This window comes from Drosophila arizonae, chromosome X, assembly GCF_054131065.1.
Source record: "Drosophila arizonae isolate 15081-1271.41 chromosome X, UAZ_ARI_1.0, whole genome shotgun sequence".
Lineage (NCBI taxonomy): Eukaryota > Metazoa > Arthropoda > Insecta > Diptera > Drosophilidae > Drosophila > Drosophila arizonae.
In genome coordinates, this window is record NC_142927.1 from 19,805,108 (window position 1) to 19,857,728 (window position 52,621).

At 44.0% G+C, this 52,621-nt stretch overlaps 4 protein-coding genes across 6 annotated transcripts; 2 read left to right on the forward strand and 2 right to left on the reverse strand.

Moving 5' to 3' along the window:
- Positions 1-1,229: 1,229 nt before the first annotated feature.
- LOC108618659 (uncharacterized) lies at positions 1,230-1,969 on the reverse strand. The gene is made up of 3 exons (XM_018014750.2): positions 1,675-1,969; positions 1,502-1,614; positions 1,230-1,434 (listed from the first exon to the last, which is right to left on the reverse strand). Exons 1-3 carry the CDS (start codon positions 1,742-1,744, stop codon positions 1,270-1,272), a joined length of 348 nt encoding a protein of 115 aa, XP_017870239.2. The 5' UTR covers positions 1,745-1,969; the 3' UTR covers positions 1,230-1,269.
- Positions 1,970-26,672: 24,703 nt separating this feature from the next.
- Positions 26,673-43,319, reverse strand: LOC108618158 (uncharacterized). Of its 2 annotated transcripts, XM_089473363.1 has the most exons (10): positions 43,083-43,319; positions 36,648-36,723; positions 36,108-36,570; positions 33,726-33,787; positions 33,079-33,166; positions 30,310-33,014; positions 30,121-30,192; positions 29,975-30,064; positions 29,695-29,905; positions 26,673-29,629 (listed from the first exon to the last, which is right to left on the reverse strand). In XM_089473363.1, exons 5-10 carry the CDS (start codon positions 33,152-33,154, stop codon positions 27,159-27,161), a joined length of 5,625 nt encoding a protein of 1,874 aa, XP_089329489.1. In that variant the 5' UTR covers positions 33,155-33,166; positions 33,726-33,787; positions 36,108-36,570; positions 36,648-36,723; positions 43,083-43,319; the 3' UTR covers positions 26,673-27,158. The 2 variants fall into 2 exon arrangements, with proteins under 2 accessions (XP_089329489.1, XP_089329488.1); XM_089473362.1 differs by having other exon boundaries at positions 30,121-33,014; positions 43,083-43,318.
- A 71-nt stretch (positions 43,320-43,390) lies between these two features.
- Positions 43,391-48,731, forward strand: LOC108619947 (cohesin subunit SA-2-like). Of its 2 annotated transcripts, none has more exons than XM_089473364.1 (7): positions 43,391-44,388; positions 44,447-44,567; positions 44,664-44,837; positions 45,843-46,035; positions 46,096-47,600; positions 47,671-47,973; positions 48,045-48,731. In XM_089473364.1, exons 1-7 carry the CDS (start codon positions 44,318-44,320, stop codon positions 48,537-48,539), a joined length of 2,862 nt encoding a protein of 953 aa, XP_089329490.1. In that variant the 5' UTR covers positions 43,391-44,317; the 3' UTR covers positions 48,540-48,731. The 2 variants fall into 2 exon arrangements, with proteins under 2 accessions (XP_089329490.1, XP_017872276.1); XM_018016787.2 differs by having other exon boundaries at positions 43,396-44,388; positions 45,837-46,035.
- Positions 48,732-50,610: 1,879 nt separating this feature from the next.
- Positions 50,611-51,989, forward strand: LOC108619951 (uncharacterized). Its single transcript, XM_089473365.1, has 2 exons — positions 50,611-50,677; positions 50,845-51,989. Exon 2 carries the CDS (start codon positions 50,879-50,881, stop codon positions 51,602-51,604), a length of 726 nt encoding a protein of 241 aa, XP_089329491.1. The 5' UTR covers positions 50,611-50,677; positions 50,845-50,878; the 3' UTR covers positions 51,605-51,989.
- Positions 51,990-52,621: the final 632 nt, after the last annotated feature.

Here is a 52,621-nt window from a genome sequence, read left to right on the forward strand (position 1 = left end):
TGCGAACTGCCAATGGTCTCAACACTCGCAGCTCGCAGCAGTCAAGCAGCCAGGACATTGCCAGGACATTGCCAGGATGCTGCACTCACTCCATGGGCAACCGTTGTTTGTGTGTGTGTTTTTTGTGCGATGATCTAAAACGGAAATCCTGTGGGCAGATAACTGCCATGCATTAAGGCAAGCGCCCAGGCACCATTAAACCCGTGTGTGTCTGTGTGTGTGTGTGTGTGTGTGTGTGTGTGTGTGCTTCTGCTATTTAGATACAAACCGGCAGACATTCAACCCAAGCCCCCGCCCCAGTCTAGACTTCAAAAACGTAAACCTCAGCGGCAGCCGCGTTGTCCTTGTTGTGTGTGTGTGTGTGTGTGTGGGTATGTGTGTTTCTTTTTTTTTACAGCCTGCCTGACGCTCTTGTTGGTTATTGAATTAGCCCAATAAACCAGAAAAACAAGACAACACATGCACACCAACACACACACACACACATGCGTACTTATCGAAGCCATCGCATACCACATAAGCGCTATTCGCCCCCCTCCCCTCACCTACCCTTACCAGCATCAGGCCCAAACCCCCCTCTGCCTGGGCTCGAGCAGAGGCGTCAAAATAACAGAGAACGAAAACATTTCAGCACTCGCATTTCAACAACGGCCAACGGCTGCCAGGCAACTCATTAGAATGTTGGCTTCCACTGGGCGCTAATAGCTCCAGTTGCCCAACACCTCTCCTCCGCCCTGCCTCCACCTCCCTGGCGTAATTGGTGGTATTGGAAGTGTGTCGGGGGTTGGAGCTCTATTTGCGTTTTGTCATTTGTTGACGACCAAATTCAATGAGCGTGTGTGTGCAGGTGTATCTCTCTCTCTCTCTCTCTCTCTCTCTCTCTGTCTCTTGCTCTCTCATTGTATCTGTGTGTGTGTTCTTGCTACACCTGTGCACAAATTTGTTTGCTAGATCAAAGCAACAGTGCTAAGGTTTCATTATCAGCTGACAATGAGAAGGCGGAGGAGGCTGAAGACTGAACCAAAAAAATAACTGTATATGATTGACATAATTAATGTGTGCTCTATAAGGTCCAATATGCAGAGGGCCAACTGACTGATAACCTGTACATAAAGACAGTTTTGGCTGCAGTCCAATAATCTCTGATTGCTCCTAGCTCAGCTAGAAAATATGCAACTCTTTTCCTCTAAAACTCAACTCCAACCGAATAAGTTAAAACCTTGAAAACCTTCCGATTATTGTTGGTTTATTTATGAGACTTATCAGCATCTATTGGCGCGGGCTCATATTGTGTTTCTTCTTTCGGGTTAATTTGGTTGGTGTGAGCGTGGATATCCTTTTGCCTTTGGATGGCAGTGCCAAGCGTGTGCTCGATAAGTAACGGGGCCTAATGACTTCCGGTAGCTGCAGCTGGGTCGTATCAAAGTGGACAGCCTGCTCGAGAAGCGAATTAAAGTGGCAGCAAGAAGAGCGGTGGGGAGGGGTTTCACTTTGGACTTACCAGATTCCTTTTACGATTGCTAGTCCGACCGGCTGTTCTATAGACCATGCTGCAGGAGGCTTGGTCAATGCTCATCTCCTGCTCCCCAAATGCATTGGACTCTATCGAATTGTCTAATTTGAATGCAAACATGTATAATTATTGCCTTTTCCATCTATACAGTTATCACTTACTCCCCTTTTGGTTCAGGAAGAGGTTCAAGTTTTTGACCAGCTCGAAAAGCTGGTGCCACGCTTCTGTCATGCTGCGCAGAGTGAATGGGACTTGGCTGAATTTCAACAGTTGCTCTGCATAATTTATGACTCGTTCCAATGACGAAACCGGGAGAAAGGCAAAAACCCCTAATGCTCACTGTATATGAGGGCAAAACCAAACAATTTTAGGTTAAAATCTTGTTTGACAAATGTAAAAAAACAAAGTTGAAACAAACAACATTCGAATACCATCTCTCAGCTACCCTGATGGCTCTAAAGTATTATAGGCTATGTTAATTTGAGAAATAAGACAAAAAATATTTGCTTTGAGAATTGCATAGAACGGCTATACTTGAATAATAGATAAATTAGCGGAGTCTTCTTTGATTCGCTCTTCCTTTCATAAATGTCATCTCCTTGAAGTCTAATATTTATGAAAATCGCATAGAAAGGCATTGGTAATTGAAAAAGAGCATTTGAGCTGCGGCTCCTGGCATCGAGTGGCCGAGCCTCTGATTTGTTGACTCTGTGTGCAACAAGTAAGCGCCGTCTGTCTCTGTCGCGGACATTGGGAGCGTCCGTGCGTTGCGGAAGTAATTTTTATTTTGCCAGACAATTTGCTTATTTTGTGATTTCCGTTTGCCTACCCCAAGCTGGCCAAATATTTCCGGCCCTTGGCTTGCCCTCTGTCTGTCCGTTTTTTTTTTGTTTCATTTTCCTTTCCCTCTCTCTCGCTCTCTCTCCCCATGTCTCTCTCTCGCTCTGGCTTTCTCTTTATTGCGCTCATCTAACTTCTCTTTTTACTCTTAAATCCTTTGGGCGCATTTGGTCGTGTCATTTATATATGTATGTATTATATTTGGAAAATTAATTTTTACCAAAAAAAAAAAAAGAAAAATAATAAAATATATAAAATAAAGTAAATTTAAAAAAAAATTATTATGCGTGGTGCCTGCAACAGCTGTTCGTGTTGTTGCTGCCGTCCGGCCAGACGAATATTTACATTATGCGAACGTGTACGTTTGACTGGCACTGTGCGCCTAACGAGAAGGCAGCATGAGGTATGGGGCATGGGGCATGTCAAACAAAAATATGACCATTACGCTTCATTTGGTCAACAACAGCAATGAGAATCATAAATAGCCGCATTGCTGTTGTTGTTGTTGTTATCCGAAGTCATTTAACAATAATCGCGCGCATATGAAATGGACCATGGTCCATTCACATGACATCGTCGACGTCGACGATGACGATGACGATGATGCTGCACCACCCGTACCACCCGTACCACCCGCACCACCCGTCCCCCCAGCCCCATGGACAGACACTCGCATCGATGCCGACACGACCTAGCCGACCAACCATGCGATACATGGCCGGATGTGTAGCCATTGTTGGGCACTCATAAATTGCAAATGGCCAAATACCGTTTAATGGTCACTGGCCACAGTAACAGCAACAGCAACAGCGAAACGCAAAATAACGGAGCACACAGCGCCAAAGAGTTTCATTTACAGTTCGATGGCAAAAGTCAATCGAAATTTGTAAATAGGTAAGTCTCTCTAGTAGAGAATATATCTTCGCCATATATGGATGGTAATATATCTATTATTTATATATATTATGATTATTGAAGTTGGAATTACTTTTTATGCTTGCAGCGTAATAAAGGTTGCTGCAAATATTTTTATATTTTTTAGTTAAGTCTAGTTTTGATTCGAAAATGTATTTACTAATAATAAATTAAATATACGAATAAAAAATACATTTCTGTGATAGCTCAGAATTTCCTATTAAATAAAAATTATTCAGATATTTATTTTCATGTATAATTCACATTGAGCAATATTTATTTATCAAAAATAGTTTGGGAATCTTACTTCAGTTTTGTCACTTGACAAATAAGTTTTGGAAAATTCTATTTATATTATTTTTATTTTTTTATTATTTATTTTATTTTTATTTTCAGGCCATTAATCAATTTGAAATTCAGAAATTTTGTTTTAAATTTCCCATCTAGAAAACAGAGTTAAAAAATAATTGAGTATTAAAAATTCAAAATATCTATAATTGGTATTCGGATCCATTGAAATATATCTCAGATAGAGGGCATCTATAGTGCGGTCTCAATGCTTCAGGCACACTTGTTGTTGGCTATTTGCTTGCGACGCTTGATGCGGCGGCCGTTATTTTTATTGCCTGGCCGCTGGCAGGATCTGAGTCCTGGCCACTGTGCATTGGCCACTGCCACACATGGCCGGAAATCGGCTCGGACACTGCATGAGGCCAAACATTTGCATAAAACGCCAGCACTGAGCCGCATCGGCCACTGCGGCTGCCAATGAAGCTGGCCGAAGGACACAGGCAGCAGCAGCAGGAGCAGCAGCAGGAGCCGGAGCAGCAGCAGCAGCAATTGCCCAGCCCAGTCCAGGACGTCACGTTGTCCTCGGCGAGCCGCTTTCGATTTTCGATTTTTCTCACTGATTTTACACATTTTTCAGTGTCGGGCATTTGGCTGGGTTTTTCTTTTTTCATTTTTTTGTTGCCACGTTTTGTTTCTTTATTTTGCTGCAGTCGGGCCGCAGCGCATGTTGTTTATGTGTTTATAGATTAATCGCTTTTTGGTTAAATGACTTCGATAGTCGACATCGCTGTGGGGGCATGACTCCTCACATCTGCCCCAACTGTTTGCCAGCATGCACACGAGAGATGCTTTAAAGCTGCCGCATTTTGTTGCAAATTGCCGGTGACAGCTGTGAAAGGATTTGCCACATGCAAAGCTCTGAAGGAGGTCCAAAAGTGAGCTAATGTCGAAAGGATATATAGATATCATTTAATATTGGATTTAACATTAATTCAACTGCTGTAGAACATTTTATATCTAGATTCGAATCTCAATAAACGCAGTTTTATTTAAAAATATATTTTTATAGATCATTCAGCAACTAAAGCAGAGACTTTACCAGATTTCTATGCTTTTCCAGGTGTTTCGATAAGTGGAGCCCAATCATAGTTTTTTTTTTTTCTAATTTATAGTAAAAGCCGAAGGCTCAAGTTAGTGCGTAAATAAGTTATATCTTTATATTGATCTCTAATAAATAAATGAAGGTGTTCTTAATAATATTACAGTCATCCCGATAATTATAATTGATAAATTGAAAAAAGGTTCCTCTTGAAAAAAAATCGCTCTCGATAATTCTCGATAACATAAATTTCTGTGTAAATCGAAAATAATACTGATCTCCTTGCCATTTCGGGACTCGATTATATACATAAAATGGTATAATACATATTTTTTTTGTAATATATATAAGTATAATACACTATCTAAATATATTATATTGTATATGATTTTACATGATATTTATTTATTTATTTTCTTTTTTAATTTATATCATTTTATATTTACATATACACATATTTAGGCTTTTATTGATTTTGAAGCTTTTATCCTTCTGTTTACTGTCTCTAGTAACTAACTTCAATAATAATATTTAGATGATTTGGAATTTGAATATGAAATACAATTCAAATAAATAAATAAGGCTTTATGCCTTATTATTATATTATATTATATATTTACAGGTATGAAAATATATTTATTATATGTGCAAAAGCTTTTCCCCGCATTCAAATTTCATACAAGTTTCATTGCATATGCATACGTAGTTCTCCTTATCGCTTGATGATTCCACACATGCAGCTGCCTCAGTTCCTTCCCCCTCCCCCATCTCGCACTCTGTGCGTCTCTCTGTCTCTCCAGTTGAGTGTCCTGGTTTTGGCATTAACAAAAATGTTAAATACGTTTTTACAATTCTAATTATGCAGCCACGTCTACCGCCAAATTACAACAAATGGCAACAGCAGCAGCAACAACAACAACAGCTTAAACTCGGGCTGGCACTTGGCATAATTAAGAGTGTGTTTCTCGCTCTCTATCGCTGTGTGTCTATGTGTGTTTGTGTGTGTGTGTGTGTGTGTGTGTGTGTGTGTTCGCTGAGATTGTCGCTCTTAACATGCATAAAAAATAAGCGACGGCGACGGCGGCGGCATTTTAAAAGTTTTACAAATTAAGACATGCGACGAGTGGCCGGGGCAAGGGAATGACGCAATGTGGGACAGGAATATGGAGGAGGAGGAGGAAGATAGGAAGGGGTTGGAAAGAGCTTTACCACTGCCAATGACTATTTCCGTCTCCCACTCCCACTCCCACTGCCACTCCCACCCCCTGCACACTCGCTGAAACACTTGCTGAGCTCATGTTAATCAGGTTATGATAATTATTTGTAACAAATTGTGAGGAAATGGGCGAGTCGAGGGCTGTCAGCCGGGCGAGAGAGGCTTTGCAATTAAAATGTGTAAAATCTACGACGCGACAGTGGAAAACTTTATGAAAATGACAAGGCGCAGGCGACATTTTCATTAAAACAATTAAAATTTAAACTGGCGTTAAATTATACAGGCATTAAACGGGCAACGGGCCGGAGCAGCAGTTCGCTCACAAAGAAAACGCCAGCTGATAAGGGCGGCTGCCTAAGTGCTGCCAACTTGAACTTCAGTTCCGCTCACAACTCTGACGAGTTGGCCTCAATTATTCAGTGGCCCGCAGCAGCAGCACAAGAAACTAAAGCCGAAAACAGTTACTGTAGTAGAAATGGAAACAGATACACAAATGCCAAATACGAAATGTGAATGGAGATGGAAATGGAAAACTTTGTTCGCCGCGTGTCACTTAGCCAGTTTGTCACTTGGTCTTAGTTTCAGTCTAAAAAAGGGGCGCGCACATGGCCAAAACTTGATAAACTATCGCCGGCCTGGCCAAAACTCAGTCAAAGGCAACCAAACCGCAGCCCAAGTACTAAAAGCCAGCCAAAGAACTTGACTCGCCCCAAATAGTTCGGCCGTTGTGGGCTGGGATGTTTGCTATTTTACTGGCAGGTGCACGATAAAAGTTTTGAGTTGACAATTAAGAAATTAAGTTCCCACTTAGGCAACTGTCACTGTCTTCTGTTTGACAAGCAGTCACAGATATATCCACGCACTCATCTTGACTTCTTTGAATAACTTCGGCTGAAGGCTACATGGATTTTGTTGCTAACTATGACACTAGCTGTTAGAGCGAGAGATATGTGTGGCAAAGCCGGTTGCAGAGCTTCAGCTTCATACCTTAACGTACCCAATTTAACATCAAGTTATGGTTCATGTCAGAAAAATCTTTTTATATGTACTAGAAATTAAAGGAAAGCCTTGTGACTAGCTTCACCTTCATTTCATGGTATTAATTTCATTTAACTGCAGGTTAAACCTCTTGTCAAATATATATTCTTTTCATATGGGATAGAATTTAAAAGAAAGTCTTTTGAGCTTCAGCTGAATTTATTGGTGAATTTAATTTAACTGCAGGTTAAACTTCTTGTCAAAAATGTCGAAGTACTGAACTCCATTTCGTTTACAAATCGTTGTGCACTTTTAGATAAAGCTTTCTGAGTATTTTGAATTATACTTCGCATCAAAAAAATTGTTAACAGCAGGTTAAAATTACTGTCAAATAAGCCTAGATAGATTAGCTCAATTTCGTATGGCATATGAATTAACAGCAGGTTAAAAATCTTGACAAATAACTCCATTTCATATAACATATCAGTCCATGCTGGCTGGATAGTTTCAGTCTCTTTCCTAAGTATATCCTAATTTAACAGTAGGTCAAAGTGCTTGTCAAAATAAGTCTAGTTAGTGAAACTCGATTTTATATGATACAATATATTATTTTTGAACGTAGAGTCAAAGTCGCTTGAGTAATTCAGCTGGACTTAGTTTAACATACAAAATTTAACATCCAGTTAAAGCTCGTGTCAAATTGGTCCTCTTAGTGCAGAGCATTTCATATTCGTTCAGTTCAATTGTTTTGCTCAACTTTTGCCTTTCTTATTTGCTGGCGGTTTGTTTGCATTATCAACAGACTAACACCTTGGGAGTGTCTGTGTATGTGTGTGTGTCTGTCTGTGTGTGTGTGTGTGTGTATGTGTGTGTTAAATGATAGCTGCTCTTAGCAATAACTGCCACTCATAATTAAATCAAATGTTTGCCTGTCTTTCACTTGACTCTCGCTCTCTCTCCCCCTCTCTCTCACTCACTCCTCTCCCTCCCATCCACATCTGAGCGGAGCAAAAGTTTTTGCGTGAAGCTTAAACATTAATTTCCTACATGTGCCTGCCTCTAACCAGGACATTATCTCCGGCTGCCTGGCATACGAGCATATTCACCTATCGCATTTACTTTATCTCATTGCCAAAAGGTAAATACACTCGGCAAAGTTTTGGCCCCATGGGGGGTAGCTTTTCATATGGCATGTTGCCCCGCCCCCCGTCCCCACCCTCGCGCCCACTAACAGCTCATTCATAGTTTACTCTAATGAGCAGCTTTGCCACACGGCAAACGTATCATTTTTGGCTCTAAATTTTTAGCATGTTGCTGCGGCTGATGTTTCGTCTCCCCGTATTATCCCATATGCTCGCCATAGTTATACCGTTATAGCATTTGATACGTTTGCGTGCTTGCGCGCGTTTGGCATGCCAAAATGACATTAGTCACACAGCCAGCCAGAGTCCTGCCACAGAGGCTGAGCGTGTGGCTGGCTGGCTGCCTGGCTGGCTGTGTGGGCAGACAGCTTCATTTAGCATCCTATATGGCTCCGCCTGCATGTAGTTTGTTTTAGCCCACACCTATTACCCCACCCCCACTCACACTCACACCCGATTCCAAATAAACATTTCGCATCTACATTTCTGGCCGGGTTTTGTTTGTTCGACTGTCTTTGCCGAGGCACTGGAAGCTGCCGCCACCGTCGCCGCCGATGCTGCCACAATTTTGTCGGCACATTTTTGGTATACCATATGAATTTTGGGTCTTGTGCGTGCGGCAAGTAAGCCGCTGGAGCTGGGGCCGGCTGGAGCGAATTGTGGCTCGCGGCACTTGGCTTTAAAGCGCCCACGAAGCACGACAATCAGGCAGCAAATTATGGTGCCACAAAGAGCTAGCAGCTTGTCAGAGATATTGAAGACGGACGAAATGGCCGCTAGCTGAAATCATTTCTAGCCAAGCGAGGCTAAATTGCGGCCTCGTCATTCGGATACAGGTGAGTGCTAAGTGATTTCTAGCATCTAGAGCCTAATGAGGTGCAATTGATATAACCACGAATCAAGAGTTTAATCAATAGATATGCAAATATAGTCGAAGTCACTTGGCAACAATGAAGAGATTGTTTAGTCGATTTGCTTAAAGTTCTACAAAGGACTCCACATTTTCAATCATAAGTGATGACATAAATCTAATCACGATCTCTACTTTATGGAAGCTAATTGGGAAATTAAAGAAGTTTGTATTTTTATACACAGCCTTGCTATGTGAATCTCAAAAAATCTAAAATTTAAATCCTATTTCAATTTATTTCAAGCTTTGTTATAACTACAGATTTTTTTGTGAATGGTATCTTACAATAATTTAAGAGTTTAGATTAAGAATTAGGCCTTGATATTTATTTACAAGCATGACATATGACATATACAATAACCTTACTATTTGGGGGAGAAAACAAAGAATGAGAAAACCCCGCAAAAACTGAAATAGAAGTGTCAAGGTTTTATGATTTCATTTCCCGCTTTAGTTTTCTCTCTCTACCTGACTTCCTCTTTTTCACTTAGTGTGTCTCTTTCTCTCAATTTCATGCAAAAATTCATTTCATGTATGTGTTTCTATGTGTATTTTTCTCTCTCTCTCTCTCTCTCTCTCTCTCTATCTATCTTTCCCTCTCACTGTCTCCTTTAAGAAACATCTACCTATTTCTCCAAAATATTCTCTGCTCGATCTTCCATAATTGCTAAATGTGTTTTGGAGTATCATATTTACTTAAACTTATCAATCCCTATGATCTGCTTTAAACTGAAGTCAAACACAAATGGCTTTTAAATCTGTCCAAGTCTGAACTGAGCTATTCAAATCTCAGAGCGCATTTAACTTTGGTCTTCCCACACCGCAACTCCCTGCGATCGTTCGTCAGGTCCATTAGCCCATGCTCAGGCCAGCATTGACATGGACAATATTTCACGACAACATAAAAAGTGAAAAGCGAGAGGTGGATAAAGGAAGAGAGGAGGAGCGGAGGGAGAGACGAAAAAAATGCTCGGGCAAATGTTTGGCAACATCCGGTTTAAAATGGCAGTCGCTGAGGCATTTTGACAAATCTAGCAGTTATTATGCGCCTTTGTGAGCAGCGCAGAGCGAAAGGTCAGACACTGAAAAGGTGCATAATGGACGTGAATGTGTGTGTGGATGGGAAATGTGAGTGGGAATGCGAATGTGGCGATAAAAGTGCTGCAAAGGAGGCAACAAAAGGTAACGCCGTCCATGTAAACGATACCTAATTTCCGTTGCATGTTGCGAGCTGCGTTAAGGGTGGCTGCCACAGCTAGCCTCAGCCTCTGCTCCAGCCCCAGCCCCAGCCCCAGTGGCAAGTCCTGCTCCTGCCCAGCTCCTGCCACAGCGCCAATTCAACTGCTGCTGTCTTGCATTTTATTAACAGGACACAGCGCATTGTGGACTGTTGGGGACGTGGCGGGAGGGGACTGTCGGGCTCTTGACAAGCTTTTGAGTCCAGCGAGCCGTGCGCTTTTATAAACTTATCTCATAACATTAATTGTGGTCAACACTTTTGGCCATTTGGCCTGGCCAGCGCACAGCCAGGAGTGGGCCGGAGGTAGACGACGCATGTTTACATTGTCAGTGATTTATGCAACAGCGCCACATGAGCCATAAATAGCAAAATGCCAAAAGTTTTGCACAGGTGAGTATGGCCAAGAGCCGGAGGTGTGTGTGTGCTCCCAAGTGACCAACTAAGCAGCAAAGGGATCAACCACGAACCAGGCCAGCCCAACACAGCCCAACCCAACCCAATCCAAACAGCCAGTCAGCTAGTCAGGCGGGCAACAAAAGGCCGTGGCCAAAGTTAAATATTTAAGCAGCCGACAAAACAACTCAATTAATTTGAAACGGTTCGCCAGAGGGCGCCACACAGCCAAATGGCAATTGAGCAAGTTTTATGCGAAACTTATACCAGCTCCAGCTCCAGCTCCAGCTCCAGTTTCGACTCCAGTTCCAGTTCCCACCCACGATTTGATATACGGCTATTATATCAATCGGATGACGCGACAAAAAGCGAGCCAAACACATAATAGACATTCGAGTTTGCTGTGTCAGCTCGAACGATAGGCCAAGTAACGGTCGCAGTCACAGTCGCAGTCACAGTCGGAGTCAGAAGTGTAGTCACAGCTTTAGTCACATGCTCATTAAACGATTTGCAGCTTAGAGCGCCAAGGGTATTTGGGCGGCCGAGCGAAAGCAAGAAAAAGAGCCGTTAATTTCTTTTATAAACCTGCTGGGAAACATTTCTCGTAGAGCCGCAGGCCAAGAGCCAAAAACAAAAACACAAAAGAGCGTTACAAAAAAACAAAAGAAAGGAGGAAAAAATCAGACTCAATTATGATAAGGAAAATGCGCGACGAGCATATACCCTGTAAAATGTGATGGACTAGATATGGATATACTATATATAAGAAAAGTAAATAAAATAATTCAAATATTGCAGAAATCTAATGAAATGAAATAAAATCTAATTAAAAATTAATTTTAATGAACTAAACAAGACTAAGAAAGAAACTATATAAATACAAGAAATTAAGAGAACCAAAATCCTATGATAGTACATAGATAGAGATGGTAGAGTTTGATTAGGTAAAAATTAGGTTTACGAAATTAAACTAAGAGAAGAAGGATCTAAGCTAGATCAATGAAATAAAGGGAACTAAAATTCCATGAAAGTAGATAGATTTCTATCTATGTCAATCAATGAAAGAGTTTGAGAGAATGGGATACATTTCAAAAAGAAAATGGTAAAAGATTAAAATAGATTTAAAAATAGCGATTAAAAATATATATCATGTTTGCTTTAAGAATAATCTAATCTGATCGAAAAGGAAATTTCCAGGAAAAAATTTAAAAATTCCTATAGAAATATTTCCTATACTTCGACAAGTAAAAATAAAAATAAAAATAAATATATATATAATTCTAAATATAAATAAAATCAAAATATATTTTATGTTTACTCAGAAATCTAAAAAAATACCAATCAAAATATAATTTTATATATACGGTAATAATTAAAATAAAATATATTTTATTTTTGATCCACAGTTAATTCTCTTGCAACGCTTTCGAATATAATTGGGAAACCAACATGGCGTTCATTTCAGAGTATCCATTAAATGGCCGCCTTGCCGAGGGTATAGAAGACATTAAGAAAATAAAACTTAGACACAAGATAAATATCGTGCACTCGAGGCTGGCTGCAGGGCGCAGAAGGGGGCGGCGTTGCGGAGGCTTTGCCCCAGCCTCGGCTTTAGGAAACAACAACTGAACAACTGCTGTAATCAGCAGTTAACAAAATATAAAAACAAAAAAAAAATATAAGTAAATATATATATATAGGAAAAGGACAACAGGACACGCTGTGGGAGCTGTGGGGGAGCGAAGGACAACGCAGTGCGCTAACGAGCAATTAGATTTCATTCTAAGCTTGGGAATTAATTGCAGTTGCCCGGCGAGCGAGCGCCGCAGGACTCAAGTTGAAGTAGAGCCCGGTCTGTGGCAAGACGGTGCCATATGCTGTCCGTATTGTGATTCATTGAGAAAATGGCCAATTGGCGTGAATTGGCCAGAATATGGCGAACAATGGGAGGGAGCTCATCTTCACACTACTTGACAACGTAAGCACCTTTCGAAATTGCACATTAGCACATTAGCCGAGCTCTGCCAGCCGCTCAGATAATGAGGCCTTGGCCAGAGCCGGGGCGGCCCGATTGTGCCGTTGCTCTCTTTTGGGTGTTTGGCCAACGTTTGCGTTCCTCTGTGATTAATTTTTTATTGCAGGCGAAGGAGCGAGGCGGAAAAGGAAAGGGAAAGGGAGTAAGCAAATAATTGGGGTTTGTCTTAGTTACGCCTGTTTACGAGTATGAGGACAATGGACTTTTCCTAACAGTCGGTAACGAGCTAATAAGCCGCAAAGGACTCGCCCATGTATGTTCAACCAAATGTTTATTAGCTGGCACAAATTGAGCTCTTTTTGGCCCAGCCTGAGATGGGTTCGAAAGGATTTAAGATATGATAGATGAGTCGAAGAACTTATATAGGCATGGGCAGGCCAAGAGTTCAGTCGAAAGGACTCGCAGCGTTGCCCACAGCAGGAGCCAAGTCTAGCCTCCGTCTAGCCTCCCATTTGACATTGGCAGCCTCATATTTATAGCATTAATTGAGCATTCTTGAATAGCTGAGCTAATTAAACAGACAGGTAATATCCAACTATAACTGCCTGGGCTCGCCGGCTCAGCCCATCAAGTGGTAAATTGAGCCAGCAGATGCCAGTCGAGGTCGAGCTCAAGCGCAAATGAAGTGAAGAAGTGAACGAAGGTAGAGCAGCTGCTGCCGGAAGGTGGCTGGGCTGGGTGGGGGGCGTGGCCTTATCAATAACCATAATGATGTTGAGATGTTGAAATGCGGCGAACTCGGGCACATTCCGAGCTTGTCTAACGAGCGCGTAAACGGGCCGTGCAATTTCCCAAAGCCATTAAAAAGTCAAAAGATAGATGGGAGAGAAAGAGAGAGAGAGAGAGATAGCGAAGGCAAGGATAGAGCGTGGGGTGCGTATTATAAAAAATTGGCAACACGAACATTAAGATGGCGCCTGAGCTACGGGCTGGCGTGAAATTAAATTGAACAACTTTTGACAGCTAATCTAAAGAGCGAAACTAGACTCGATGCTGCCTGCCTGCCTGCCTGCCTGCTGATCTCTTGCACGCATTAAATTTTAATGGGGCACTCAAAAAGTCTGCCACAAGATGCCGTTAAAAGTGCCAGCGACATGGGGAGATCCAGGGATGCTGAGCCAGAAACTAATGAAGCCAGCTGCTGGCTGGCGCTGGCTCATGGCTCATGGCTGGTGGGGTTGCTCAACCGCAGATGCAAATCAGAGCAAAACCAAAAAAGAGCAAAGATTGAACAAGCAGCGGAGACAGGATACGGGCAGGAGGAGAGGCAGGCCGAGAGGCAGCCTGGCTGGCTGGCTGGCTGGCTGGCTGGTTGCGTCTGCCAATCGAACCCATGTCCAACTAATCCGCTCTTAATTAAAGATTGCCAACCCCTGCCCCAGCTCCAGCTCCAGCTCCAGCTTCAGCGCCTGCTCTCGGGTAAAAGTTTTCAAACATCGGCAACGTCGCCTTCTTGGCAAATAGACTCGCACTTGGAATTTTCCATATTGAGTTGTTGCCGAAAACTATGAGGCAACTGGGCCTGTGTCCTGTGCCAGTGTCCTGCGCCTGTGCCTGTGCCTGGCCAGCAGCCGGCGCTTAACCTCAAGAAATAAATCTTTGACAAAGCTGCGCCGCAAACTTGTTTGTCTAACCAACAGCAGCAGCAGCAGCAGCGGCAGCAGCGGCAGCAGCGGCAGCAGAAGGTGTTATTATAATGTACCAATATGTCTGGCTGTCCAGCTCCTGCTCCTGCTCCTGCTCCTGCTCCTGCTGCTGCTGCTGCTCCAACTCCTGCTTCTGCTCCGGCTGCTGCTACTACTTCGGGCTGCTGCTCCTTGGACGTGATAAGATCATAATCCCATTTATGTCTTTACTCGGGACGCGCAAACTTTTGTGGCCCTCGAACGGGGTAACTGGAGACGCCGCTGTTTATATTTAAACTCAGGTCAGAGAGCACTAAATCAAGTTGCCAAATCGGGGCGGGTGAGGCCGGTGTGGGGGTGTGGGGGTGTGGCAGCTGCATGCTAAGAAGCTGTTAAGCAGCTTAAAACTATTCCCGGGCCTTCCACTTGGCCAATTGTTGATAAGCGCCCAGCCAAGCGACAGTTTTGCATTGGAACAAATTTGAGACTTTTGTTAAGAAAACTTTTTGGCCCAAAGAAGCTGCAAAGATTTCCTGAAATGGGCTGTGCGAATGTGTGTGAGCGTGTGTGTTACTGTGTGAGTGTGTGCTGTTTTGTGTATGCGATTTTATCAGTCGACCACGTACGGCAAATACTTGCCAGCCAAATATATAATATGTATGTATGTATATGTGCGCCCAAACAAAAGTTTGGCTGAAACACCTGGTATTGGACAGAGCCAGAATGGCGAAGCAAAAGAGGTTTGTGAAAGCGAGCATAGGGCTAGAAATAGCCAAAAGTAAGAGTATAGCTGGACATATGGCCTAGTTGAGGTAGCATAAACATCATATATGTACGTAGAGTTTATGAAGTATCTCAAGTATGTGGTATTTATCAATTGTATCGATTAGTATTTTTTGTGATATATAGGTTAATCCTAAATTAAATATTTCTGAGAAACATTTTGGCGTCTTAGCCAATTCAGTTGAATCGGAAGGAATGTTTAGCAATTGAAAATAGAAAATCGAATATATTTAATATTTCTATAAATATATAGAGACATTGCTCAACACTCAATAAAATGGAATATATATTTAATTTATAGAAAACAAAAATAGTTTTTTAAAATAAAAATCAAGGGCTGATGGCATCAAGTGAGAGCGACGATAATCTCAAGTTCCAGTATTAAAATATAAATGAATTACAGCAGAATATCCGGTTATAACGACTCCGATTATAGGGGATATATCCCCTATATCCGTTTTTGCGGCCAATCAGTCTTAGAATATAAGGTCATTTAGTTTTCAATAACCAATTCATTTTGGCATTGAGTCATTTAGATTTTTTTAAGTATTTTTGAATGTTTTATATGTTATGTGAATGTTTAATATGTTTAATGTGTTTAATCTGTTATGTTTATTATTATTTACTTAGCATACAAATATTGAAAAAGAAAAAAATAAAATAAAAAACCAGAACTTTTAATGCGGAGTATATAGATTCTACGGATTCCACTTTTAATGTGGAGCATATAGATTATACGGATTCCATAGAGTAGAACTATATATTGTAGAATGTCAAACGTAGAGGCCGTATTTAGTATAATTGAAACCTGAAATGACTAGAATACTAGAGTTAGCAAATAGAAAATAGCAAAGAAGCTTAATGTAGCTAAACACTAATATGAGAAATAGTCAAGCATAGATAAACATAAATATAAGTGCAAAATATCGCAATTCGAAACAGCAGAAATCTAACATTGAAGAGAGCTGAACATAAAATCTGAAATAGAAATGGTAATTTACTTCTCTGTAGTAATCAAAGAAATATCAACTAGAAATAATTTTAGATGGGAAAAAAACAAAACATTTCAAAAAAAATATCACCTATAAAAATCACTCCCATTTATGTCTATGAAATCTCAGCGAAGAGCATCTAAAATTTCAAATTCAAGAAGTTTTAAACTGAAGTCGCATCTTTCAAAGTTTCGATTTGGTTTCTTGCCTTTTGTCTGCTGTTGCGGCTGCTGCTGCTGCTGCTTCTTGCCACAACCGCCAGTTGCAGGTTTTATATCAATGTATGTCTGTATGCGTGTGTGTGTGGGTGTATGTGTGCAGCTGACAAAACAAATGAGCTTTAATGCGATTTGCTTGAATGGACTCGGGTTGTGCGGGTGTTTGTTTTGGCTCTTTGGCTCTTTGGCTCTCTCGGCCGCTCAGACCGTTCGAGCCCAGTTAACTGTAACTAATTTGTTGCACAAGTTTGCCAGCTGCCACAACCGACCGACAGTCGACTGCTCACCCCGCCTCGCCCCGCAAATAACTTGATTAAAGTGCATTCATCTAGCTGTCGGCCTGTCGTTGCACTTTCAGGAATTTGCAAACAAACTTCAGCCAATTTGTTTTTATTGTTTCCATAATTTAAGATGAAAGACACGCCCAAAAGTAGGCAACAATCACCTGAGGGCTAACTGAGGGGCAATCCCGAGGAACAAATGTGGCAGAGAGTATTCAGTTAGACTCGGGACATGTCCAAGCCGTTGAGAGTCTTCGAGTTCGATGGAGTCGCATCAGCAAATAGTTGCTTGTAGTTGCTGTTGATTGAGTTGTAAACAGAGCGAAAGGCAGTTTGGGTTCAGACACAATTGTGGCACCCGCATGCGAGACATTAGCGCAGACAACAGCAGGACACGGACACGGGGCGCAGGAGACGGGACGCAGGACACGGGACACGGGACACGGGACTCGTTATCAGCTGGCGAAAATGTTTGTTGCACGGAAGCTGAAATTGTGCGCCTGTCTGACTGCATCAACTGTGCCACTATATGGGAGTGTATGTGTGTGTGTGTGTGACTGTGTGTATGTATTGCCAATGAGGTTTTGTTTCAATTTCCTTTCGATAGGCCACAGGCATCCCGAGCACAGGACGCGGGCGTCGACAATTTCATGCATAAATTCATTTCATGTGTGTGTGTGTTTCTCTCTCTCTCTCTCCCTCTCTCTCTCTCTCTCTCTGTGGGCTTCATGGCTGACTGAGATTCGAGTGAGATACTTCCTTCCGCCGCATTTGTTTGTTTTGACTGTTACTCTTGCCTCGCCCCCACTTGACGATGATGATGATGATGGTAATGATGATGATGATGACTTTGCATCTAAAACAATTAAGTTTCATTTTAAAAAAATCAACAACAAGCACACATACATCAGTTTACAATTTACATACTGCGCATAACTTGGCTTAAATGAGTTTTGCAACAAATGCCAACAGGACGAAACGGTGACAGCAGCCGCAACAACAACAACAAGCAACGAAAAGGAAAAAAAAACAAGGAAAAGTTTTTTCTGAAACGTGGCTGCGATTTGCAGCTAATCCCTTATGGGCATTTTGTCAGACCCCACGCCCACGCCCCCAGCCACGCCCAAACCTCTGCCAGTGGCCGTCGTTTATGTGGCATGCAGGCTGCAGCAGCGTCCTGGGCAGATCCTTGCCCGCTGCGACTCATGCAAATTTCATGGGGCACGCAGAAAAAAGCGACACATAAAAAATGTGAAATACATTTCCTGTCGTCTAGTCGCAGGAGCGGGAAAGGCTAACGGACAGCGGACAGCGGACAGTGGACAGTGGACAGTGGACGGTGGACAACGGGCACTGGCAACAGCAGCCAGGACATGGCTGCGACGGCGTCGTTTACGACAACGACGACAAGTGCGCCGCCCCCGCTGGTGGGCGTGCCACATAAATGTATGCATGCATGTATGTATGTATGCATGCAGCGGCAACAACAAGTTGTAAAAAAGCCATGCACACAATTTATATGCCGGACAAAGGACAGCCGCCGCTTATCCCAGCTCCAGATAGTGGAGACGAGACTCGCACCAGCACCAGCACCAGCCCATGCTCCCGCCCCTCCCTCTCTTCCCATATGCTGCCCCACCATTGCCGTGCCGGGGCAAAAACTTTGCTGCCGAATTTAATCCAATAATAAATGGAATATTGCTGACCTCGGGCATTAAATTAAATGTTGTTATCAGTCGAGTGCAGAGAAATTATCAGGCGGCGGTTTGCCACACACACACAGAGAGAGAGAGAGAGAGAGAGACACACGCACACACAGCCAGAGGAGCGAGTTGAATACCAAAAATTGTGCGGCAGTTGAGTTATTTGTGGACAAACTTGAAATGAAATGCTAAATGCCCAATGATAGCGAAATTCCCTATGAGATGAGCACGACTACCGAATACCCTATTCATGTTATAGAATACAGTACAGAGCTTGTTATATGTATGTACTATTAAGTCTTTATTAGTAAAAAGTTCTCTCAAAAGTCGAAAAATTTAAAATCTATATAAATTATATAAATCTATTTAATTCATTTAACTAATACTTCAAGGAATCTTCTTTTTACAGGGTATACCACCCAAGGTATACTCTACAGGAGACTAGGGTCTCGTATGATAATTGAGACTGAGGCTGGAAAACGTCTAACTCAACTTGTAAAATGCATTGAGCTACAATTTAAAATCAAATTTAAATGGCGTAGACTCAATATTTAATAATAATGAAATAAAAAATAATAATAAAATAAAATATTAATAAAAAAATATATATATATATATATATGTATGTATGTTTTTTTTTTCGATTTACACAAAAATTAAAACCATCGAGAATTATTAAGAATTATATTCAAGGATATATATAAATCGGATATGTGTAAATCGAAAAAAAAAAACTGATCCCCTTACCATTTCGAATCATCGAGATTCTACTGTATTAATAAATATAATTTCCAATTTGTAGAGGGCTAAATATGAATTAGAAAAAAAAAAACTGATATAATAAGTAAAGTCTATGATGATGCGAAGTTCTTAAGTGAAACCTGGAACTCAGCTCTATGGCAGACTCGACTTCTGCGACTTCTACGACTTCAGCCTGACTCACGTATGGTGCGAGGCAGAGGCTGTGCTGTGTGGTGCCATAAATGCTGAATCCCGGCAAGAGTTATGAGTGGCTGCCAGCGACAGTGGAGTGGGTCAGAGACTAGAGCGGCCACTCGCTCTGGCTGTGACTGAGTGTGCGTCTGTTTGGCCGGATATTAAGCTCGTTTGCATATAATTTGCGTTGCAGAAACAAAAACAGAAGCAGCAGCAGCAGCAGTGGCAGCAGCGGCAGTGGCAGCAGCGGCAGTGGCAGAAACAGTTGCAACTCGACGCCCGTTGACGATGTTGACGGTTTTTTGGGGTCTCGCCGCGATAAGAGAACGGCAGGGCCGAAGCTGCTCCAACTCCCGGTGCAGAGTAGCATTAAGAATCCGAGAGTTGTTTTTTGGGCACCAGAGTAAAGCAATTAAGTTTTGTGGCCACTCGGTATTCTCCGGCTGCGGCTATCCCTTTTTCGCCTGGCCATTGTAATTGAGACTGCAAATTGTTTGCCCACAGAGCAGCAAAATGCACGCACAGCATTTCATATGCCACACTTACGTATTTACATATGTATGTATGTATGTATGTGTGTATATAGGGTAATGCTCGCCTTTAGTCGGACAATGGCTGCCTGGAATACTCTGCCAAAGAGTAGTTCGAATTGTAATTTGTGGCACGACAAATACTTAATGAGTGCAGCGAGATTTAGTTTGACTTGAATATCGTTATACTTGGGCATTACTGTAGTTAGTAATGGTGAAATTGTATACTTGAGCTGTTAAATATGTATATATATATCGATAACAATTCTGGCGATAGATCAACGAATTTTGTGCGATGTTTATTTATTGTAATTTAGTCATTGAGATTTTCTTAATTTCTAATTCCTGGCTTTGCCTTTGACTATATATGTATGCACTTATATATAGTCAAGTTTCACGAATCCTTATCGATTTGGTATTTTCCAGTCAGCATTCTATATTGTCCAATCCCATTCTTTATATAGCTCTTACGTATTTATAGCCTTTGGCTAGCTCAACTACATATGTACATAGTTACATATGCATACATACATACATACATATATCTATAGCAACAATCTAGCATATCTGATAATTTATAACAACATATGTGTGTGTGCGTGTGTGTGTGCCAGCTAAGTTTACCTTTTTCGTATTGCCGTCGGCCAGAATTTCCCTAATCTTTCATATGCAAAGCAACTTTGTATAGAGGCCCAGCCGCTGTCTTCCATGGCTGCCAATCAGCCAAAGTCTTAAAACACTTTTGCATAAGTTAACACAGATGCTCGATGCGTGTGTGTGTGTGTGTGTGTGTGTGAGGATATGTGCATGTGAATGCTTTTTAATCCTTTTTGCGTGACGGCAGCTGCCAAAAAGACGCGCAGCAACACGCTTCGGCAATTGTCTCAGTCGCTCGCATGGGAAAGAGGTGGAGTGGGGTGGGGTCTGGGAGTTGATTATAATTGACTTTGGCTGACTTAAGTGCCGAAATGGAAATGCCATGTACCACATACAGTTCATAATTGTCTGAGACGCCTGCCAACATTAGCACACACACACACACACACACGCACACGCACAGTCATTGCCTTGAGGCACTTTTCGCACTTTAAGACCAATTTCTTTTAGCCATTTACCATGGAGATATTCTATATATATGAATGTATATGTATATATGAAAAAAAGACGCATGATTACATCAAATCAAATCAAATGATGTGCACATAAATTTTAATATCCATAGAATCGTGCTTCCAACGTTGTCCTGGACACTGGTCAGTTGGCCCCACAAAGACTTTCAATCTATTGCCATGGCTCCTAAGCGCTTGCACTTGTCGCCCCCCGGCCACTCCCACTTTTTAAGGACATTCCACATATCATCTAACGGTCACATGCCTCTAACAATGACGGAAATAGTTTCATTTCAAGTGAAAAAAAATGATAAACACATTGTCATGGCAGCCCTAACGGCAACCTCCCCTTCCACAGGTGCGCAGCTCAGGTAGAGCAGCGGCGGCTGCTGCTGCTGCTGCTGCTGCTATTGCTCTGAAGTGGCAAACAAAAAGCCATTACAACTTGAACTGCAATTGGAAGTTGCACTTGGAACGCGACTGAAAAGTTTTCGATTTTCTTTTTTTTGCTACTTGGCTACTTTTTCCTTCAAATACAGTGGCTTCTATAAGCAAAAGGGTATATTGGTTGGGCAGCATAGCTGAAGCTAATGATATTAATAATGACATAAACTCGATTAGATGAGCCTCGCTTTCTGAGTTTGCCAATTTGAAACAAAGATAGATACGATTCCTAAGCCTGAGATGGATATAGTAAAGGAGTATTGGCTCGTACAGCAAAATGCGAATTGAGTTTTAAGGCTTTAAGTTCAAGTTCTAAAGCAACAAGTTCTTTAGAGATGAAAACAAAAAATATTTTCCCATAGGGATTTTCAGACAAACTTGTTAAAATATTTTCTTTCTAGTTAAAACAGTTTGTCAGATTTAAAATACATATAAAGTATAACTCATACATATTATACCTATATCATATACATACAGTTTGACACGAAAGTGTTTTCACATGGGAAAAAAAAAGCATTTTTGTTCTTTGACATTAAAAAAAACTGCTAAATGTGATATTTCTATATGATGGTCTGGGGGTGTATTTCTAGTAAAGGAGTTGGAGAATTGTGCTTTATCGAGAGTACAATGGATGCGAAACAGTATTTGGAGATTTTACGCACGAATCTAGTGTCCAGTGCCCGCAAGTTTGGATTTTTTAGGGATGGTAAACCAACATTTAGGTTTTACCAAGATAATGACCCCAAACACAAAGCTAACATAGTCAGGTGCTGGCTTCTCTACAATTGTGCAAAGGTGTTGGATACTCCTGCACAAAGTCCCGACCTTAATCCCATAGAGAATCTGTGGGCTGATCTCAAAAAAAGGACAGCCAAGCGACGTCCAACAAACAAAAGCGATTTGAAAGCCTGTATATTAGAGGAATGGGAGAAGACACCGGTGGAATATGTGCAAAAACTAATCAATTCCATGAGTAGACGGTTGGAAGCGGTCATTGAAGCCAATGGGGGTCATACTAAATACTAATTTTGATACTTAATATAATTAATAGTGCCTTATTTTGAATACTTTATTTTTATGCAAACACTTTCGTGTCAGTTGAATTTGAATATCTTTTATGTTGTTATTGTTATTTAAGCCTATGTTAATAGTTTTTTAATTTTTTTAAAGTTATTTTTGTAAGACAACAAATTGAAAAACATAATGTAATTAAAAAAAAATTAGAAATATCACATTTAGTAGTTTTTTTTTAATGTCAAAGAACAAAATTGCTATTTTTTTCCCAAGTGAAAACACTTTCGTGTCAAACTGTATGTAGCATATTACAAAGTTTACTTTATCATCATCAATTTTGTTGCTAATATACCTAATTGCATATAAATTACATATAAATAAATAAATAAATCTACGAAATATTGATATACAGTCGATTCTTGTTATTTCAAACCTGCTTTATTTCGAACCTCTCATTAATTCAAAGCTATCACTCAGTATAGAGCTCAAGGTCACATATAGAAAGTATCCTGTAGTTGGGCAATCCTTTACATTGGCTTCGTAGTTCGCTCAATTTATGTTCTTTTGGCTTGCGTTTTCGCACCTTGGTGAAAAAGTGCAGTAAACTGGCATAAAATATTTGCGCACTTGGTACGTGTCTCTCGCATCAGCATCATCATCATCATCATCATCATTATCATTATCGTACCATCAGCATGATTAAAAAACTTTGGCATCAGCTGAAAAATCTGCATTGATCGAGTGGGTGGGGTTGGCTTGGTTCAACGGCCTTTGTCTTTGGCCTGCGGCAATGAGCCGACAAAATAATTGATCCCCAATGTCTCATTTAGCCGCCACACACAGCACACACACACGCACACATACACAAACACACTTGCTGCTCCGGCACTTGCGCGAAATCAAATTGAAGTCCATAACAAGCGACTGACCGCCTCATAAAGCAATTAAGTGCATGTGGCTGACCAAGCAGCAACGTGTTGGAATACACCCAACAACAACAACAACAGCAACAACAACAAATATTGTTAGCCAAGCGAGCCGACCCTCTCGCTGCCTCCATTTGAGGCCAGCTCCCACATGGGGGGTTCGTGGCGCTCAGCTTGGCTTAGTGCGAAGCTCAAGTAATTCATAGTATTAATTATATTATACGACCCACAGCTGGACCGTAGACAGAGTGTGGCAACAACAACAGCAGCAGCAACAGGAGCAGGAGCAGCAGCAGCAGCGGCAGTAGCAGCAGCAGGAGCAACAGCTACTGCGAAAAGTCCAGCCATTTAGTTCCTTGGCGTCTCCTGCCCAATTGGCCATATAAATTACGTTTGCTCACATTTCGCCAAGCCAGAAAACCAGTTTGTATGCCCCAAAGCCCAAACTATGTAAATAGCTGGGATATAGTAAAATATCCCTTGCTAAAAATTCTATTAAAGTTGTTGGCGGGTTAAGCTTATAATTTTAATATTTACCTAAACTTACTTTTATGGTTTCAATGAAGTCATTTCTTTCGCCTTTTCGTATATAAAATACAAGTAATTCTCTCGGAATATAGCTAAATAAATTTCCACTTTTTTTGTTGTTGATAATTTCTCTTAAAGTTAGCTCTCTGCACAATTTTAGTTCTTGTGAAATAAAGTAAATGTAAAGTCCGTCTTCATTGACTTCTGTGTGAGTAATTGCTCACAGTTCTCACTGTGCGAACATCAATCGTATCGCTCCTCCCTAAACGATGTTCGCTAAAAGAGCGTGACACGAGCAGCTCAATATGAACTGAAATAAAGGAACGAAAAGAACCGAAGAGTTCTTGCTCAGAGCGAGACCGAACGATTATTATTTTGTTCTTTTGATCTCGCGAATAAAAAACTTGAGTAATTATAGTAATTGCCAGAATATTCGTCTTCTCCTACAAGTTTGTATTCTCTTATTCAGAGTCAAATATGTAGATACATAAATGATGAAGGCTATGTGGATGAAGCTCGTTGAATTATGGCTACTTCATTTTGTTTAAAAATTACTATGAATTAGTTAACATATCTATATAGTATATATGCTAATCTATCTTTAATAAAAAAATATTTTATTGTTAAAAAATCAACGAAAAAGTATTTCTAATTATTTTAAATACAACAATTGAGCCATTGATTTATGCGGCCAAACAAAGTAAACAAAGTGCATAAATAATAATTAATAAACGAATTTGAGCAAATGTTGGCAAATACAATCAGCAATTGTTGTTATTGTTGTTGTCGTTGTTGTTGTAATTGTTATTGTAGTGTGACAATGCGTAGATAAAAGTAATTAACGCCTATTCGGGGAATTGGCCATATTGAATGAGACGGAGACCGGGGCAGAGGCTCAGGCCCATAATAGCTGCAACACAACGTGGCAACAACAACAACTACAACAACACACTGCCATGGCAATAATTATTGACTTATTGGCCATAATGGCATTTAAGAGTCCGATGGCACCGAAAAATATTTGCATAAAATTTGCATTGACAACAGTTGAAAGCAATTGAAACAATAATTTCGTCATTAATGTGCGACAATCCCAGCCGGCCAGCCGGCCAGCCGTGCGCCACAAATCCCAGCAACCGGCCACGCCCCCTCCCCACTCAGGCCACCAACAACAGCAGTAGCTGGCGTCCACCTGCGAATGTGAATTGAAAACGTGCTTATCGGCGCGCATCAGCAGGGTGGCCTGAGCCTGAACCTGAACCCGAGCCCGAGCCCGAGCCCGGACCTGGACCTGGACCTGAACTCGAACCAGGAGCAGAGCAGCCAGGACGACTGCAGTGCGGATACCGCCTGGCCGAGCTGCATTTTAACGCCATTTCTCGCACATTGCAATTGTTTAATGCGTTTAATTACATTTGTTGGCTGGCACTTAATGTTTTTATAATTAATAGAATCAATATTGATATTGGACCCGGGTCTGTCGACCCCAAATTTGAGCTCAATCCCAATCCCATCCACCCACCGCTGCTGCCAGAGGACCAAACAGTTGCGGTTAATTGTAGATTAAAAATGTAGCAATGCGGTTGCATTCATGCAGTGCGGTCATGCAGGCGTTAATTTTCTGGTCAAACTATAGATTCCAATGAATATAGTATATACATATAAAAAAGTAATGAAAAAGGAGCAAGTTAATGTTAAAATACAAGCTGTACAGTGAAACGCCAATAAGTGCAATTGAGACTAATATTGATATTAACTAAATTATAAATAGGAATACATGCATAGCATTGGCCCTACTCTGTAACTTTATCGCCATCTCTCTCTCTCTCTCTTTCATTTTATCTATACTTCCTGTAGCTTTCTCTCTCAATATCTTACTTATCTCATTCTTTTTCTATAGCTTATTTCTCCCTTTCTCTCTCTCTGTCTCTCTCTCTCTCTCTCTCTCTATCTATCTATCTATCTCTCACTACTTACTGGTCTCTAAATATTTATTTTATATATCATATTACAAATATTACTATTTTCCTACATTCTTATATTGTTTTTCATATTCAAGTCGAACTATAGCTGAATTCAAATACAATAAGCAAAAATGTTGCTATTTAATATGGAACTGATTAAAATGCACATATTTATTTGCTTTTAAATTGTTTACCTGTAAATGCTTTTTAATTCGTTTTTTATTTGTCTTTGCGCGACGCATTTAATTACAATTTGAAGAAAAAACCAGAGCACACATGTGGCTAGAGAGAAAGGGAGGGAGGGGGGTAGAGCGAAAGAGTGAGATAAGCAGGGGGTAGAGACAAAGGTAGCAAAGCGCAAGCATGCATGCAAAATGCAGACCGACTAAACCCTAACCTTATTCTCCTGTACGCCAGCCCCCTCCGAGTGGAGTCAAGTAAAGCCCGGCTAGAAGCAACGAAAAAAAAAAGAAAAAGTGGGTAGCGCTTTAAAATGCAAGCAGCGTAAAAGATTAGCCCGATTATTTCAGCTTGAAGGCGTTTAACTTCGCATTTGCAACAGCAACAGCAGCGAAGGCAGCAGCAACAACTTGCACACGCAGCGAGTTCAAAGGGTTCACAAGGGGTTCAGCACGGCACCATCCCCCAAGCCCCGCTCCCTCAACCCTTCACACAGGCCGCCTTTTTTTTGATGTAGCTCAACTTTGTGGGCGCAATTGGCCGGGGTTTTGGTTTCACGCGTTTCGCTACACGTAAAATGTTGAAAATGCAAACTTAATGCAGCGATTTGAAATTTACACATCGTTATATGAATATGAAATGATATATACAGAAAGTATACCCTATAAACAAGGGCTGCGAGGGTGAATGATGTTGCTGATGCTGTTGCTGTTGCTGCTGCTGCTGCTGCTGCTGCTGCTGCTGCTGCTGTTGCTGCTGCTGCTGCTGTTGCTGCTGCTGCTGTTGCTACTGCTGCTAGTATTGCTGCTGCTGCCGCTGAGCTTATCTCTCCTCGCTGCTTAGCTATAAAATAAAAGACAAATGCGATAAAGCTGCATATGATTTAATTGCTTCTAATACGTGTATGCGAATTGCTGCGCTGTGTGTATGTGTGTGTGTGTGTGTGTGTGTGTGTATGTGCATGCATGTGTATGCGTTTGCGTAAGTGTGTGTATACAAGATGTCTGTGATTCGTCGAAAAGTATGTAAAAGTGTGTACAAGCGGAGCGTGTGAGTGTATGAGTGGTTAACTGTTACAAATGGAGAGGTCGATTTAGACACGCGACAGATATATGTCCATATACATGACCATAATATATATATAATATGTATACTCTGTGTTTGTGTTATATATACATATTTATATATATATGAGGAAAGTAATATGAATAAAATCGTTCGCATCGGAAACGTGTTTGCTTGCCAATTTCCATGGATCGCTAACTAATAAATGTTGAATCGATGTCGTGTAGAGTCAGTACTGACGTGTCTGCTCGTGTGTATGTGTGTGTGTGTGTGTAAGCAAATGTAGATCTAATTTAGTTTTGATTTTCCACCAGCGGCGAGCTTGTTGATTGATTCACATTCACCAGCTGTTACATCGTGATGGATGTTAGTCTCCTTGCGATGATCAACCGGATTGTAGGTCTCATTAAGGCACTCATTCATGTTGCCATCGTTCGGTGGCGTGCCCATCAAATCGTTGGCCATGTAGACATTGGGATGGAGCATCGGGTTACAATCATCAAACGGAATACCCGCAATGGGTCCATTGTAGTTCTCATTCATGCCCATGTTCATCTGCATGCTCATATTCATGGCATCCTGCATCTCCATGGGGTGGAAGGGCTCGTGTGGATTCTTATAAGGGCCATAGGGTAGTATCATAGCCGGATTCATCATGCCCACGTCTCGCCCCATTGGACAGTAGTTGCCCATCATGTCGGGCGGCATGGCATGCATGTTGGACATCGGATTGCCCATCGCCATTGGATTATTCATGGGATTACCCATTGCATTGGTCATCTGATTTACCATCGTGTTGCCCATTCGGTTGCTCATAGTGTTACCCATTGCCATCTGATTTACCATCGGGTTGCCCATAGTGTTTCCTATTGGGTTGCCCATTGGGCCGCCCATTGGGTTGCCAATAGGAGGACCCATTGGGGGACCCATTGGAGGACCCATTGGAGGACCCATTGGAGGACCCATTGGAGGACCAATTGGAGGACCCATTGGAGGACCCATTGGGGGACCCATTGGGGGACCCATTGGTGGACCCATTGGAGGACCCATTGGAGGACACATTGGAGGACCCATTGGGGGACCCATCGGAGGACCCATTGGAGGACCCATTGAATGATTACCCATGGCATTACCCTGGGAATTACCCATGGGATTACCCATGGGGTTACCCATGGGATTACCCATGGGGTTACCCATGGGATTACCCATGGGGTTACCCATGGGGTTACCCATGGGATTACCCATGGGGTTACCCATGGGATTACCCATGGGATTACCCATGGGGTTACCCATGGAATTACCCAAGGGGTTACCCATGGGGTTACCCATGGGGCTACCCATGGGGTTACCCATGGGATTACCCATGGGATTACCCATGGGGTTACCCATGGGGTTACCCATGGGGTTACCCATGGGATTACCTGTGGGGTTACCCATGGGATTACCCATGGGATTACCCATGGGATTACCCATGGGATTACCCATGGGATTACCCATGGGATTACCCATGGGATTACCCATGGGATTACCCATGGGATTACCCATAGGGTTACCCATGGGGTTGCCCATGGGATTACCCATGGGGTTACCCATAGGGTTACCCATGGGATTACCCATGGGATTACCCATGGGGTTAACCATGGGATTACCATTTATCGGGTTGATCAAGGTATTGTTGAACATACTCAGGTTCATATTGATGTTCGGCAAAAACTGCGCATAGTTGGGAGTCGGGCTGGAGCTGTCGTTCATATCGAAGATTAGCGGGGGCATATCGCCTTGGGGTCCATTCATGAAAAAGTGCATCATGGGCATGCTGGGCATTACCGGCCCTGTTGGCTGCAGAAATATGTTTGCCGGCTTCAGTCGAGTACGTGTCTGTGCTTCCGTGGACTCATTCTCGCCGATCTGTGAAGCTGGTGGGGTTGCACCACTCTGCGAACTCGCAACATTTGGTTCGTCACTTTCTGCTTCCGCGTTTGTCAATGTTTGATTAATTGCCTGCTCGTTGCTGTTGCTGTTGCTATTGTTCATGCTCTGGACAACGCGATCGATGTTACCAGCATTATCGCCCTCACTTCCGCCCGCGACCTCATTGTCGTCAAGGTCGTCCACCTCGCTATCGTTGTTGCTAATGGCCGATGAACTGTGACTGGAGGATCGGGGACTCAGAGAGCTGGACTGACTGCTGGAGGAGCTGCTTTGCAGGCAGCGGCGCGAGTACTGCTCCGAGCGCAGCACAGGCGAGCTGGACTGACTGCCGGTGGTGGTAGAGGTCTGCTCCTGCTCTAGCAACAGCCGCTGCTGCTCATGTTGCTGTTGTTGTTCCTGCTGCTGTATTGCCATCTCGCGGTTGTGGCTGTTGGGGCTAAGACGAAGCACTGATGTGTTGTGTGGGCTGCGATACGATGACGGTGTCTCGGTGTCGTCCGATTCCTGCTGCTTTTGGTGCCGATGCTGGTGCCGCTGCTGGTGGCGGTGCTGGTGGCGCTGCTGGTGACGCTGCTGGTGACGCTGTGCCGACGGCTGGTCCTTGACGCGAGTGGAGCTCCTGTCTGTACTGGCATTGTCCTCGCTCTGCTGGCTGCTCGGATGCGTGGACGAATTGTGCATGTGGTTCATATGGCGCGAGCGGCTGTTGCCGCCGTTATTGAAGCGACAGGGTACACCGCCGTAGGTGTTGATGCGGTAGCCGTAGCGCGAGCTATGCGGACGCGGCACCTGTTGGGGTTGGGGGTAGGGATTCGCATGCATAGGCACTGAAAGCACAGACAAGTCAAGGTCATCAGTGGAAGAAGCAAATAGACCCAACCGACTCGCTTACCCATGGGTCTGCCCCAGAAACTCATCGGCGCCGTGCCACAAGGCGCCATCATGCGCGGTCCGTTCGGCGCTACAAACTGTGGGGCTGGATTGCCCTGCGGCCTCGGCTGTGGTGGTGGCGCAGGCAGTGGCGGCGGCGGAAACATGCTTATGTGCATGCACCAGCAACGGTACTCTGTCTGAGTGCCCACATCGACCAGCAAGGGACGAGGCTGTGTGCGAGGAAAATAATGGCAAGTACATACAACGAATCGCTAATGGAAGTCCGGGCTTATACTCACATTGACGCGTGCCAGATCCTGGGGCGTCAAGCTGTGTGGATGGCTGGGTGGCAAGAGTCCTCCGTTGCCCATCCAGGGACGGGCGACGGTCTAATAATCATAGAAATTTATTTGACGGCTAGCAAGGAATGGCCAGATCTACTTACCGATGGAAGGAACAGACTTGGATGCAGCGGCGTGACCTCCAGTATGGCCGTGGTATAGGCTGCCATCTGGACCTGGGTCATGTTGGCGAAGCGGCCGCGCAGCAAGGGCAGCATCAGATTATGGGCGCGTATCATAAGGTTTCGCAAGGTAGCAATATATTCCGAGCTGGATAGACTGCATTCGCTCACCTGGCGGGCGAAGTCCTCGAAGGATGGAAAGTCATCTTGGGAATCGTCGTTGGTATTGTTATCGTTGTTCCCGATAGTCGATCCAGTACACGCTGCCTTTGGCTCAACACTTGGCGGAGCCATATCCTCTTTTTCCTCGGATACAGTCTGGGACACAGTCAATGCACCATAGGAATAGGGCATCCATTCAGCGGGCGAATCAATGCTGCGTGGCTGTACCGGCTGCACCGGCTGTGCCTGTGACTGCAAATGTTCCTGCGGGGTGAAAGCAGCGGCTTGCCACCAGTCGCGTGGTGTTGTCGATTTTTTTGGCGGCAACTTTTTCTCCTCCTGACACTCCTGCTCCTCCTGAAACTCCTTCTGAAATTCCTGTGGCTGCTCTTCTTGCTCTAGCTCCTGCTGCTTCTGATATTCCTGTTGCAGACATTGTTGTTGCTGCTGCTTCTGTGGCTCCTGCTGAAAATCTTGCTGCAGTTCCTGCTGCTGCTCGGACTCCGCGTAAGCCTGCTGTTCCTTCTCGAGGCACATATCATGATAGGTTGGTTCATCTTGTGCTCTCTTATTCTGCCCGGGCTCTACCCACCAGCCATTAGGTGGATCTATAATCTGTGGCTGCATGGCAGCTTGCGCTTGAAACTCAAGGCTAGCGGCCCCCTGATTTACATCATTCAAATATTCTCTGTCTGTTGGCACTGAATGCACGTGCTCCGTTCCCTGATGCTCAGCCATGGCGTTCTGTTGGTTCTCCAAACGCCAGTCGATGCGCTCATGCTGCTGCTGTTCCTGCTGCTGCATAGCATGTCCAGAGGGCCACCAATCACATACCGTAGGTGCCTGTTGCTGATGCTCTATTCCTTGCTCATCCACATTTTCCACCTGCACGAGTGGCTCAAGCACCCCCGGAACTCCTTCGGGCAACCAATCGCTTGGACACGGCAACAGTGGCTCACCTCCAGCATGCTGTCCGTCCGCGGGCCACCAGACCGGTGCCGGCTCTTGGTCCAACTGGGGCACTTGTTGGTCAGCCTCCTCCGAGTAGCATTGGCCAGCGACATGCGGCTCCTTCACATCCTGCCAGACATTGGCTGCTGATGCGCCCTGCTCCTGCGGCTGTGGCGAATGCAGTCCATATGAGGCGATCAACTGCTCAATGTCAAGCCAGTAATCATACGAAGTCGGCAACGGCGATGTCTGGGAAAGCGGTGCATTCACATTGCTGTTCGTCTCCACATCGCACCAGATCTCGCGAGACAACGCCTGTATGTCCTCTGGACGTAGTTGCCGACGCCGTTGATGATGCTGCTGCTCCTGCTGTTGGTGTGGAGCGACAGTTGCGACAATCTGATCGTTATCTATCCAGTATTCGGGTGGAGGCGGCTCCGATACCACATGCCCCTCGATCTCATTGTCCTCTTGATCAACATTGAGCAACATCCCATGGTTCTGCATTTGTTGAGCGTTTTTCTGTTCTTCCATTTCGCGCCAGTATTGCAGATGCTCGGGTGTTATGTGACCTTGGATTTCATGCGGTACTTCAGACATGGGATACTCTGGATGTTGACTGTACAGTTGCCCCTCAGCTGCTACATTGTCCTGTTCAATTTCGCGCCAATATTCACGGTTTTCAGCTTGTGCTTGATCTTCTAGGTGGCATTGGTTCAGCATCGGTGGCATTTCCTGTTCCATATTAGGTCCGAGCATTTGCTCGTGCTCTCCATCGATCTGCTCTTGGATTTCACCCCAGTACTCAAGATCGTGAGGCGACTGCTGTAATTGGAATAGCATCTGGGGATGCGGCTGAAACGGAATTTGGCCTTGAATATGAGGAGGCATCTGACCCCGCATATGAGGAGGCATCTGACCCTGCATATGAGGAGGCATCTGACCCTGCATATGAGGAGGCATCTGACCCTGCATATGAGCCGGCATCTGACCCAGCATATGAGGAGGCATCTGACCCTGCATATGTGGAGGCATCGGACCATGCATATGGGGAGGCATCGGACCCTGCATATGAGGAGGCATCGGACCCAGCATATGAGGAGGCATTGGACCCTGCATAAGAGGAGACATCGGACCCTGCATATGTGGAGGCATCGGACCCTGCATGTAGGGTGGCATTTGATCCTGCATGTGGGGTGGCATTTGGTCCTGCATGTGGGGAGGCAATTGGCCCTGCATGTGGGGCGGCATCAACATATGCATTTGAGGATGCATTAGCCGCTGCCCATTCTGCTGATCAACGTCCGGCCAACACTCCCGATTTGACGGTTCGGGACAGTTGCCGAGCGCCCGCTGATTGGGTGGTGGAAATGGGCGAGGACTCGGTGCCACCCGAAGAGTGAGGTCCACGGTACAGCCATTCATGTCGGGATCGCCGTAATCACCTGGATACATTTGTGCCTGCATTTCGTCAGGATCCTCGCAGTCGTAGATCTCCTGCACTTGGGCCCCATCGTAGTACTCTTCAAGATGCGGGTCCATTGGACGTGGCGGTGGCGGTGGTAGCGTCTGCGGGTTTATTTGAGCTGCCTGCTCTAGAGCCAGCAGATGCGACGCGTATGAGCCCATGGGGTGAAAAACCGGCGCATACGGTGACATTTGGCCATTAAAGCTGTTCATCAGCAGCGGTAGATCCCGTGTCGCCTCCGATGATGGACCCGTACTAGCCGGAGCTTGCTCAGTACTTTGCGGAACCTCGCCTACTGCTCAATGGAGAAGCTGTTTATAGCTCGGTAATGCTTAGATGATTATAAATAAGCCACTTACCAAAGGCGGGAATAATCTCATTTGCGATAAGACTTGCCCAATTCGGGGACGATGAGCCAACAGAAGGATCAGTCATGATGTTAAAATGCTAAAATGAAATGTTATAATTATCAGTTGATTTGCGTTAGACTTCAGTCCGAAGCTTTGTCAATTTCAGCCTCGGGTAGGCAAAACTTCCATTAGTCTAAGCCTCCGTTGGAGTGAAGCTCCATCAGTCTGAGCCTGCGTTAGTCGAAACCTTCGTTAGTCTAAACCTCTATTAGTCTAAGACTCCGTTGGCCTAAGCCTCTGATAGTCAAAACTTCCATTGGACTAAATCTCCGTTGGTGTAAGCCCCCGTTAGTCGAAACCTTCGTTAGTCTAAACCATCATCAGTCTAAACTTCCATTAATCTAAACCTCTGTTGGTCTAAGCTTCTGATAGTCTAAACTTCCGTTAGTCTAAGACTCTATTAGTCTAAGCCTTCGTTAGTCTAAAAATCCATTAGTCTAAGCCCTCTGTTAGTCCAAACCTCCATTAGTCTCAACGTCCGTTAGTTAAGCCCTCTTTTCTGTCTGAGCTTTTCAGTTCAAATTTAGTTCAGTCCTATCGCCTGATAGATCTATCTGCAAAAGCATGATTTGTGAGTGTTGATGCAAAATACTTACATCGTTGGCTATGATTGTTCTGCAAAATCCTTCGAATCAAGTAGAATATCTCAAAATCAAAACTGTGGAAATATAGTAAATATTTGAATTTATGCTTGTTGGGTTTTTTATCAAGGCTAAGCAATAGTGTTATAAACATATTCTAAGGGATTGCTACTGCTTGGATTGGTCTGCTTATAAATATCTTAGCTGTGTGTTATGTGAGACGTGTCTGTTCCAGTTTAAAACGCTTTCAACTGCACCCCGAACGTGCCTGGCATATTGAAGGGCGAACAGCCTAAGCCTGCTGTTCCTGTGCAAGACGCACAGCAAATCATATCTCATCCGCAGGAGCGGCAACATTTTTGCAATTATTTCAAATATTTTTCAACACGGCTTTGAAATGCGACGTGCCGACGAATGCTGCACAACAGCAACAGCGAGCAGGCTAAGGGAAAAACCCTTTTTGTTTTTCACGTTTTTCCTTTGTCTTGCGCCAAAATATTTTTCCACATTTTATGCTGCGCATATTTTTTTCCCGCAGACTTGGCGCGAAATTAGCGGCAAGTGGCTGAGGCAGTGGAAAAAGGCAGCGGAGATAAACTTTAAATAAAACATGGTACACACAACACGGCCACCGAGAGGGAGGCAGGGAAGGGGCCGAGGCAGTGGCCGAGGTGTTGCTCGCGCATCGGAGAGGGAGGGTGGAAGATGCCGGGGTACCGGAGCAAACGTCGAACACTGGCGCACAGACCGCAATTCAAATAAAATCCTTTAGGGCTTTTGACTTTTAACTCATCCGTTTAACGAGCGCTCATGTTCGTGAGATGGCGAATGGCAGGCTAGCTGGTTGGAGGATGGCAGGATAAAAAGATTGCCCGGGCAAGGACAATACCCTTGACACCTACACACACTCACACACATTTATAAATATGTATAGCAGGGTAACCCAGCACGCGCTCTCAGTGCAATTGCAAAACAATGCGCGAAAAAGGCAAGGAAATCAGCATAGAAGGCATATGCGAATAGCTATGCTCTATAGAGTCGTATTTATAGCTGATAGAAATGATATACAAAACATGCACAATAATTATTATAATATGTATAGATCGATGCAAGACTATACAGATGATCCGATCAGATTTCCTTTCCACTTTGGAATGGAAACTTCTCTCGCTCCTCAAACTGCGATGTCATATATGATGTATATAATCTATACATCTTGAATAACTATATACATGTATATAGTTATGAATCTCTCTATTCATTGTGTATTAGCCTAGTCGACTTTAATGGACAGACACGCCCAAACGCCCACACACGCAGCTCACACAAAACGTTTTAAAATTTTTATGAGCCTTTTTGCTCTGGAATATCTCTATAGCACAGAGCTCTGATTGCTTTTGCAAGCAGCCCTTGCCGCCAAATCCGTCTCTCTCCCTCTCTCTCTCTCTATCTCACTCCCTCGCTCGCTCGCTCACTGAACGAAGCGGCCCGTGAGTAGAATCGATTGATAGCTGCGTCGCTAGCAATTGCCAATTGCCAATTGTCAGTTGGCAGCTTTGGCAATCGGCAATTCAGAATTTGAACAATTGCCCACTCGACGTGCGCAGAGCAAACGTGGCCGAGTCGCGGGCTGAAGAAGGCGTCGATTGAGGCGTTTGCCTAAAATATGCATGCAATGAGCCAATGCATACACAATGCCCAATTTCAGCTGGCTGCGGCTCTGGCTGTGGCTGTGGGGCCGATTGTGACATTTATTAACCAGCGAAATACACTTGTCGCGCATACGCCCCGTGGACACGCCCCCTCCACCCCTCAGTGCCCTAAAAAATCATGCTTCGTTTAATAAATTGAGCGTTTTGTGCAATTTATGCGCCTGATTTGACATTAATGTGGCCTGAACAGACTCCACGCCCACCACACACGAATATAAATCAGTGTGTATGCGTGTGTGTGTGTGTGTGTGCGTGGGAGTGAGCTGTAATGCGGAGTGTGTTTATTTACATGTGTTGCCTTCCTTGCCTAGTTTTTAACGGAAGAGCGCGTCTTCCGCTTGCTGTTTTTTATTTATGACAACATCTGTCGCAACAACTGCTGTATGTATGCGTATGTGTGTGTGTGTGTGTGTGTGTGTGGAGGCGCTAACATCTATGCTACACACACATCATTTATCATTTTAACGGCTCAACTCCTTTTCGTGTCTGCCACCTTTCGCTTCATTTGCTGCAAGTTTTCGCTCTTTACGCCCACAACTTTGGCCATTAAAAAGAAGAAGAAGAAGAAGAAGTTAACGTAAACGAGCTAAGACGACTTTCCCTACAGCCTTATATAGTTAAGCTAGCTTAGTGATATAATATAGTATCGCATTGTATATTTCTCTATAAGATTATGCGCACTCACCTGGCAAGTTTTTCTGCTATCCGCCACGGGCCTTTGCCTTCAGTTCTTGCAATTTATTTATGTTTTATTTTTCAATATTTTGTTTTTGTGTATATATATATATATTTTTTTTTTATATTATGTTATAATTTTAGTATATTATATTTATATATATTTTATTGTTTATTTTATATATTATTATTATATTTTATTATTATATTATGTATTATATATTTATTATTATATTTTATTATGCTGTGTATATGTACTATAATTATTATTATGGTTATTATATTATTTGGTTTTTATTATATTATGGCTATTATTATTTTATTGTATTATAAATTTGTTTATTACTATTATATGTATTTGTATATTAATGTATTATTTATGTGTATTTTTGTTGTTGTGTATTCTTGTTTTGTTAGTGTTTCCTTGTAAAATTTTAAGATTTAAAATTTTGTATCTATGCTACAAATCCAAACTAAAATATTGAAATAACCGTGCGGAAATGGGAATGTCATTAGTAAAACGATGATAATGATACTGCTATATAATTACCTAAAAACTATGATAAATAAAGAACGCTTGATGAATGTTCGTTGAATATTTGGTAAACTCGCTGAAATTTGTCAATCTGTGGAAATAGATAAAAAATATTTATTAGCTTTATGTTTTATATGGAATGCATACTCGTATGTATATATATAAATTATTCATTTACAAATATCAAACGAAATGTTTTTCACGTAGTTTCAACTTCAAGTTGGACTGTCCCATTAGACTAAACAACGTCGAGCAATTCCCAGATGCCAATCAATGTCAAAGAGCTGAAAACTCTAGACGGCAATAATTCACGTGTGCGAGCTAATAAATTACGACAAAATCTCAGCTTTTTGGGGTAGGGGCATCAAAGGATAACAAGGATAACTTTTGCGCTCCACTAAATGTCGCACACACACACAGACACACGCACACCTAACCATTTAGCTGTGAGCACAAATAATCAGCTGTAAATATTTTATAGATGAAACGAGCGACAAAAACTTCATGGAGAGGGGGAAAACGTATTTCAGGCATTTCTTTGTTGTTATGGCGCCACTGATGTGGCATGCCACAGAAATTTGCCAAAATCTTGGCCCGAGCTTAAGTATATAACGTGTACATGTACATGTGTGTGTGTGTCTGTGTGTTTGGCATAAGCTTCGCTGGTCATTTACGGGGTCATGGCCAGCTCAGAGCCCATAATGACTCACGATGACGATGATGCGGTTGCTGATGACAATGGGGCCAAGCATGCGGCTTACGATAAGAAGCCGAGCAAATAGAAATGAATGTCAATTGATAATCAAAATAAATGCCTGACGGGGCTCGCAATGAAATTGAAACAAAGCTTGACAGATGTATATCTGGGGCATGGACAGCCGCCGAGGGGCATAAGTATGAGGGAGTGAAGCGAGAGTCTACAGAGTCTCTATATGAAAGGTAAGTCTGCCATCATATTGTTTTAGATTATAGAAATTACTATATATCCTGTATTATATGTATATAATATAATAATTTATATGATTGGCTGAAGGACAGATCCTGATGAGCATTAATGAGCAAAGGCAGCTGAGGACATGGCATAGTTAATGTAAATGCTGATAGGCGTTATGGCAAATGCCTATATGAGAAAATCAAATATGAATTACATTGTATATATATGCATATTATGAGGAAATAGCCCCAGTAGCCAGTGCTTAATCTTAAGTTAGTTTTAATTATACACTGAATCCATTTAAAATGGGAAATCCGGACAAAATGTTTTTTTATATTAACTGTAATATCTAATACATAAATAAATATTAAAAACATTTCAAGTTCTATTCCTCTTTCATCTCATCTCAACACAAACTTGTAAGCTCATTTCTACTACTACTACATACACACATTTAGCTCATGGAGAGCAGCCTCAGCGAGACTCAATGGAGGCTGCCACTTGAGGGAGACACCGCAAAGCTGCTGAGCTATCTGGGCGTGGCGCTTGCAAGGGTTTGGGAACTGGGCAGCTCTGGTCAGGGGCCAAGGTCCGGGGCCATAAATTTATGTTGGTGTCGCCTGCACATGCAAATGTCTAAATGCCTAAATGCCTAATGAGTGAAGCGGGCAGCACAAACAACGCAGGGACACGAATGAGTCCTTAAAGATTAATTAATCTTTGTGGCACATGCGGCCGACGCTGACGCTGATGCTGATGCTGACGTCGACGTCGACATCGCTGGTGCCACAAACAACAGTTGGCTGGGGCACGCGTGTATTCTTGGCCGGGCTTGGCCGGGCAGGCTGACCATTGTCCTGCGTCGGTTTCGGTTTTTAAGCTAATGACACAAAACGCCAAAAAGGATGCGAGTCCTGGGGGTTAATTTGCAGGCAGGGTCGCTGGCTGGCTGGCTGGCTCGCTCGCTCGCTCGGTCGCCTGGTCCGGCTTATCTTTTGCTTTTGAAGAAATAATTAATGACCTCGTTTTTGCCACTGTGGCCAGAACAGCAGCCAGAGCCAGAGCAGGAGCAGGAGCAGGAGCCAGAACCGAAGCTGGGGCGAGCAGCAACAAGGAGCTGCACACTCCGTGCTGGCCATTAAAAATCGTTTATTTCGATTTGATTTAATCCAAAATAGATTGCCCTGTCGGGCCATGCGACGCAGACGGAGATGCGGCCAATTTATGCACTCAATTTACGCGCGGCGCACAGGACACAGGACACAGGGCAGGATGCAGGACGTTGTTGTGGATGCTGCTGCAGTTGGACAGTGGAGCAGCTCTGTTGCGTATTTATAAATTTCATTGGTTAATCCTTATTTTCGCATTAAGGGAGCTTACACACACACATACAGATGCAGCGGACACACGGCCACAGCTATGCAAATGTATGCATTGTCCTGTTGCGCCAGCACTCGCTGTCCGCTGCCCGCTGCCCGCTGCCCGCCCCGTCTGTGCCCCGCCCATAGCAGACTACGCTGGCAATTAAACTAATCGCACGCGAGGCTTAAAATGCGATTTGCGGCGTCGATTGGCAATTGCGGCTCGCATTCGCCATTGAAACATTTCAGATGTTTGCCCGAATGCCAACAGGAGGAGGAGAAAGAGAGACAGAGGAGAGCGGCAGTGGCAGAGGAGAGCTGCTAGCTGTGCCCAGTGAGAGGCAGAAGCGGTCCACGCGGTTTGCCCTTTTGCGAGTTGCCGCGAAATTTATTTAACCAACACGTCGAAATTTTCCATTTCACATTTGCTCGCAGCTCGGCAAACGCCGCAAATGACATTTAAACTGTTTGCATTTGGCGGCGCTGACTGTTTAGTGGTTTTTGCGGCTATCCGAAGCCACCTGCCCCAACTGCACCGCCCCCAACACGCGCCAGCTTTCGCTGTTTGCCTAATCCCAATGTTTAGTTTCGCTTGGGCCTAAAATGTTCGTGCGAAGGACAGCAGGATTCATTTGGCCACGTTCCACACTTGGCTCGCACAAATACTCCGCCAAATTTATTGCTAATCTCTGATCCGGGCCATTCGAAATTGCGAAACTGATCAACGATCAAGGAAATCTCTTGGCAGGAGCGAGATATCTATATCTTGGCATATGCTGAAGACAGATCAGCTGAGAACTGGCTCTGTATGGGAATCTATGTGAATAAGACAAGCTAGGGCCGTAAAATAGAATTCCTTAAGCTCTCTCAACTACGACAAGTCCAGCTTAGTTTTTCCTTTGACTAACTTCTTTGCTCAGGCTTTTGATTAATTTCCATGAAAAGGGAATAGGAGAAGAAAATGCTAATTTCTGCTGCTTTGTCCACATTGTTCAATTGCAACCGGAAAGGTAAGAAGTTCGCCTCGCCTGTTGGCTGCTGCTCCTGCTGCTGCTGCTTTGAGGCATTGTCACGGCGCACCGCAAGAAACCAATTTTCATGTGATTAATGATGTCAACGCGAGGCGATGCCGGCCACGTAAGTGCCTGCTGGCCCGACTCAATTCCCTGGCCGCTCTTTAGCAGGAGTCGGAGGGGACACGAGCGTACCACAGAATGAATCCGTCCGTCAAGAATGCGTCAATTTAATTGCGCACGTGACGCGCGCGGTTCATGAATGATAAAGAGAGCAGAGCAGAGCAGGAGAGGCGAGGCGAGGCATGGCATGAGCAGGATGAGAGGAGGCGAAGCCGAAACATGTTGTTCAACTGGACGGGACGAGACAAGAGGGGGGCATTTTGTTGCGGCTATGCGCGCCACGTGACGCTGACATTCGCATTGATAGCACGAGCTTGGGCTGCGGCCAGTGGATTAGCCTGAGCTTCAAGATGCCCTCGAACCGAACTGAACTAAGCGCAGCCGTCGACCGAAATGCGCCCCACATGCTGCGCTCAGCATTTGATTTTTCGCAAATTTCATTAAGCAAGATAAATGGTTGGCTATTAACAACAGCAACAGCAACAGCAACAAAAGGATGCCTAATAGCAGCGCAGCAGCCTTAGTGCTGCCCGCTTTGTATTTATGCAAAAATTCGTTATGGATGCCAAAGAGCGGCAGCAAAAATCGCACGCACTTTTGTTTACGCACATACCCTAGAGCTGAAGCCGAGCATTGCGGCTACGAGTTGAGCTTTGCCGAGACATTTGCATATCTGGCACGCGAGCAGGGGCTGAAGCCAGTCTGCCATGAAAAGTCCATAACCGAAACAATGGATGAAATATCAGTTTAATTTTCGTATATGGGTGAGCTGCAAGCCATCGACGGCCAAGACTAGGGCAGCATCAATGTTGTATAATACCAATTGGCTAATATGAAAGAGAAAAACTCATCCAGCAGCAGCTACAGCTGATGAGCTGTAAAAACTATAGCCACTCTCTAAAACTCTCTGTGAATTTTACTTTTGATTGAATGCAAGTTTCAACCAGTTGATTTCGAAAGAATCTACAAGAGGTGTGGCAACTGCCGAATCTGGCTGAAATAATTGCCTAAGTGCAGTGCGCGACGCAGAGCTTCTACAATTTCGAAAGTTGGTCAACAGAAATGGCCAAAAAGTAGGCATTACACTAAAGCAAATGAGCAGCAGCGCGTCGATAAGCTTTTGCGGCTGAAGTAATGCGCAGGCGCACAGATGACCGCGTTCTGCTCGATCCCATGGCTCGATGCGGCATGGCTTCGGGCTCCAAGGTGGCAGACAGCCCTAGAAAGAGATTGTTTAGTCGAAGCAGATGCAATGTGGTCCACACCAGCCCAAGTGACGAACTGGCAACTGGTCTGAGCATAAAGCACTATTTACATACATACATACATACCTCAAGATTACAAACAAAATAAATTTAAAGAAACTCAACTGCGACTATTCTTATTGTCTTATGGGACAACTATTAAATAGTCCGGAATGACGCCACCATTTGAAAAATATGCAAGTTTCTGCATAAATGCATGAAAACGCCGGAAAAGTGTTATGTTATTGTTATGCTGTCGCTGCCAGACTTTACAGTTCTCAGAACTCGAGAAATCGCTGGTACGAAATTCATAAAATAATCGCCGCAATTGAAGCCAAGGCGATAAATTGTGCAATCGCTTTAAGCGCGCCACTAAGCAAACAATTTGAAATTTTCAATTTAAGAACGCAAATAAATAAATATATATATAATAAATAAAATAAATAACTTATAAAGAAAACTGTGTTTTTTTGCTACATGACTGGATGAGAGAAAATTAAGCTTGTGCTTTCCAATTGTCTAATTGGAAATTTATCTATCCGGCTGGCAGTTAGAGCAGAGCCAGCTCACTTCTGCCAGGGACTCGCTATATCATACTCTATGTGCACTTCAATATCTACCGAAGTTCATATTATAGAGCATGCAGTAGTCGTTGTTTGGCCCTCTCGTCGGACTTGTGGCTCTGCTGTGACATGATAAATTGCATGAAATTATTTTCAAGCTGCCAACCCCTCGCACCACAAGGCCGCGAACGTGTTTGCCTGTGCGGGTGTGGGGGTGCGGAACAAGAACAACAATGCGGCTTGGGCTTGTGTATATGTATATCTAGACGATATCAGTGGTATCTGTAAAATGCTATACTTAAAAGTTAATTGTAGCTGAGAGTCAACTTTCTGGCGAAGCTTCACGAATTTGAAATTTATTCAAATTTCGTTACAAAATGCGACATGTTGTAATTCTCCAAGCGATTGTTATTGTTGTCCTGTTGTTTGTTGCCGCTGTTTGTTGTTGTTGTTTGTTGCCTTATCAGGCCCGTATTTTATTTGCTTGCCAATTTTCCAAACTTTAAGATTTATCGCACAGGCAGCCCGAGCCTGATGAATGCGACGCTGTAAAGCAAATCCGAAACGCGAATTGCGACAGCTGCTGGCTGGGATTGCGAGGCTGGATGACAGACAGTGTGAGTGGCTTTCGACTGCGCCTGGCAAATTGGTCATTAACTGAAGCACAGAGCACTCACACCCACACAGGCGCACATAGACCGTGGCAGACAGATGAAACGCAGCGATAGATGGGGCAGAACATGGCATCAGGACATTTTAATTTGGTCTGTCAACGGCAGACGTTGACCGCAGCGTTGCAGCTGCAGTCAAAACTGATTTGTCCAGCACGCACACACACACACACGCACACACACACACACGCACACACACACCTGAAGCACGGCCATGCCCCCCTCCCCCCTTAACTGCAACTCGCAGCTCACCGAATCTGTTGGCGAAAGGACACGTTGTTGATTTCTAATTTCACGCTGCGTTGTGTGAAAATCAACACCGTCCAACAACAGCGGCCAGAACGGGGCTCCGGTTGCCCGGCATCCTGCATCCGGCATCCGACGCCCCAGCTGTCCCCTTTTTGATGAAAATCGAAAAACGCAGCCCGCAGAAAAACGCAGCTAATGAAGCCTAAGCGCTTAGCCGCACCTCTCCCCCGCCCCGTTTCCCTTTTCAACTAACCGAAAATTCAAATAGATTTGCAAATGCGAAGAAGCTTACCGCAGGGCCAGACGGCCGGAACGGGCCACGTCATCAGTTTCCAATTATGCAAATCTCTTGATTTCGCCGAGTTCGCACGACTAATGAAAGTCAATCGGAAGACGATGTGCAGCGCCTCAGTCCTTTCCTTTGATACAAATGAAAAAACAGAAAAAAAGCCGGAAAAAAAAAGAAAATAATAGAATAAAATCACACACACGAAATGTTTCACTTGTGACTTGCAATAAAAATGACGACTAGATCATTCGATTTTTCATTTGACAGCTCGTAAAAAAAAGGAAGAAAAAGGGGAGACAAAAAGAAAAAGAAAAAGAATAAGAAAAATGTTACAACTTCTTTCTAACTTACCGACAAAATGCACGCACAATATTTCAGCAATTCAACAATTTCACACCGCGTTAATAAATTGAACTTCGAAAATCAACACAAATTAAACGAAATGAAAAATTTGCAACTCCAAACAATAAAAAAATGAAAAAATAAGGAAAATAAAGCGACTTCACTCCGAGGGATATGCACTCTTCGACGACTCGAAGCAAAGACAGAGGTTTGCCAATTCTACTCGATGCCTCGCTTGACAGTTAAGAGTGACAATAAGTACATTTCATGCACTCGTGACTCACCCGGAAAGTGCTCCAAAATATCTTCACATTAAGAGTTACCGATGATCTATTCACGCGCAGAGCTTAATCGGCCAGACAGTCGGAAAGTAAATCAAATAATAGTAACGGATGCACGTACCTAAACAATTTTATCGCAATTTGAAGAAAAATTTATGGTTTGAACTTTTTTTTTTTATTATTTTTGCTTTTTATTTTATTTATTTTTTTTTTTTTAATTTTTTTATGTCATGTGTTCGATATGATATTTTAACTAAAAGTGAATTTCTAGCTCCGTTTGCCCCAAATTACTCTCGAAATCGCTTCAAGCCCTACTACGATATTTTTTTTTTCCAATCGTAATCGGAAATCCATTTATTGGTAATTTATAGATACAATAGGCATTGAGCTATCGTTTAGCTGAAAAGCTCAACCGTTGGCAGCTACTCGTTCTCGCTGCGCATCGCATAGTAACGAGTAACGAGTAACGATATTCGCCCATCTCTAGCCTATCTAGAGATGGCAACGCTCTCTTTCTTTCCGCTCGCTTAACTCGCACGTGCTTGGTGTGGCTGAAATTGAATTTGATTTTAATCATTAAATTTAATTATTTCAAGTAAAACTTTGATCGAAAACATGAATAATCATGGTAAAAAGGTTGATAAACCTTGCGAGGTCCTAGAGGACGAAGAGGATGTTTTGGAAAGGTAAATTGCAAACTAATTATGCAAAGTCTCTGTCAAAACTCTGTGCTTTTGTCGGCAGCTCCGAAAGAGGCAGCAAGAAGCTCAGGAATCTAGAATGTGAATCCGACATGTCGTCCACTGATGACGAGATGGAGAATGGCCTGCTGCAACTACTGCGCAAAAGATCGAAGAGCCCGGAGGTACGCAATGAACATAACCACAAATGCAGTCACAACTCGCTGCTCGGTTTAATTGCTGAACATAATTTGTATTTCTTACTCGTTGCTTTTTCTTAGGACATTTGCAACGAATTCGTCCAGCTGTCTGTATCCAAGCCCGAGGCAGCGCTTGTCAAGTTCATGGAGTTCGTCTTGGAGGCTAGCGAGAGAGACTTTATAATACCCGAGGTGAAAAGAAAGCCATTCAAGACTGGCATCTTCGTTAACACGGGCAATGCTAAGATGGAGCATGTAAGTAGATCAAGAATGTGACTGAATAGACATGGTATATGAAAGGCCCGAAATTAATTTCAATAAGAGTTTCAGTTCAGATCAAAGAAACCCTAAACTGAGCGCAAAGAATATATTAAAAATCTATTTAGACTTTAGTCAATATATAGTCAATCCATATGATATATCTGAAGACATCGAAAAAGTACTTTCATATGATCAAGAATTCAGCTATAGCCGCTGCTCATGCGCAGCTCGCACTCCTTTAACATGGACTACACTCAAACTTATCTAGATTCTTCAATTAGAGTTTGTATTAAATATAATTTAAAGAGTTAGAGTTAGTTTCTTTATACCTGTATTTTGAAGTTTCCAATTAGAGGATTCAGCTATAGCTGCTGCTCATGCGCAGCTCGCACTTTAGAATAAATGTGGAGAGCTATATACGAAATTTCCTAGATTCTAGAATGAATCTTTGCATTAAATATAATTTAAATGCCTTTATTTTAACTTTTCCTATTAGAGGATTCAGGTTTATCTGCTGCGCATGCGCAGCTCGCACTCCGTTAGGCTCATTTAAACTTATCTAGATTCTAGAATGAATCTTTGTGTTAGGTAATTTGTTCATGCCTGTGTTTTAAATCCTCCAATCCGAGGATTCAGCTATATACGCTGCGCATGCGCAGCTCGCACTTCTTCAGAATAAATGTGGAGAACTATACGGGAAATTTCCTAGATTCTAGAATGAATCTTTGCATTAAATATAATTTAAATGCCTTTATTTTAACTTTTCCTATTAGAGGATTCAGGTTTATCTGCTGCGCATGCGCAGCTCGCACACCGTTATCTAGATTCTAGAATGAATCTTTGTATTAGTTAATTTGTTCATGCCTGTATTTTGAGTTCTCCAATTCGAGGATTCAGCTATATCTGCTGCGCATGCGCAGCTCGCACTACTTTAATATAATAATAATATAACCATAATAATATCATTTGCATATTGAAACTGTCAATTTGAAGATGCAGCGCTTTCCGCTGGTGGTGCGCTCTTCGCGCTGCTGTGGCATGGACGCTTCGAGCTTCTTGGATCAGCTGATGCACACTCTCATCAGCACGTCTGTGATTCTGCAGAGTTCGTTCCTGCGGGACATGAGTAGCTTTCTGACTGTCGCCTCCGGTTCGGACGTGCTGCCCTTGCGGCGCACGAGCACCCTCGTCGGTAAGGGCTCTCGGTGCGGTGGGTTGTTCTATCTGAGGCTATAGCCGCGTTTACTTGCAGCATTGAAGATGATGACCGCGCTGAACGACATGATAGTGCTGCAGGACGATCGTCTGCACGCACTCTGGCTGAATCTGTTCGGGGGGGTGTTCCTCAAGCGCATACGCGATGTCGCAGATGACATCCGATCGTTGTGCGTGGCCGAGTGCGGCGTGTGGCTGAACAAGTTTCCGCAGAGCTACATCAGTCGCACGCGCTTACTGCATCTGTTCGAGGCGTTTGAGGATTGCTCCACGAAGGTGTGGGAGGCCAGCCTGTACTCGATTGTTAGGCTGGAGAAGAAGCCGAAGCTGCGTGCGGGCTGCCTTCAGCTGGGCTACAAGTTCCGGATGAGCCTGCTGAGCCTCAGTCTGGGCTCCGACGCTACCCTGTCCGAAATGGCGATTCAGCTGCTCGTGACCTTTCAACGGGTCATGCCGGAGGTGATCGACGATGAAATGGTCGAGATAATCGAGCAGATGGCCTTTGCCATAGACCGAAGCGTGGCTCAGGCGGCGGCCCAGCTGCTGCACGTTCGATTCAATGAGAGGCCCACCGCAACCTCTCGCATGCTTGCGCTGGCTAGGCTCTTCATCAAGTTCTTCGGGCACGAGCGTATCCCCTACCTGATCGACGCCTTCTACGGCGTCAGCGACAGTTTGCTCGACTGGTCCACGATGGTGGAGATGCTGCTGAGCCCAGAGAACCTGACGTACCAGGAGGTCACCGTCATCATTGAGATCATGGCCCGTAGTGTCAGACAAGCAGTGACCGGGGAGTTGCCGCCTGGTCGAGAGACCGCCACCTTGAAGAATCTGCCCCTGGTCGAAGCGGACGAGCAGGTAGCTACCATCATATTGCCGGTCCTGACAACTCTGCTGCGCCAGTACCGCATGGAGCCCTTGCAAATGAAGTTCCTGTTGGACCTGCCGCTGCACATGAACTGCTCGAACGCGCAGGCCGAGGAGTTGCTCAATCAGATCAAGTTGCTTATTTTGAAGCACACCGACTTAGAGGTGATGCAGCACTGTGCCGAGACGCTGCTCCATCTGTTCCCGAAGTACGAGGAGGTCTCCGTCAACATCCGCAAGGAGCTGATGGAGCGAGCTGCGATCAGCTACTTGGAAGCGGACAGCGCCTGGCGGCTCTCAGTCAAGAAAATGCAAAAGTCGCGCCTCAACGTGTGCAGCAAGCGTCTGCTCATCGCGCTGCGTGTCGTCTCGGCGGTCTACGAGTGCTTCAATCTGTGCGAATTCCAGGTGAAGAACTCCGTGCAGGTGAGTCTGAAGCGGGCCGTCAAAGGTAATGACGTGCCGGAGGCGACGTTCAGCGATGAGGCGGTGGGTCTTTGCCTAGAAATATGCTACGTAGCCGTCTGCTGGGATCTGAAGCGTATCCAGGAGGCGGCCAGTGCCGACAACCAGGTGGATGACGAATGCCTGGCCCTGGCCGAGCAGCTGGACATCTTTTTCCTGGCCGCTTTGCACATCATCGAGCATTCCAGCGAGGAGAAAATCCGCTGTCAGGTGAGTACTCATTTCCTTTGTGCTGCGCAGCCAACAGACTCCTCCTTCTCCTCCTACTCCTCCTCTCTAGGCCTTCGTCTCCATGTGTGATCTGCTGGTGCTGTTCTCGGACAATCTGCCCCACAGCGGCAACCCTGCCCTGTGCTCGCTGCAGTACAAGCCGTCCGTCCATGAGCTGAGGACCCTGGAAGACTTTGCGATCCGCTACGCCTTCAGTGAGGCCGCGGAAGCCGAGCTGACCAGTGCGAAAGAAAGCGATCTGACCGTGCTGCTGCACAGCAAACGCCGTGTCCTGGCCGGCTTCTGCAAGTTGTGCTTCAACAGCGTTGTGCCCATGCTGCGTACCGCCAGTGTACTCCAGTACTATGAGGAGGTGAGCTCGCCGTGCTGGCCTATCCGGCCTGTCATTCATGCGCACATATTCCTGAACATTTCTCCTTGCAGTTCCATCCGTTCTACGCGGATCTTCTGCTTTCCACCATGGAGCGTTGCATGTTCATCAACTTAACTGAGTTCGGCATGACGCTGATGCAGAGCCTCCTGCTGATGTATAAGCGCATCCTGGCTGATTATGACAGCACCGTCAAGGCAGGCAACTCCCTTCAGTTTGGCAAGCTGCTCAGCATGACCAGAAAGTTCGGTCATCTGCTCAGCAGCGATGTCGTCAAGACCCGCCCGGCTGTGCTCATTTTGCACCGTGCCGGCATACGCTACGCCACGGACGGTGCCGTCGACGACTCGAAAGCGCCCGAGAATCTGCTCTACCTGAAGGTCCTACGCCAGCTCGTGCCCCTATTGCTGGACGAAGACATTAGGGAGCTGGCCAGAGATCTGGACAGCACCATCAAAGGCGAACAGCCGAGCACCTGCCCCGAGTGGGAGCCACTGCACTTCTATCGCAAATCCCTGGTAGATGAGCACGCTCGGAACCGCTACTAACGCCGCCAACTATCGTCGCCTTAACACAACAAATTGCATGAAGCAAATTCACATCATTTAATCAAACAAACTTTATATCCACATACTATGTATTATCGATATCCTACGTGCTCTCTGCTGAAGTTTCTGAGCACTATCTGAAATATTGAAGGAATCTTTATATCTTTTATATACATTTAAACGAAACTTGAATTGACTTTTGTTATGCATTTCTTGGCTTCAATTGGAGAGTTTATATTCCCAAACTTTTTTATAGATAAAACTTGGGAATGGTTTTACCCTCAGCTGGAGTTACTTGTATGCATATACATGTGTATATAGTATCCGAAGCGGGACTTAATGCTATTATGAGTTTTTGACCTCTGTCTATATAGTTAGGGCTCCTAGTTTTTGTTTTCCATGGCCAAGCTCTTTGCTTCTGCTCTTGCCAATTCAGTTGCCTGCTCGGACCTCTGCTTAGGAATTCTTCTGCCTGAAACTGGACTATAGCAGCTCATGAAATTGCTCCAGCTTTAAGCGTTAGCCAGCTTCAGCTGAGGGTGTTCCGGCACTCTCTATGAATGCGATCCGAAACTCTTTCTTGTCTTGCGGGCAAACGGGCATTTGAGCTGCTTTTGTGACTCGCTCCGGCTGCTCACCTGGACGTGGTCGCATCGCCCGTTGTTGTGTTCCCGGTGTAATTGTGCGTTGCGGCACGCGAAATTAAACAATACGTGTGGAGTGTGGAGCAGTGGGGCAGGCGCTAGACAATGGGCCAGGGCCTGGAGGTTGGGGCGTGTAGATAATGAAGCGCTCGCTGGCTGGAGGCAACTGGAGGAGTTGGCACTGGCTCCGGGGCTCGTTAAATAACAATGGAATGACAAACGCAGAGCATCAGCGGCGTCTGCCGCGCAGCTCCTTCAGCTGCCGCCTAGCGGCTCTCCGGGGACGCTGCGAGGTGTCGCAAAAGTTTTTGCCTTTAGCGCAGTCAGATTTGTCTTTGCCGGTGAAGGGAGGGGCGGCACGGGCAGGGGCGTCTATTGTTCCCCAAAGTGTTTTTATTTAGGCTGGGCTGGGCTGGGCTGGGCTGGGCTAGGGCGTCCCGTCTTGGAGGCCTTTTCGCTTGCCCTTGGCGCACAGACATTTCGTTTGTTTTATTATCTTTTATTATTATCCGCCCGCTGTCTTTGTCTCGGCTGTTGTCCCTTATGCGTGCACCCAGTGCTTCCCCTCCACTTGCCGCTTGCCGCCTGCCACCCGCCACCCGCCAAATTGGCCGTTAAGATGCTAAAGATGCGGATTTCGGTGATTTAGCAAGTTGGTCGCCAGCCACGCCCGCACTGCCACTGCTGCCTCTGCCCCAGCCTTGGCCATAGTTGTGTACACCTAACGGGTTATTCCGGCCCACCAGAAATTTGCGGCGGAAATCGTGCTAATTTTGCCGCCTGCTGCCAAACAATAGCGCCCCACTTGCCTGCCCCATGTGCCAGATTTGGGGTTAGAGACGAAGGCAATAGGGCTCGAGGCAGCTCGATTAGGGCAACGTAATAATACAAGTATTCATTATATGTAAATACTAATACATTTATTTACTATTATTATTATTTTTATCGATTTCCTATTGAAAATTCGCATTTTCCATATATTGCGCAATTTTGACATTGCGCAATACGGTCACATTGTTTCGTAAATCTGCATAATTGTAGCCAAAATGGCAATTCGACCTCTATTTGTTTTCATATGGCTTAATTATTGGGCCTAAGCCCGAATTCTGCATCGAGTTTAAGGGAATAATGCCCCAAGCTACTCTATGTACGTTAATAATGGAGTCGCCACAAGAAATACCTCATTGAATAAGAAGAAAAATAATGCTGAAAATGTTAATAAAACCAATTCTAATGATCATTCAAGGAGTCAGCAATAATTATAATATTAAATGAATTTCTCATTCTTCCACAGATTTATTTTGTCATTGACGGTGGAATACGGTCACATTCTTTTGTCCTTCCAATAGCAACAATAGTGTTGTCAAATGATCCTAACTCTCCCAACTGTGGCTACCATGACTTGCAGGTACTTGGCAATCCTAAAACTGAATGAGGTCCGACACATTACTCAACTCGTTCAGTTCAGCTTCAGAGCTTGTCGAATAGAGACCTGTAAGTTTTACAAAATTTATTTTTCAATTTCCAATTTTTTTTTTCCATTCTCCATTTTTTTTCCACATTTTTTTTTCATTTTTTTTTCATATTTTTTTTCAATTTTTTTTTTTCATCTTTTTTTATATATATATATTTTTTTTTTTGCACGTGATTTACGCTCGTAGAGTAATTGAAAAAGCGAAAAGAAAGAAAAAGAAAATGGACAACGAGCAGAACCAAGACCGTGCCCCAGAGCCTCCAGCAAAGCGCAAGTGCGTGCGCTCAGAGGAAACTGAGCGCCAGGAGACTTTGGAGCAGATTGCCGTTCTGCGTGCTACCTTTGCTGAAGAGGTAGAGGTGCTGAAGCGTGGCCTGGCCAAAATCTCCATGGAAAAGGCTATGCTGCTGGCCTCCTCGGCCAGGGTGGAGGCCATGATCAATCAGATTAACACCATCACGCCCAGCTTAACCAAGAGCGTTGATCTATTGATTCAGCAGAGTCAGCTGATTAGCGCCCAGGTAGGCCAAGGCATTCGTCCGCTAAGCGGCGGTACCATTGCTAAAATGGTAATGCTTCAGGTGCAGCTAGCCAGAAAGGAGCAGCTGGTGCAGGAGTTGCGCGACAAGCTAGAGATGCATGCTGCCACCATAAATCGGCTGCAGGAGGCCTTCACCAGGGACACTGAGAAGGAGATAAATACTCGTCGCGAAATGGAGCGCACCGTGGATGCAATGCTGCGCTCCATTGACGCCAATATGACTTGTGCGATCTGTCTCTCGGAGTGGAGCAAGCTCGGCGAGCATCCCGTCGTCTCGCTGCCTTGCGCCCATATCTTTGGCGAAGAGTGCGCCTACGCCAGTCTGAAGGCCTATCAGCACTGCCCAATGTGCCGCAACCCGTGCACAACTGCCGACATCAAGCGCGTCTACATGGAGGCCGAATAGGCCCACTCGCACACCCACTCATTGAAAGCAACACCCCATCAAGCAACTATGAACACTCGAGTTTATAATGTATTTCATTTCAGACAAGCCAGACAACAAAATCATTGTATAACACTTGCGTGTGACACGCGTGTGGCTTAGACAAGCAGCTAAACAAACAGAAAATCAGAAGACAAAAAATTAACATACACACACACAAGAATCAGCACACATACAGAAAAAAGAAAAACTTTCAAGTCTAAGTCACACACGCGCTCACACGCAAAAAATCAGCACATAAAACACCAAAATCTAACTCACATACGCAAAAAATCAGCGCACATACACATACACATCAGCACAACGAACATATGTAACTAATAAAGAAATGAAAACATTCTAGAAATTCTTGTCTTCACCATTGCAAACTTTCAGCAAATTTCAACATATGCATACATACATATATGTGTACACGTGTAACTACGTACATACATATGTACATATTGGCAGCTGCAGCTGCAGACACAGCTGCGCCAACTTGGCAAAATCTATTTTTAGATTTCTGCCGTTGTCGATTTTTGTCTTCTGCTTTCTAGTTGTTCGTCTCTGCTGCCATCTTGTCTTTCCAGAAGTCTCTTAGAAGTGAGTGAGAAGAGAGAAGTGCAAACTGTAATAAAATAACTGGCATATTAAATTATACAAACTGCACTACGCCAGAAATAGAGCTAAAATTAATATTCTCTTTCATTTTTTAAGGAGCTAAAATATTCAAATTGGAATTCAAATATCAATTAGAAGTGTTCATGTCTTGGCTGCAAATGGTGACGATCTGAGCTAAGCATGCGAGCGCTCTGGCTAAAGCGAAGACACACACCTTGTGCAAGTGAAAGTGGGAACGGTGAATGCAATATGCTTAGCAAATATACAAACCAAGTCCTAAACAACGTTTCGTTTCCACACACCTTTCCCAAGTGCGAATACAAAACACTTAACCCCAAGCTTAGCAAGTACAAAAACCAGCTACTGTAGCTTATTAAA

Coding starts and splice junctions, on each gene's coding strand:
- LOC108619951 (XM_089473365.1), top strand. CDS start 50,879: ATGGACAACGAGCAGAACCAAGACCGTGCCCCAGAGCCTCCAGCAAAG.
- LOC108618158 (XM_089473362.1), bottom strand. CDS start 33,154: ATGACTGATCCTTCTGTTGGCTCATCGTCCCCGAATTGGGCAAGTCTT. Junction 33,015..33,078: donor TGAGATTATTCCCGCCTTTG/GTAAGTGGCTTA, acceptor TCCATTGAGCAG/TAGGCGAGGTTCCGCAAAGT. Junction 30,065..30,120: donor CAAGTCTGTTCCTTCCATCG/GTAAGTAGATCT, acceptor TATGATTATTAG/ACCGTCGCCCGTCCCTGGAT.
- LOC108618659 (XM_018014750.2), bottom strand. CDS start 1,744: ATGACAGAAGCGTGGCACCAGCTTTTCGAGCTGGTCAAAAACTTGAAC. Junction 1,615..1,674: donor CTTCCTGAACCAAAAGGGGA/GTAAGTGATAAC, acceptor CATTCAAATTAG/ACAATTCGATAGAGTCCAAT. Junction 1,435..1,501: donor GCAATCGTAAAAGGAATCTG/GTAAGTCCAAAG, acceptor CTTCTCGAGCAG/GCTGTCCACTTTGATACGAC.
- LOC108619947 (XM_018016787.2), top strand. CDS start 44,318: ATGAATAATCATGGTAAAAAGGTTGATAAACCTTGCGAGGTCCTAGAG. Junction 44,838..45,836: donor GCAATGCTAAGATGGAGCAT/GTAAGTAGATCA, acceptor GTCAATTTGAAG/ATGCAGCGCTTTCCGCTGGT. Junction 46,036..46,095: donor GCGCACGAGCACCCTCGTCG/GTAAGGGCTCTC, acceptor GTTTACTTGCAG/CATTGAAGATGATGACCGCG.